General features: G+C 36.0%; 1 protein-coding gene and 1 long non-coding RNA gene across 2 annotated transcripts; one reads left to right on the top strand and one right to left on the bottom strand.

Moving 5' to 3' along the window:
- The first annotated feature begins 40,334 nt into the window (after positions 1-40,334).
- LOC136234043 (cytochrome P450 77A1-like) lies at positions 40,335-42,021 on the top strand. The gene has a single exon (XM_066023797.1). It carries the CDS (start codon positions 40,359-40,361, stop codon positions 41,877-41,879), a length of 1,521 nt encoding a protein of 506 aa, XP_065879869.1. The 5' UTR covers positions 40,335-40,358; the 3' UTR covers positions 41,880-42,021.
- A 6,449-nt stretch (positions 42,022-48,470) lies between these two features.
- On the bottom strand, positions 48,471-49,270 carry LOC136234094 (uncharacterized). Its single transcript, XR_010691040.1, has 3 exons — positions 49,058-49,270; positions 48,804-48,919; positions 48,471-48,696 (listed from the first exon to the last, which is right to left on the bottom strand). It is a non-coding gene; the product is annotated as an uncharacterized lncRNA (long non-coding RNA).
- Positions 49,271-72,089: the final 22,819 nt, after the last annotated feature.

Below are 72,089 nucleotides of genomic sequence, written 5' to 3'. Positions count from 1 at the left end.
CACAAAAGACGGTATATTTTTTATTTTTTTATTTTTTCACATCCCAACATATGTTTAGGATTTGTTACTGATAAAATGACGCACATGTGAAGTGTAAATGACAAGATTCATGACCGAAAAGACAATGATAAATTATTTCTCAAATTGACCCAATTTATCAACGTTAGAGATAAAATTGATCTTGGCTTTCAACATTAGGGATAAAATTACATCATTTTAGACGTTTGAGTAAAATTGCTCCTGATCCTGTATTGGTTATTCACTGTCAAATTACAATCTACCACATTTCGAAATAGGTTGATTCGGGAAGAACTATATTATGATATATTGAATCTTTGCTTAAAACATGTCAAAATGTTTAATTCTTTTAACCATGAACAAAGACAAATTTGTGAAGCAGTTATTGTGGTCATTAGAATGTCAAGTTTATTCTTCTATTACTAATTAACTTTCATACATGTTGAATTAAATTTTATATAATTTTATTTATAATATTAATACGAGCATGAAAAATAATATTAGTAATAAAATTATATTATTATTTAGTGTATTTTTAATTAAAAATAGATAATCAATTTTAGGATAATTTAGTATTTTAATTTTAATATTTATTTTATATAATATTTATTTTATGCGGTGTTTTTTATACATGCACTATTAAATTTCTAATGTATTGATCAATAATTGATTAAATGAAGCATAAGTTAAATAGTCATTAATTGTTTTTAACTTAATCAATAAAATTCATTTTTTTTTTGTAAATTAATTACTAATTAATTTTAGTACATACTATTTTAGTAAAAAAAAATGTATAATTTATCGGATTTTTTGATTCGAGGTTCGTCAGATATCTTTAGGTGGATCATCTTCCAATTAAAGTTTTCTTCGTACATCAAGACTCGAACTCAAGATTTCTTATTTAAATGACTTTAGGTCTTTTACCACTCAAACCAACATTAATTGGTTTAGTAAAAAATAGTTAAATATTACACTATTTGTTTTTTGAATATATTAATTTATCGAATATTATTAAACACTAAAACTAATTTATAGTAGATAGGTAAATTTACTATTTTATTTATAATAATTTATTCAAATATTTGTTTAATATATATATATATATATATATATATATATATATATATATATATATATATATATAAATGATCCATGAATTATAAACACCACATAGAATAAAATATTATATGAAAAATAGATTAATTATTATATAAATTAAAATTATTATATTATTATAAATTTGATTATATATTTTTAATTAAATTGGAAGAGGATCCATCTAAAGGTGTGTCTAACAAGTCTCGAACCGAGAAATCAGACAAACTATAAAAAAACAAAACAATATATTATTATAACTAATATTACTTTTCATGATTGCATTAATGTAATAAAAAAAATTATATAAAACTTAATTAAGGAGCATTTATATGAATTAATTAATAGTAGAATATTATAATATTGAAATGGGAGTTTTAGGTATGTGATTAAGGAGTTGATGTTTGGCTTTGAAAATTAGTTTTTTCCAATAGCAAATAACAATAGTAAATAGTAGATAAACTAAACAGGATCTTAGTTTTATTATGCTTTGAATCTCTGTTCTAGGATTCTAATAAGCTTCGATCTAACGTTAATGACCAAATTCATTTAGTTATTTAGGATCCAAGTGAATACATACTGTACATATGTTATTCTTATATTTTGATAGCTTTTAATAAATGGGGGCCCAACTTATTTGGAGGATTTCTGCATCACCTTGTAAAAGGCCCATGATGAACGGTAGAGTTTTGAATGTAATTGTGTCAAACTTAACAAGGCCCATTAGTTTATACTTTGATTATGAAAAAAAAAAAACATTTTGAGGTTCTAATATTTTTTTTGTTGATCAAAATTTTTTTTTTTTGTGTGGAGGATTAATTTTTTTAGGGTAAATTTCAAATAAATCCCCTGTGGTTTACTTTTTGTCAAAACGAGGATTGAGGTTTCACACTTTTAATAATGCTATTAAAACTATCTTTAACGACTTGAAAATGAAAATTTTCAAGAATTAAAGTTGTTAAATGTCATATTTTCTATGGAACTACATTTTCGATTTGAGAAAATCATCTTTTTTTGGAACTTTCTCTCTCTAAACATTAACTTTCTCTTTCTTTACCAAACATTATCTAAATAATCTCGAAATAAAAAAGTTGAAGAATTAAAGTTGCTTAGAATATTAGTAGTTCTTAAAATATGTCATTTTTGAAGTCGTCAAGGGTGATTTTAATAGTATCAATCGAAAAAGTCTTTATTTTGCTAAAAAGTAAACCACGGTCCTGATAAAATTAGTGAAACCATAGAGGTTTTATTTGAAATTTACCCATTTTTTTATTTTACAAACATCAACAAATTCGGAATAATAAATGAAATAAAAGGATTAGGATTAGAACAAGTACTTCTAACTAAAGTATTCACGAATCGAGAACAAAAAGACATCCAAATACCAGGCGACGGAATAAAAAACTCTTACAATCTTGGATTAGTTCTCTAAATTCAGAGCTATCAGTACAGTAATTGTGAACATGATCAGATTGGAATTCCACATTCTGCAAGCGAAGATAGACGATCCACTTCAGACCGTTCAGAAGAGTAAGCGCCTCAAGCACCTTAACGGTTTGATCAAATATTTAATTTTTTAATTTTGATATCTTGAATTATTTATCAATTATTTTTTTTCGGGGATAAGGTACCAAAATAGGTCTAAGGTTTTTGGGGAAGTACTAATTTAGGCTCAGCGTTCAAAATAACACCAATATAGGCTTAACGTTTACAACATAATATCAATTTAGGCTTAACGTTTATAATATAGCATCAATTTAGGCCTCACGTACAAAATAGCACCAATATAGGCTTAACGTTTACAAAATATATCCAATTTAAGCTAAAAGTCACAATTAAATTAACCATATTTTATTCTTTTCCTATTAACTTTTTATGTTATCTTTTTATTATATAATTTAAACTAAACGTCATAATTAAATTAACCATATTATATTCTTTTCCTATTTAACTTTATATGTTATCTTTTCATCAACCATTCCATGACTCCTAAATTACATGGCTCATGTAATTTATGTAAACTAAAAGTAATTGAATATCCATAATATTTCGAACACTGACATCTATCAATATTATTTTAACTAGTGTTCGAAATATTGTGGATATTCAATTACTTTTAGTTTGCATATATATTATATGAGCAATGAAATTTAGTAGTCATGAAATCATTGATGAAAAACAAACATAAAATCTTAATGGGCAAGAATACTAATTAATTGTATTATAATAAATAGGAATATAAAACTAAATAAAAAGATAACATATAAAATTAATAGGGAAATAATATAATATGATTAATTTAATTATAATGTTTAGCTTAAATTGGATATATTTTGTAAACGTTAAGCTTAAATTCATATGATTTTATAAACGTCAAGCCTATATTGGTGATATTTTGTACGTGAGGCCTAAATTGATGCTATATTGTAAACGTTAAGCCTAAATTGATATTATGTTGTAAACGTTAAGCCTATATTGATGCTATTTTGAAGGTTGAGCCTAAATTGATACTTCCCCAAAAACCTTAGGCCTATTTTGGTATCTTATCCTTTTTTTTTTATAGTTTATCCAATTTCTCGATTCGAGATCTTCTTCCAAATGAAGCGTTATGCGTATGCTAAGACTCGAAGTCGAGATCTAGCTACCATTCCTTAAAGCATTTAACCACTCAAATCAACCATAATTGATCTACTTATAAAGTTATTAATAAATAGAAAATTCAGCTTTAAATATAAAACTCGGTTACAGAAAATATGTATTCTTCGACAATTTTACTCCATATTCATCCATAAAAGAAAAATCTCTAAGTTACTTTATATTATTTAAATTATTTTATTTTTACTTTAATACAATTTTTTTTTTCTTTCTAATTTTTTTTCTTCCTGTATATATTTAATAGACCACATAAATCTTATACAAATTTAACACTAGCATTATTGTACGAGAGATGATTTACTTTTACGTATAAAATAGTAGAAACGTAATTTATCATATGGTGCAATTTTAAACATTATTAATAAAAAATAAATAATGAAACCCATGTAATTTCATGTTCAGACTATCTCTAACCTTCAACATTATGTTCACAGGCTTGAAATTCGAATATTCTATTAACGGGAAAAAAAATTCAATAATTAGATTTAAAATTGCATCATCTAGTAAACTTTAGATTTAAGATCGCACTCGTGAAGGCTAATTCCATTCTACCCAATAACCATATAGCTAAGTTCGTACGTGTCCAATCTAATTTTGTGATAACTAATTAAACATAGTTTTACTCGTAAGGGCCTCAAGTCATTAAAAGGATATAAATTGCACTAGTGGCCACTCAATTTTGCTTTTCTTAACATTATGACTGTGCAACTTCAAAACTCGACATAAAAGTTACTCAACTTTATATGTTACTAACATGATGGTCCATTTTGAAAGTAAACAATTTCAAAATAATCATTAACGACTGCAAAATAGAAAACCTTATAAATAAAAGTTCTTTAAAATCATATTTATCCTTGAACCACATTTTTTTATTTTCAAACACTATTTTGGAGATTTTTGTGTTTAAACATTCATTTTTCTTGCTTGTAACCAAACAATGCCTAAATAACCTTAAAACCAAAAGTTCAAAAATTAAAGTTGTTTAGAATATCATTGGATTACAGTAGTTAAAGTTGAGTGAATCTTATGTTAGTAAATAACAAAATTAAGTGATATTTATGTCAAATTTTGAAGTTATGTGACCATAATATTAATGTTTCACTCTTTTTATGAAATGTGAATGTGCTAAAAAATTATAATATTATCAAACTATCAAATTAAATTGCACCTACTAAGTTTTAAAATCAAATAATTATAAAAAATATATACCATAAAATTCTTGAGTTCATGAATTAAGGGGAGAACAAAATATATAAAATAAGGGGAGAACAAAATATAAATTATACTAACTAAGGAAATAATGAGAATATAAATATGAACTTGAACTCGAATTGAAATGCGGAATATTACAACTATGAGCATGAACTAAAAATATAAATTGGTTGAATCTAAACTTTTTTTTTTTTTTTTTTTTTTTGCATGAGTTGCTTGATTGGTCTATCTTTCATTGTGATGTCCTCTATAGATGATGGTAACTTTTATGTTTCTTTCGACTAAGGCACGTTCTCCATCATTAGTAAGTGTCTTACATCTTGAGTAATTGTTCCACGTTCATGATCTTTATAAGAAGCTAAATAGCTTTCCATAATCTATTGAATCGGGAAGAAAAAAGGGTACATCACGAAAGGTATATCAAGGGAAGTGCATCAAGAAGTAAAAGGGTGCACCCAGAAAGGTATACCAGGGAAGTGCATCATAGAGTCAAAGGATGCACCATGAAAAGTAAATCAATGAAAGTACATCAAGAAGGAAAAACGGCGCATCAGAAAAGTTAAATCGGGAGAGATGAATCAGTAAGTAAAAGGGTGCACTAGAAAAAGTAAAACAAAGAAGTTTTTCCAAGGAAAGGTTTCCTAAAGAGTCTTTCCTAAAAAAAAGTTTCCTAAAAGTCTTCCCTCGAAAAATGTTTCCTCTATAAAAGTTCCTAAAACATTCTTCCTTCAAAGTTTCCCCCTAGATCTTCCCATAGGTTTTCCTAAAGGTTTCCTCTATGAAATATAGTGTATCCACAAGAGTGTATTGAGAGATAGGGTCGGCTTGCCTTTAAGACAGCCAAGGCCACCGCCTAGGGCCCCCAAAACATGAGGGCCTCTTATATATTAGTTTGATAGGTTATGGATAGAAGTTGGAGAAAAAAATATATCATATTATATCATAGATTAACAAAAATATTAATATATTAAATAAGAAATGGAAGTATGAATAAGTAAAAATCAAATAAAACTAATTAATGGTCACCCCATCTTTCTATCCAAATCCAATATATTCTATCCAGATCTATATCTATAAATATATATATACCGTTTATAATAAACTGCAATATTTATAAATAAAAAAAATTAACCTTAAACAATAAAAAAAAATAGTTATATATACCCTGTAACTTATAAATTACAAACTTTTTCTATTAAATTTCTTTACAATTTCTCATCTATATACAAAAATAAAATTTAAATAGCTATATATACTCTGTAACTTATAAATTACAAAATTTTCCTATTAAATTTCTTTACAATTTCTCATCTATATACAATTAAAATTTTAATTCACAAGTAGCCTTGATTAATTTTCATACCCTAATGATCTTCATCCAAATGAAACGCCTATACACAAGTGCAAAATTACTTGTCATCTTGTTAATTTATTTTATACTTCCTTTTAATTTGGTATATTAGTTAAAAATTATTTGTGTTCTATCATGTCTCAAGAAAGATTAAATGAATAACTTTATTATCTATTGAAAATGGGACACATTGAATATAAAAATTTAATTAGTAATTTTGCATATCAAAAGACCAGAGTAGTTTTTAGATAAATATTAAATTTTTATTTTATATGAATATATATATATATATATATATATATATATATATATATATATATATATATATATATATTTCATTTTTTTTTCAATTCTAAGGTATTTCTACGTCAAAAGAGAGTATAACGGGTTTATATTTCGTATCTCGCCTAGAGCCTCGAATAGTTCCGAGCCGGCCCTGTTGAGAGATGCATCGATAAATGTATCAAACGAGGAAAAGAGTGCATCAGAAGAACGGGAAAAGAGTACATCAAAGGTGCATCACCAAAAAAAAAATATTTATGGTGCAAACAATTAGTAAGGGTAAGCTTGAGTGATGTAACTATAATTTACTAGTTATTTAAATTAGATATCTATGAGGTGAAGTTTTAGTGTACGCAATAAATTTTAATTGAGAAAGAAATTGCCTAAACAATTAAGAATTTATAGCGTACGAACGCAAAAATGGTGATGCAAACATTTTTTTAGGGTAAATAATTTATTAGTCCCCCAGTTTTTATCTAACACACTGTTTAGTCCTCCTATTTTGAAAAACACATTTTAAGGTCTCTATTTTTTGCCAATATTATCCTTTAGTCCTTTTGTCTAGTTTTTTTAGACTTGTAACCGTTATATTTTAGCATAAAAAGACATTTATAAAATAATAGAGTAACATGGTCAACTTGTATTGTACTGTGGTTGTCCTAAAAGCTAAGATATGTTCGGTTAAAAATAGATAAAAGGACCACATGGTTAATATTGGTAAAAGATAGGGACCTTAAAATGTGTTTTTCAAAATAGGGGGACTAAACAGTGTGTTAGGTCCTTCCATGAGAGGGAGAATATCATTTATGAAGGGATCTTTAGATCTGAATATTAATTTCACTTTTGATCCTTATATTTTTATATTTTTACTTTTTTCTCCTAAAAAATAATATTGACCAAATTTTACTTTAAATTTTTTATTTTGGTCCTTGTCCTTATCCTTATTTAGTTTTACATTTTTAATTCTAGCCTAATTTCAGTTTTGATCCTTTATATTTATTTATTTTTAATTTTTTGTCCTATAAAATAATTTTGACCAAATTTTACTTTAAATTTTTTATTTTGGTCCTTGTCCTTGTCCTTATCCTTATTTAGTTTTACATTTTTAATTCTAGCCTAATTTCAGTTTTGATCCTTTATATTTATTTATTTTTAATTTTTTGTCCTATAAAATAATTTTGACCAATTTTTTATTATATTATTTAGTTTTAATATTTATTTTTAATCATTTTAAAATAGTTATTTTTTTAAATATAATTTTTATACAATTTTTTTATTAATTTTATTTCAGTTTCACCATCTTTTGATTTTAATTCTTATATTTACATGTGATTAATTTACTAATGCAGAACATGTATGTATAAAAATTGTTTTTAAAAACAATCTACTACCGTAATTTATTATATAATTTGAACCAAACAATTACCAAGAGAATTAGAAGTATATTATTTCCTTCCTAAAACCGAAATAAACAGACAAAAGGGAATTCATGATCATTCCACTTCATTCTTCTTATTTTACTTTCTGAATTCTTTTCGGTTACCTTTACGAGAACCAGACGTATCATAATAACTAAACAGAACCTTAAACCGTCCCCATTAATTAAATTTTGATAATGAAGTTATTGGAGGCGAAGTTATTGAAAAAATTCATTCAACATCCACAACTCAAATCAACATAAACTGAAAATGATTTGTTGATAGATTGTTGACTTGTGGGCCAAAATTCTCAATTCATTAATATGTGTGCACTCAAATGGAAAAATTGGACAATAATTTATGAAACATTGGACAAAATTAATTTTTTTTTTTTTTTGTTACAAATCAATTCTAAATTTCTATTATTGTTAAGGGGTGATTTTAGATAATTGGTTGAAAATAGGGGTAAATTCCACTCATGGCCACTGAACTTTATCTATTTTAACATTGTGGTCACTGAACTTCAATTTTTAACGGTATGGTCATTGAACATTACATTTTTTAACACCGGTGACCACTCAACTTTAACTAACTCATCAAAATGAAAATATTCAAGAATTAAAGTTGTTCAGAACGACATTTACGATAAAACCATATTTTTATTTTCCAAAATCACATTTTTTTGGAGCTTTCTCTCTCTAAAAATTCATGCTCTCTCCTAACCAAGCAACACCTAAATGACCTCAAAACGAAAAGTTTCAAGAATTAAAATTCCTTAGAATATCATTAACTCTTCAAAAAATTTATTTTGAGGCCGTCAACAGTCGTTTCGAGACGTTGAATGGCCACAAGTGTTAAAAAAGTTTAAAGTTCAGTGGTCATACCCATTGTTCAAAACGAAGGCCGCCTGGACCGCCTAGGTGTTCGAAATCGAGAATCTGTCTCGATTTTCATCGATTAGTCCATCTAGGCGTTTTTCTGATCCCAATGCGATATTTAGCCGATTGGACTTCACCTAGACCGTCTCGATGCCGCCTAGACCGCCTAGACGCCGCCTAAGCGACGATGAACAAAATTATTTTTTTATTATAAATTTATTTTTTGCTTTAATATAATTTACTTTTGAGTTGTTTCAACTATATTTTTATTGAAATGTTGAAGTTTGCATATTTTTTTTAAGATATATGTTACAAATATACATGTGTTTTTGTATATTAAATAATTTTATATTATTATTTTTAGATAGTATAATACATATTTTAATTAAATTTATATAACAATTTGTTTATTAGTAAACAAAAAAAATACAAAACTACAAATCCGATTAATTCCCGATTAATCTTCGAGGGCCATGTCCGTCCGACTAGCACCTACCGTTTTTTACAACCTTGGTCATACCGTTAAGAATTGAAGTTCAGCAGCCATAATGTTAAAATAGGTAAAGTTCAATGGGTATGGGTGTAATTTATTCTTAAAATAGCCAATTTGATGTTTTTAAGTTGTTGGTGTAAATTGGTTTAGATAATTAATAACCAGCTGTTGTTGTTGTTTGAAGTTTAGAACAATATATCTACCACTTTTAGTTGCAAATAATTAATACATAACCACAAATTTAGAATAATATATCTACCACTTTTAGTTGCAAATAATTAATACATAATCACATGTCCAACTAGGTGAGGTAAATTACATTCATACTCATTCAACTTTTATTATTATTATTATTATGCTATATGATGTCATATAATATCAATAATCTTCTAGAACCTCATTCATTAACATGAAATGAGAATAATAGCTCGTCAGAGAATGGTCAACATCCGGCGAATCCGCGATATTTAAGTTAACAAAGATTGAAAGAGGGGTTAAAACCAATAAAAAAAACATGACTGGTTATATAGTCTTACGTACCTCATGTTGAATGTACATCTTTGTATGTTTATAGTGGTTACTAGGGGGCAACTGTTGTAATTCTAAGAATGTGCTGTAATGACTCATTGGATACGTGTCAACCTTCAGGTTGTTCTGCAACCTTCAAACTACAATGAAGTCAGGTGGTGCATTGTGTCACATTGCAAGTGTGCTACCAAATGTCCTTATTTCTTTGGACCTAAGGCCTTTAGGCCGATGTGGTGTCAGGCGACGCACCCTCCTTATATCTCATGTCCTTTGCGCAACCATATATCTTGATCCAATGATTCTCCTTTTGTAGTTGTACGGCTGCTAAGATGGACAGTGGATATTTATCCATGTGACCGAATGGTACCATTCGCATATTTAGAGAATATTCCTCTCTTCAAATCGAGCGGTTCTTCCGAATCTTCCGGATTCGAACGGTGATATTAATCCACGTGTAAAGAATGTTTCCATAGAATATTCATTAGATATCACTATAAAAAATATTCTTTTATTAATATTTAGACCTACTCATAAGCTGAGCTGGATCGAGTTCTGGCTAGACCTAATCGGAGTTTATACTAAATTATCTTGTCCAAACCCAACCTAGTTCGCTCGTATTATATTTACATCAGACTCGAGACTGGCTGAGCAAAATATCAAGCTCAGTCCAACCCGTCCAACTAATATATATTTATATTAAAAAATTTATTAAAACTAAAATTAAAATTAAACTATAAATATAAATAGTAAAAATACAAGAAGTTAAAATTTTACTTAATAATTGTTCAATAAAACTCAATAAAAATAAATTTAAAATTAAATAAAAGTAATTAATACATATATAAAATGTTAATTAAGCTCAATTCATTCTATGAGCGTTAATTAAGCTCAATTCATTCTATGAGCAGATTCGAGCTGAGTCAATTCTTAAATATATATATCTAAGCCCAACCCATGAGAGGCGGACTTGGATGGGTCAACACGCTTTATGAACATATCTACTAATATTAGTAAAGTGATCATATTGATCAATATTGAAAGAGGTCATTATGTAGTAAAGTATAAAATTCACAGGTTATAATATTCGGTTTTGAAGTTTAGGGGTGATAATGAAAATAAGTGCAAACTCTAGGGATCATAGATGTAATTTACCCAATATTAGCTTTTAAACTCATATTTTGAAAAGTGTATATCCATTACTGCTCAAAAAAAAAAGCAAAAAAAGTATATCCATTAAATTATGTATGACAAGAAGACATAAATTACTATAGGATAACGATTGAAGAAATAATTCTAGGATATTACCCTAAATGAATAGCTTGTATACATGTATTAAATTTAAATTAATTAGTAATCCAAAATTAGCACTTGAGATTAGTATCCATTTTAAGTGAAATTGATAATGCATTAAGTGTTTACTAGTAATACCATTGTTTAGGGACATTATTGAGCAACAATATAATTCATTTCAATTGATTGGTCCATATGGGTCCCACCAATAAAAAATAGTCACTTTACTTATTATTTTATTTTATTTCTTAATAAAAATACCTAAACCATTCCATTAGATAAAAAAAAAAAAAAAATTAACAACAACACAGCAAACAATATAACCTCACAAATAAAATATAAATCATATAACAATGAAGGTTGATTTGAGTGGTTAAGGGTCTCAAGTTGCTTAACATAGATCTCGAATTCGAATCCTAGCGTATGCAGAAAGCTTTAATTGGAAGAGGATCCACCTAAATAATATCTGACGAGCCTCGAACCGAGAAATCAGACAAACTATATAAAAAACAACTGTAATTCAATATTCATCATTTATACCCTTACGATCATGTGGTTCGCTAGAGGAAAAAAACAGAGGATGTATCACGTTGATCCAGGAATAATGCGAGTTAGCTTTTTGTTGATTAAACTTTTGAATTTAGACAATCCAACTAAATTTAGCTTCTGTATCCTTGACGTAAAAGTGTGTTATCTATTTTATCAACGTTTGAATTATATTTTGTATATATTGATACGAGAGAACCTGTGGGGTAGTACTCTGTTGCCAAAAGAAATCTTTCTGATGTCTGAGTTATGACAAAATGATTATCAACATGAGGCCATTGACCAGTGACCCTACTCTAATCCCTAAGTTAGTAGAGTTCTAGACACGGTATCAAACAGTTATGAGTAATTGCAGTAGATGTGTGTATGTACCTTGATCATGGTGTTGTATCGTATTTATATGATGCCCAATAGTAAATTTGTCAATTCAATGTTCTCCCTAGATTCATCGGAAGACAGCTCTATGATGGACATATTTTAGGTAGTTTGTATTATACATTATGTGGGATTCTTTAATCCTTGGTGGGATCGGCGAGTTCTAATCCGAGCCGGATTTTGGATGTCTTGACATTGGTCCACATGTCTAAGGAGGGATGATATTCCTATTTAGTTGAATCTATCAGCTCCCGTTGATCTGCACGTTCTTGGCAGTCTAAGATGAGAACACGTGTATATTGATATTATTTGTATGATATCAAATCCCCCCCCCCCCTTTGACCCCTGCAGCTTTTTTAGAGATTCGATTCTCGGAGGCCTCATGGGACCCTGTCTTTTAAGGAATGGTTTGACATTCTGTAGATATATGTCCCTCTGAATTTTCCACTTGGAACGGTGAAGGGGGCGTTGCATCACACGTAACCCATTACCTTATAAAATGTGTGGAATCTTGGATCAAGTCCGTTGCCTTGAGTAGCTGTTAGGGGTGCACATGGTCGGTTAACCAGTCCATTAACAAAAACCATTAACCAGTCCATTTAATTCGGTTAACCATATTTCGGTTAATATAAACTTCGGTCGGTTAACCTATATTTCGGTCGGTTAACCATTAGTGACTTTTCGTAGCAAATATCACTTTACATCTTTAATTATTCACTTTAAAATAAATATATAATTATTTAAATATTAAATAAAAATATGTAACTTCAAATCTAATTAACAAAATTGCCAAAACAAATAAGTTTTAAGTTATTTTGATATTTTTAACTTAAAAATTAAATATAAATATGTATATTTATAGATTGATAATTAAATTTCTACATATATTTATACTAGTTTTATGTGTATTAATACATAATCGGTTTATTTTTCGGTTTCGGTTAACCATCGGTTTTTAAAATAAAAACCATAAACTAGTCCATCGGTTACGGTTAACCTATTTTTCGGTTTGGTTTCGGTTTCGGAAATCGGTTTTTCGGTTAGTTTTGTGCAGCCCTAGTAGCTGTGCATTCTTCCATAATATGCATCATTATGGTCACTGTTCTATTCCAAGGGACACTCAACACGTGTATTTGAGCGCTTTACTCTATAAAAAGTTTCACAATTTCCAAGGAGTATCGACGCTAATAATCTCTTTATTAATGGCAACCCCTCACATGCTTCTTCAAAAAATGCATATATAACCGGACTCTTAGAGGTGAATTTTTCTTTCCAGATTTTTTAATTTCTTATTATACTCAGAACTTCCACTTTCTCCTCAACAAACCGTAAGTGTTCTTTCTCTCCCGGTTTTCTCTTTTACTGTATGGAAGTGTTGAAGCAAAAGATTTCTCTCAAGCCCTCAATCTCAGAAGAAATTGTTCTAATCTCCTCAAGCGAGACTGAGAACATGTCTCCATGAATACAGAGTAAATGGAAAACCAATAAGGGTAAAAGCGTGGAGGTTGGGGAAAAACAGAACTCCAAGGTCTGGGATCAAGGCTCAAGCTAAGCTTGACGGCTTCTCAATTGGTAGATCTATCAATCAAATCTTCCTTTATTGATGTCCTAAGGATGCATCTTCCCGATCATGGGCAACACGTTAATGACAGTCTCTAGAAAGGGAATGAATATCTTGTTGGATTTTATGTTCGATTGTTGATGTATGGTATGAAATTCCCTCTTTCGGATCCTATTGTAGATGTGTTGGAAGAGTTTCATGTGTTTGTGCCAATTGTCACTAAATGTCTAGTTGGAGTTATTAGCATTGAACAAGTTTTGTTCCGATCTTAACCTTGTCTTGAATGGCACCGTTGTTCGCCAATTATAAAGGCCTATTAGAAGGAAATGAGAAGATTTATGCTACTAGAGTCTAAAGATCCAATCTTTGGCTCTAAAGGCCTCTCATCTTGGCCGAAAAATCAGATAACATCAAGGGCTTTAAAGATAAATGGTTTTGGTTGGAACCAAGGATGAGTTCCCCTGACAGTCCATATCCTAGAGGATTTCCTTTCAAGACAAACTGGAATTCCACTCCAGGAAACAAAGAAACCTGGGTGGCGCCACGAGCTTTAACCGAATAAGAGTATAGGTCGGCGAAGGTAGCTTTTCCCATCTTATAGATTTGTACAGATATGTTGGAGATGATTCTTACTAGTAGCATATGTGTTGTATTGGACGAGGAAGGAGACTTTCCATCTAGAGGGTGAAGAAAGCTATAAAGAGATCCTTGAAGGTGATTTCTCTATTTTGACTTTCCTTTCTTTTCCAATTTTTGGATTCAGGAATGGCTTCTAAATTTGGTGTCCATTCTCGAATGATAAAGAGGTAAAGATAGGTCGCACGAGCTGCTAGATCTAACCCCCTGCTGCCAAAGCTTCAGATGTTACCGGTACCTCAAAAGCTAAGGTACCCAATGTTGTACCTTCTTCCTCCAGGGACCGAACCATGAGGAGGCTCCTTCCTTGCCCCTTAAGAATACCCTAGAGCTCATTGAGGAGCTCCCTCTCAGGCGTAAGGGGTTTACTGTGAGCCATTTCTTGTCCTCCCTCTCTATGGTACTCCTAATATATGTTCCCCCCTTTGAGAATGGGTGCGATCCGTATTTCGTTTGGTGGATAGGACGTAGAATCTTGCTTTTTTCCCAATATAATGGCTTCTTCTGCTGCAGTTAATTTTTCATGCTGCTCAGCTATCATTGTGGCATGCTCGTTGGTAGCATGTTGAACAATGCTCATAGTATAAAGGATATGCTTGGTGATGTGGTCCGTAAATTCTTTGTTTCAAGGTTTGATGACTAGTGGTGAATTCTCGATCGGTAATCTTCCCTGCGGGGGGGCGCTGTTGGGATCGACGGGGGGAAGCTCTGATGACAAAGTTAGTATAATGTAGTAGAATAAACTGTAAGCACGAAGTAGGGTTAAGGAGAGCGTGAATGTGTACCTCAATAGCTTGGGATGCAAGCTATTTATAGTCATATAGTTGTAACTCTCGGTAACTAGAAAGTCTCCATTAATGTCTCATTAATGGTGGTTACTGATCTCATTCAAGTATGACCGTTAGCTCATTAATGGGTCATTAGTTGCCTTTATCGGGAATTGGCTCAGCCATTCAGGGGGAGGATCGAGGTAAGATGGAGGGTCTCCCGTATATTTGACTACGGATAGCGTACGGAGGAATCTATGTGATCCGCCATTCAGGTGACTTGCTTGATACGCCATAGCTTTCTCGATCGTCTTAATACGCGGCCGTTTGGTCAATTACCCTTTTAGTCCTGTAAATAATATCTGGATGTTATCAAGGTTCAAAGGACATCAAACATTCACTAATACATTGATCGATGTTCAAAGTTATATAGAGAAAATTTATTGGGTTGTTGTTGGCGTTGTAGAAGGTGCCAGGTTGCTGCGAGGGCATTAGATTAGTTATGTTTCCTTAATGATCCATTGTCGCTTGGTTAGTTTGATTCATGTTCACCACACCAATTTGATATGAGAGAATTTGTGGGAAGTACTATGTTGCCTAAAGGGATTTTTCTAATGTTTGAGATAAGACAAAAGGATTATCAACACGAGTCCGTTGACCGATGATCTCACTCTGATGTCTAAATTAGCAGAGTTTTAGGCAAAACATCAAGCAATTGGGAATAATTATAATAAATGTGTGTATCTACCTTGATTATGGTGTTATGTCATTTATAGGATGCTCAAGGGTAAATCTGTCAATTCAATGTTCTCCCTAAATTCCTTGGAAGACAACTAGATGATGGACGTATTTTAGGTAGTTTACATTATACCTTATTTGGGATTCCTTAATCCTCGGTGGGATTAGCGGTTTCTAATCCAAGTCGTATTCAGATGTCTTTCCATTAGTCCATGTGTCTGAGGAAGGCTAATATTCTTGTTTAGTTCAATCTGACGGCTCCAATTGATCTGTATGTCTCTAGTAGTCTAAGACCGAGATAAATGTATACTGATATTATTTATATGATATCGGGTATCAAAGTTTTCTATTTTCTACAATCGTATCATACATACATGTAAACTGTTAGTTTCAAACATGTTAAAAATTACATTTCCGAATACAGCTTTTTTTATATAAAATGCCACATTTCATTCCATTAAATCAGAAAGTACAAAAACAGCACGATAAAAATTCTCACCTATATAGGTTATGGCCAGTATAAGATCCACAAAGAGCAAGAAAAAAACTACAAAGAGCAATAAGAACCATAAAAGGTACAAATACAACAAAAATAGAAATCATATACTCCTCATAAGTCAAATACCGTTGAAAAACAGCTGTAATCCAATCTTCATCATTTAACCTCTTCCAGACATTCGGGTCTGAGTCCTTTCTTTTTTTGCAACCACGCAGATGTATAGATCTGCGGACAAGATGAACCTTTTCCGCTCTTGCTAAGATCGAAAAAAGAATAAACGATAAAACTATAGCTAACAGATGTAAATCTGACGGAAAAGAGATTCGAGAAATTATATAGACTTCAAACTAACAAGAAAAGATAAATCAGAAGCTAAAAAAACACAGACTAAAACATAAATGGGAGGAGGAAGAAGGAAGACAAGCTTCCTCCTTCCTCCTCTAAGGGGACCTGAATAGAAAGAAAGAGCTGAGATGGTGACAGTGACGGAATTGACGGAAAGCTTGAGAAGAGAGAGAAAAGGAGAAGAAGAGAGTATAGAGAGAAGGAGTAGCCTCTCTCTCTCTTTCCGAATACAGCCTAAATGTGCAATACACTTGTTGGCCCAAAAAATAAAATAATTATTTTTATGTATATAAAAAGCTTGGGTTATGTTTTTAGGGTATAGTTTATATTTTCTAGAAAATAATGCACGTGTAAACTGACCTGCAACCCATGAGAGAGTCCGACAATACGCGGGGCGTGTCCTCCATACGCAGCGCGTAAACAAGGCGTCCGGAGGAATCAAACGTCAGAAACTCAAATACGCAGCGCGTCCTTCCCGTTACACGGGGCGTACTTTCTTACACGGGACCTACTTGCCAATACGTCATGCGTAAGACGCATCCGCTGAGTGTTCCAAGATCTGAAGCTCCAATACGCAGGGCGTATCCACCTATACGCAGGGCGTACTCTTTCCTACGCGGGACGTAACACCAGAGGCGCCACGCGCAGATACCATCAACGAAACGCACAAGCTTCAGGACCTCCAATACGCAGGGCGTAACCAACGATACGCGGGGCGTATCGCCTCTTCCGGCAACAGTTGGAAGCAGTCAATGGAAGTTGAGGTAGTGGGGTGATGTGGCATGAAGGTAGTTGTGTTAGTTGGTTAATAATTACCAAAATACCACTGAATAATTACCAAAATGCCACTCCAAAATACTATAAATAGACCCCCTCCCTTTCATAAAAAACACACACTCAATACACATACAAACCCCTCTCTAAAGGTTACTCTCAATGCTCTCTTTTTAGTTTTTAGTTCTTAGCTTCTAGTTCTTCAAGTTCTTCAAAGTTCTTCCTTTCGTTCTTCGTTTTTCTTAGTTTTAATCCCTCATTTAGCTTCCTTTAGCTTCAATTCAAGTTTCCAAAGCCTTTTTTCAGGTTTCTCAAATCAAATTAGTGTTTTTAAGTCGTTACTCTGCTCAAGTTTTCAATTAGAGTTTCATTTCTAAAGTAATTTTCCAGATTCGTCCATCCTTTTTCAAAGCTCAATTCTGTCCATCTAAAGTTATTTTTTGCCTTCGATCCCTTCGACAAAGTTGTTCCTAACATCCTGAATTTCGATTTAGCCTTTTGATTCATTCAATTCCGTGTCCAGAAACTCCGTTTACAAGCTGATCTTTATACCCCAAATTCTTGTAGCTATTCTGCCCAGATTTTTCCAGATTCAACTAGTCATTTTCAATCTTCAATTTCGTCTGTTTACCATTCGTTTTGGCCTTCGATCCCTCATACAAAGTTATTCCTGACGTCCCGAAGTTCAATTTACACTATTTATTTGCCCAATTCCGTGTTCTTAAGCACTCCAACCAAGCTCCCCAAAGTCAAGATTAAATCTACCCCATTTGCCTACCAACGTTTAGTCATTGCACAAGGCACATACCGTACGGGCCCGACCGGTTGCAGTTCTCCAAGGACCTCACGCCGACACCAAAATTCAACATCAATCCGAGATAGCTATTGTGGCTCCGAGTTTGTTGTTGAATTCCAATTTGTTTTATTGCATTTCAATTCTTCGTATTGATTTGTTCGTTCTAATTCAATTGATTGCCTATATGTTTAATATAGAGATTTCTCAATTGTAATTCATTTCCAATTTTATGTATTCAAACCCTTATTCAATCAATAAAATACCAATTTTCCCAAAATCTCGTGTCAATTTCGCACTTTAATTTCCTTTATTTTTCCATCTTCAATTTATATGCTTAGCTTAAATAAAAACAATTTATCTCACAAAGTTTCTATAACGGCGCGAGAGACCCAAGAGGGACTTTTTCAATCCTTGCATCCCTCGCCAATCGCTTCGATTTAGGATTCATGTTTTCGGCGCACAATTTCACAAACGTAACCGTTTTTCATAATTGAGGAATAATTCCTCTGGCACGCCCGCACCCTAACCACACGTGACAAGGTTGAAATTAGCATATTTCGAAAATATCGCTAACAATTTTTGGCACGCCCAGTGGGACCTTTTTTCTTAGGCTTTGCCAAAAATTTCAATACCCATCACACACAATTTTTCCACACTCATTATCCCACTTCCACTTTAGTAAAATTTATTAGCTAACGCTAACAATTTTTGGCACGCCCAGTGGGACCTTTTATTTTGTTTTGGCTTAGCCAAAAATTTGTAAGACTTGTTTTTTCATACCACGTATATATTCTTCACGCTCATTTTTTAACCCACTTGTTTTTCATGCCTTGCTTTTGTTCCGTTAATAAGCATTTATTTATTTCCTCGTTCTTTCTTTTTTCAGCACTAGATTACTAACATAATTTCATAATTTTCACCCATAAGTACTCACGAAGAATGCCTCCTAGGAAGAACACGGGGAAAGATCCCATCCCATCGGACTCCGAGGAAAGTCAAAATCAGAACCGGGATCAGAGCAACGAACCCGGCATGCCTGAAGGTTGTGCGGCTGAGACCATGAACAATAGCGGAGGTGCAAACCAACAAGGCCCACCCATATTCGACATGGCACCATTTTTAGCAAAACTAGAGAAGCAGATCGACCAATTTCTACATGGATTTTCGCAATCCATGAGAGAAAGTTATGAGGATGTGTGCAAGGCAATGCAAGCCAACAACGAGGCGGTGAACAATTCCAACAAGGGATCGGCTCTCGAGGAAAGGATCGTTGATTTAACCGGAGAGATCAGCAAAATCCCAGAAAAGTGCGCCGAGCTGTTCACACAAAGGTCGACATCTCAAGGACCGGTAGACGGTGGGAAGAAAGCACCGACATCAGGAGCTGGGGAAAGGTATACCCCGCCACCAGCTCGAGAAGAGAATCTCAGGTTCAATGAGCGCAGTGACAGGATCAGCCCAGAACCTATTCAAATCCCGCCACCTCAACAACAGTTTAGATCTCATACAGGACCTAGTAACCATGCCGAACATTACGAGGAAAGCTATGCTCGTAATATGGGGGGCAATGTAAGACAAGCCAATTTTCACCCACAACGGACGATGCATACACGCATGGAGCCCACCAACAACTTGGGAGAGGCCCAACGCATAAGAAACATCGTCCAAGAGATCTATGGGCCAGCCGTGAGGGAAGTATACCGACCCGAGTTCCAGAAACCATATCCACGGCACTATGATCAGCTATACCCTTTACCCCACAATTTTAGAGTACCCGATTTTGCTTTATTTTCAAGAGAAGAAGGGCAATCCACTATGGAGCACGTGGCACGCTTCACCTTTCAGTGCAGCGGTTTGAGCATGGACACAAACTTCGACATGTTACGCTTGCGGCTATTCCCAGGTTCACTAACGGGACCAGCTTTCTCTTGGTACACCACCTTACCATCCGGATCCATTCATGGATGGGAACAAATGGAAAGGCTGTTCCACAACCAGTTCTATCGAACGGAGCCCGAGATCTGTGTTGCGGAGCTATCCCGAATGACGCAATGACATGGAGAACCGGTTGAAAGTTTTATCAACCGATTCAAAAAGATACGACATCGGTGTCGAATCAACATCCCCGAGGTCGAGTTCGTGAAGATTGCCAAACGTGGGTTGGAATTCGAAAATCGGAAGAAATTTCAGGGGATAGATTTTCGCGACTATTACGAGTTGGTGGCCAAGGTTTCAGAGTACGAGGAGTTGATGAGGGAAGATCATCGACGCAAGAAGAACTCTGTAGGAAGCTACCAAGGGGATGTACAAACGCATGAGGTAGCCATTGCCGACTTAATGAACACCGGGTCTCGAACATGTCCCGTGTTGGTAAAGAATCCCAAAGCACCCGAGGTAGTTAAAAGGATCCCAACCACTCAATATACGTTTGACGTCTCGAAGACGGAAGAGATCTTCGACTACCTGCTAAAGGAGCAGTTCATCACATTGCCTCCTAGACATGTGATCCCATCCAAAGAAGAAATACACGGACGAAACTACTGTAAGTATCACGACAACTGGAGCCACAACACTCAAGCATGTTTTGGTTTTAGAAATGCCGTGCAGGATAGGATTAACCGTGGGATACTCTAATTCCCGGAAAAGAAGGAAAGCATGCTGATCGACGAGGACCCATTCCTAGTAGCCAATATGATCAATGCCACTTCACTAGTGTGGGGGGGAAAAGGAAAGCAACAGGGTGACGTGAGAACCCGACAGATATGGGTACCAAAAGCGACGCCACCAAAGTTGGAGGAAAGCTCAAGGCAATCACAGAATACAAAGATAAGAGACGTGCAACAACAACGGCCACATTTCGTGACACCCTCGAGCACGTCACCCCTCAATCAATGGCAATTGAATAGCCACAAGAAATTCCCAAGGCCTCTCTTCAGGAATGCAAAGAGAAGATTAAGGAAAAGAGAGGCAGAAAAGAGAAATAGTCAAAAGGAGTCATCCAGCGTCAACTCCAACGATGCGAAAAGAGGAGGAAAAAACCAAGAGAAGAACCTCCAAATCCGGGTTGGAGATTTCATCATACGGGTAGATTGTGCAGCTACCTCTTTAATCTTACCTTCGGATTTTAGGAGCGAAGACACCAAGAAGGAATGCCCCAAATCCGAGCATAAGGAGCAAGAAGACACAGTCCCGAAGACACCGGGTGAAGAGGGCATGAAGAGGGTTTACTTTGACAAGCCCACTCCAAGGATGACTCGCTAGATCAAACCTCTATATGTCAAGGCTCATGTAGATGGCAAACCAATCTCCAGAGTGATCATCGACAATGGATCAGCCGTTAACATCATGCCTATGAAGATGGTCCTAGCCTTAGGGATATCAGAGGAAGATATAATCTCATCAGAGGTGTCAGTTTCAGCCTTCACGGGAGAAATTGCAAAGACATACGACGTCCTAACATTGGAACTCACCATTGGCTCTCACACCACCATGGCCGCCTTCTTCATGGTAAATTCAACCGCGAGTTATCAGGCACTGTTAGGGAGAGATTGGATTCATTCCAACTCATGCATCCCCTCGTCATTACACCAATTCCTTCTATTTTGGAAAGGAGACGAGGTGGAAGTTGTTCGGGCAAACGAGAAGCCATTCGAAGCTTACTCCGATGTGGTCGAAGCCAGACTCTACGAGGAATCTGTTGGCCCAATCCGAGTTGGGTCCAATCACAAAGAGCAATCATGCGGCAAAGAGATCAAGAATATCCTAAGGCCAACGGCAATCGTGACCCGTCGAAGGACATTCCGTGACGAACCAATAATAGAAGAAATTCCATGACTAGCACAACATCGAGAAAAGAAGCGGTAGCTTCAGCCGCTATATCAAAACTGAATGCGCAACAACTGGCGGAGAAACTGTATCGAGAAAACGACATGAGGGTCTCAGAAATCGAAACACCCAAAAGAATAACAGAACTAGATCCTCAAAGAGAAGAAATCCAATTACAAGATCTGAAAAGGGCAAACCCGAAGTTAGAAGATGAAGGTTCCATGGCGGTCGACCCTCTAGACGAAGTAAACCTAGGGACAAAAGAGGAACCTCGGGTTACATTCGTCAGTAGCTTACTGCGCCCGACGTTGAAAGAAGCTATTATCACTTTGCTTCAGGAGTTCAAAGACTGTTTCGCTTGGAATTATGATGAAATGCCCGGGTTGAGCAAGGACATAGTGGAACATAGATTGCCAATCAAACCGGAGTTCAAACCATTCAAGCAACCAACAAGGAGAATGAGCAAAGAGGTTGAAAGCAAGGTGAAGGAAGAGATAGAAAAGCTTTTCAAAGCTAAGTTCATTAGACCAGCAAAGTACGCTGTATGGCTATCTAACGTCGTGCCTGTAGTGAAAAAGAACGGTAAGCTACGCGTATGCGTAGATTTCCGCGATCTAAATTTAGCCACGCCAAAAGACATCTATGTGATGCCCATAGCCGACATGTTAGTAGATGTTGTGTCTAAAAATGAATTAATATCTCTGTGTGATTGCTATGCGGGATATAACCAAATCCCCATTCCCGAAGAAGACATTGCAAAAACGGCATTTCGATGCCCAGGGTCAATCGGCACGTTCGAATGGGTCGTCATGCCGTTCGGTTTAAAGAATTCCGGCGCCACATACCAAAGAGCAATGAATGCCATCTTTCACGATTTACTCGGCACCTCTATGGAGGTATACGTGGACGACATCGTTATCAAGTCCAAGCGAGAAATGGAACATGTCGGCCATTTGAGGAAGAGCTTCGAGCGGATGCGTAAGTACAACCTAAAGCTCAAACCTCTAAAGTGCGCCTTCGGGGTCAAAGCAGGGAACTTTCTCGGATTCTTAGTCCACCAAAGAGGAATCGAGATTGACGACAATAAGGCAAAAGCAATCAAAGAAGCACAACCTCCGAAGAACAAGAAGGAGTTGCAGCGGTTCTTGGGCCAAGTAAACTACTTGAGACGATTCATATCAAACTTGGCTGGAAAATCCAGAGCCTTCTCAGATCTGTTAAGACTCAAAGACGAAGAAAGCTTCAAGTGGGAAGACAAGCATCAAGCGGCGTTCGAAGAGATCAAAACTTACTTGAGCAACCCACCTGTGTTGATGCCACCAAGGGAGGGTACTCCACTCAAGCTCTATATATCAGCAACCGACAAGTCAATTGGGTGCTTGCTTGCCCAAGACAATGCAAACCGTCATGAACAAGCCGTCTACTATCTAAGTCGAACATTGCTATCGGCAGAGACGAGGTACAGCCCAGTTGAGAAGACGTGCTTAGCCCTCTACTTCGCTTGCACAAAGTTGAGGCATTACTTGCTCAAAGCGAGAGTTTATGTGATTGCTAGCACCGACTTGATCAAATACATGCTCAACCAGCCTATCCTCTCAGGAAGAATAGGAAAATGGTCACTAGCACTGGCCGAGTTCACGTTAGTGTATCTCCCGCAATCCTCGATAAAAGGGAAAGCAATTGCAGATTTTATGGCCGACCACCCAACCAACTTTCAATATCCCGAAGAAGCAGAACTGCCAATTTATCTGACGCACAAAGAACCGTGGCAGTTGAAGTTCGATGGCTCAAGCACAGAAAGTTCCAACGGGGCAGGAGTGATCATCACAGCCCCATCCGGGACTAAGACAATATTAGCGGTAAACTTGGATTTTGAATGTACGAACAACCAGGCTGAATATGAAGCTCTAATCATCGGCTTAGAAATCTTGATAGACCTAGGAGCGAAAGAGGTCAAGATTTTCGGTGATTCACAATTGGTTATCCGGCACCTAACAGGAGAATATAAATGCTCAAGTTTATCTTTGCTACCTTATTTTGCGTTTGCAATTCAACTTTTGGAAATGTTTGATGAGTTCAGTTTGGAGCATATCCCAAGAAATGACAACTGGGAAGCTGATGAGTTAGCCCAAATCGCTTCTGGAATGAAGATCTCCAAAGAAACAGCATACAAAGTTGTTATCATCAGAAGACAGGGCCATCCTTCCGTGGCGGATAGAGGCGTCCAGTTTGAATCATTCGACATCGATATTAACTTAGCTCAAGATTGGAGGAAACCGTTCATCGATTACCTCAATGATCCTTCCAAAAAAGTAAAATATTCATTGAGCATTCAATCTCGAAATTACATGTTGATGGCAGGTGATTTGTACCGTAAGAGCTACGACGGAATGCTACTCAAATGTCTCGGCTTCCCAAAAGCAATGGAAGTCATGAAGCAAGTCCATGAAGGCATATGGGAGCTCACCAATCCGGAAGGAGAATGCGGTGGCTTATCAATCGCCATGGATACTTCTGGCCAACGATCCTATGCGATTGCATCACATATGCAAAGGGTTGCAAGAAGTGTCAACTGTATGGCCAAATCCAACGAGTCCCTTCAGAAGAATTACACTCAGTGGTGAAGCCGTGGCCTTTTAGAGGATGGGCTATTGATCTAATAGGGAAAATATTCCCAGCTTCATCAAAAGGTCATTGTTTCATCATAGTTACCACAGATTACTTTTCCAAATGGGTGGAAGCAGCACCAATGAAACAAGTCGGCCAAACACAAGTGATCTGATTCATCAAAGAGAACTTGATTCATAGATTCGGAATCCCAGAATCCATTACCACGGATCAAGGGACCATGTTCACAGGCGAAGATATGAACGAGTTCGTAGAAGAGTACGTGATTAAGTTGATTCATTCCACCCCATTTTATGCACAAGCGAATGGTCAAGCTGAGGCGTCCAATAAGATCCTGATCCAAATCTTGGAGAAGATGCTAGAAGACAATCCTAGGGAGTGGCATAAAGTTCTCTCAGAAACGCTCTGGGCTATGCGAACGTCTAAGACACGAGCGACCGGAGTGAGTCCATTTTTCCTAACGTTTGGTCATGATGCAGTAATACCATTGGAAGTCATTGTGCCTTCATTACGAGTAATGCGTCAGAATGACTTGGAGCCGGACAATTATGTACAAGCCATGACCATGGAGCTAGAAGATCTGGACTACGAAAGGTAGAAAGCGCTCGATTGCATGATGATCCAAAAGAAGAAAGTGGAAGACATGTACAACAAGAAAGTAAAAAAGAAAAGCTTCAGAGAAGGCGAGCTAGTGTGGAAGCTAATTCTTCCAATCGGGACGAAAGACCGTGAGCTTGGGAAGTGGTCGCCCAACTGGGAAGGACCATTTCAAATCCACAAGGTGCTTCCGGGGAACGCGTATTGGTTGAAGAGCTTGGGCGGAGAACCACACAGGAGATACATTAACGGCAAATACTTGAAGAAATATTTCCAGAGTATGTGGGACGTAATTAACACAGGAACCGATGGGAGCTTCACGCACAACACGTGATATGTAATGTGCGAAGTGCCAACCAACAAGGCGTAGAGGAAGCACATCCCGAAGGACAGCTCAAAAAGCCAAATACGCGGGGCATCTTTATTTCACGCAGGGCGTGACTCAGGCACACACGAAAGTCACACCCCAGAGGCTCATTTACGCGCGGCATAATGCCAAAGACGCCACGCGTAAATTTCTTCTTTAGATGCTCCAAGTTCAGGAACACCAATACGCAGGGCGCGTTTGACAATACGCGGGGCGTGTACCGGATGTGCATAGAAGAGGTACTCCAGGAGCGAGAATACGCGGGGCGTAAAATCAAAGACGCCACGCGTATTCATCATCGAGAAAGCGCTTCAGGATCAGGAGCACAAATACGCGGGGCGTATCCAGGTACACGCAGGGCGTATTCGCTCTTTTTCTGGGCATTTACAATTTTTCAAAGCATTTGTATAATGTCTTCGCAAGTACTATAAATGTTCATCAATAAAAGAATAAGTGTGCCATGGCCACAAATAAAAAAAAAATAATAATATAGATGACCTAGCAAACGTTCAAGCGGCAATCAACTCACAAAATAATGTCCATTTGTGCTACACAAATAAATAAATGAAAGAATGAGCGTACAAACTCAAAACAAAGAGGGAAAGTACGGGCAACCCGTGAACATACCTCACGGAAACAAACAAAAATCAGGCTTTGGGTATTTTGCCCAAGATTCACAAAGTTTGGAGGCAGCCTCTTTGTGTTGCTCGCTCTGTCGGTGCCATGCCAGCATCTCATCATAATGATTGGCCAATCGATCTTTCTCACGGGCCAGCTCTTCCTCCATTCGCGGGAAACAAGCTCTAAACCCGGAACTGGCTCTAACCATTTCCGCTTTAGACGCTCGAGCTTCAGCCACCTCCTTCTCCAACACCAAAAGACGCTCCTCTACAGCCGCGATTTTGGCTAACCGTTGCCTATCCGCTTCTTCAGCGTCAACCAAAGCATTAAATTTCTTGCTATAGGACTCGAGCTCCGCCATGTTTGATCTAACCCGAGCTGCAAGACCCGCTGCCACGTTTTTCTCAGTAACATAGGACTGATAGCAAAACAACACATGGTTCTTGGCGGATTTCAACGGCTCAGTCTTGAAAGGATGAGCACACGCACCCATCATTAGATCAAAATCAGTCATTGCCCTTGCAATACGGGTGGGAGTCCAGGAATCAAGAGGTGAAGCAACGAGCTTGCTAAGATTGGCACGAGCGTCACTCAACGAGTCATCACTAGGCAAGGATGAGTCAGCTGCAGCAGTAGACGGTCCTTTCAAAAATGAAAAATCCAAACCGGCAAAAGGATTATCAGCTTTAAGACCGACAGGGACCAACAAAGGACGCACAAGAGCTGATTCCTGCCATATTTCAGCAATTCAATCAATCAATCTAAACAATTTATCTCAAGCAGGACTCATAAGTAACAGATTAGCAAGATCATACAAACCTGAGACAATGGCGCAAGGACCAGTCGGTTCAGAGAAGACGCGGAAGGAAGATGGGTTCGTGCCGGAAGTTGCAATGGAGTCATAGCCACCTCAGTTGAGTCCTCGTCCAGAGACAAAGTGCCGAGCGAAGACGTCAGGTTCCAACGTGCCCCCAGTTGATCCAGCGTCTCATCCTCAAAACCGAAGTATAGGCCCTCGTCGGAGTCGTCTTCTTCTTCCATTTGTCTCGCGAAAGGCCCTGCAGCAATAGCCACCCACTCTCCTTCATCCATCATGATTGCCTTTCCTTTCCCCTTGTCATTGGCGTCAAGCTCATTCGGAGCTAGGGAATTTAGATTGTTGTCTTTCCCTGAGCTACCGCTTGAGTCTACAAAAAAGAGATAAAAAAATATAAAAAAAAAAAAAATATATATATATAGATATATAAAACAATAAATAAAAGAGCTTACCAACAGGAGGGATACAATGCTGAAAAACAGTCTCCCACCAAGCGTCAAACGAAGGTTGATCCGATCCAAGCAGAAGTGGCCCCTGATCATATCCCGCATCCAGAACCGCAGCCGCTATGTCTTCATCACTAGCCCCACACCGCAGTGAAGGGGTAGGAAATGGGAGTTGCCCCGGGATAGATTGGAAAAAGCCTAACTGACGTGCCCAAAGACAGGGTGCATATAAGGTCAAACCAGGGTTTGATGAGCGAGAGATTCTAGTTCGGTTCACTCCATGATGTAACCGACGTGTCGCACATACCGTCATCCACCATTCAGTACCTTCATGGGGGGCAGCGGACAAGTAAGAGAGAGCCCAAGATGGTAAACACGAGTTATCTTTTTCCCAAAAAAGAAACAGCTTGTTATGAGTAGATGGCACCAAAGTACGAAGAAATCTCACAACTACACTAACAGCCAAACTCGAAGAACTGTAGCGAAGGTCCACGCCAAGATGTCCCGAAGTCTCCATTGACGAGGCGGTGGCCAGATGAGGGAAATAAATAAAAAGCCACAGCTGCAGCAGCCACAAACCGCCTTTAGGTTTTATGAATGGTCTATCCTCAACAGTAAGAGCTAGACGGTGGAATGTTGAGGCCAACAACATGGTGCCAAGAGCTAAACGACGGCCCGAAGCCAGAGCCTTAGCAATGATCAATATTTCTGCAGTAGGTCTGAGGCCTAACGGCTCAAAAATATAATTGCTAAGCATCATCCACAGAAAATGCACATGATCCTCATTATCCAATTCCCTCTTGTCCAATTTCCTTCTGATCATTTGGACATAAGTCCCGGCCTCTTTGGATAAGATAGCCTTCACTTCAGGAAACGCATTCGTCTCAACACAACTCGGGACCTCCTCTCCGATAATAGGCAACCCCGTCAAAGCCACTACATCACGTAAGGTGATAGACATGGGACCCAGCGGAAGGATCAACGAATTACACACCGGCGACCAATAATTCAGCACCCCCTCCAGTACATTCACACAAGGAGTAATTTCATGACGGGTCAGACGAATAAAATCCCTAATGCCAACTTGGTTCCAAACACTCGCGTATCTCGGCTCTAGGCGATTTACAAGGTCATTCCATCCAACGTAACAGCGAGGAAATATCAGTCCTTTCTTACTTGCAGGGAATTGATAAGTTTTTCTATGGAGGGCCAATTCGGTAGAACTGTTCATGGGATACGGGGGTAAAGGGGAATTACTCGCAGCAACAGGGCTAATAGTAAAGACACTATCCTGAAATTGAAGTATAAACACAATCAATCAAAGCCTATGGATGCTACCTTCAAATACATGATCATGAAATTACAAAAATTACCTCCTGCAAGCCAAGGGTTATGCCTAGGCGAGAATCAGTGCGAATGGTGTCAGAATATGAGTCCGCAGCTGTGACAGACAGATGCAAATTTCAGCAATACAATTCCATCTCCACGTAATAACTCTAAAATTCTTATGTTTTATTCCAATTCAATTTATTTTCTCATAAAATGTGATTCTACACACACAAAAGCAAAAGAAAAATCAAAAAGAAAGAAATAAAGAAGAAAAATAGATTGCATACCCATGCTTGAGAGACTGAGAGCTTGATTCTGAGTGTTCTTGAGCTTGGGGAAAAGAAAATGGCAGAAACAAAGATAACAAAAAAAAAAAAAAGAAGAGTTGTAGATTGATTAAGATAGAGAGTTCCAAGGAATTCAAATTCTAAAATCCTGCAGGATTCTTCTCTCTATTATCTTAAAAAAAAAAGAAAAAAGAAAAAAGTATTTAATAAAACTTCTTTTGTACATAAATTTTATTATTACTAATTCATTTATGCACAAAAGAGGGGGGCAATTGTTGGCCCAAAAAATAAAATAATTATTTTTATGTATATAAAAAGCTTGGGTTATGTTTTTAGGGTATAGTTTATATTTTCTAGAAAATAATGCACGTGTAAACTGACCTGCAACCCATGAGAGAGTCCGACAATACGCGGGGCGTGTCCTCCATACGCAGCGCGTAAACAAGGCGTCCGGAGAAATCAAACGTCAGAAACTCAAATACGCAGCGCGTCCTTCCCGTTACACGGGGCGTACTTTCTTACACGGGACCTACTTGCCAATACGTCATGCGTAAGACGCATCCGCTGAGTGTTCCAAGATCAGAAGCTCCAATACGCAGGGCGTATCCACCTATACGCAGGGCGTACTCTTTCCTACGCAGGACGTAACACCAGAGGCGCCACGCGCAGATACCATCAATGAAACGCACAAGCTTCAGGACCTCCAATACGCAGGGCGTAACCAACGATACGCGGGGCGTATCGCCTCTTCCAGCAACAGTTGGAAGCAGTCAATGGAAGTTGAGGTAGTGGGGTGATGTGGCATGAAGGTAGTTGTGTTAGTTGGTTAATAATTACCAAAATACCACTGAATAATTACCAAAATGCCACTCCAAAATACTATAAATAGACCCCCTCCCCTTCATCTAAAAACACACTCAACACACATACAAACCCCTCTCTAAAGGTTACTCTCAATGCTCTCTTTTTAGTTTTTAGTTCTTAGCTTCTAGTTCTTCAAAGTTCTTCCTTTCGTTCTTCGTTTTTCTTAGTTTTAATCCTTCATTTAGCTTCCTTTAGCTTCAATTCAAGTTTCCAAAGCCTTTTTTCAGGTTTCTCAAATCAAATTAGTGTTTTTAAGTCGTTACTCTGCTCAAGTTTTCAATTAGAGTTTCCTTTCTAAAGTAATTTTCCAGATTCGTCCATCCTTTTTCAAAGCTCAATTCTGTCCATCTAAAGTTATTTTTTGCCTTCGATCCCTTCGACAAAGTTATTCCTAACATCCTGAATTTCGATTTAGCCTTTTGATTCATTCAATTCCGTGTCCAGAAACTCCGTTTACAAGCTGGTCTTTATACCCCAAATTCTTGTAGCTATTCTGCCCAGATTTTTCCAGATTCAACTAGTCATTTTCAATCTTCAATTTCGTCTGTTTACCATTCGTTTTGGCCTTCGATCCCTCATACAAAGTTATTCCTGACGTCCCGAAGTTCAATTTACACTATTTATTTGCCCAATTCCGTGTTCTTAAGCATTCCAACCAAGCTCCCCAAAGTCAAGATTAAATCTACCCCATTTGCCTACCAACGTTTAGTCATTGCACAAGGCACATACCGTACGGGCCCGACCGGTTGCAGTTCTCCAAGGACCTCACGCCGACACCAAAATTCAACATCAATCCGAGATAGCTATTGTGGCTCCGAGTTTGTTGTTGAATTCCAATTTGTTTTATTGCATTTCAATTCTTCGTATTGATTTGTTCGTTCTAATTCAATTGATTGCCTATATGTTTAATATAGAGATTTCTCAATTGTAATTCATTTCCAATTTTATGTATTCAAACCCTTATTCAATCAATAAAATACCAATTTTCCTAAAATCTCGTGTCAATTTCGCACTTTAATTTCCTTTATTTTTCCGTCTTCAATTTATATGCTTAGCTTAAATAAAAACAATTTATCTCGCAAAGTTTCTATAACGGCGCGAGAGACCCAAGAGAGACTTTTTCAATCCTTGCGTCCCTCGCCAATCGCTTTGATTTAGGATTCATGTTTTCGGCGCACAATTTCACAAACGTAACCGTTTTTCATAATTGAGGAATAATTCCTCTGGCACGGCCGCACCCTAACCACACGTGACAAGGTTGAAATTAGCATATTTCGAAAATATCGCTAACAACACTTGTAACGTATTTCAATATATTCATATACATAAAATTCACTTGTTTCTTTTGAGAGTTTTGAGTGTTATTTTACTCTAATTAAAATATTTTAAATATAACATCATTTTACTAAAATGTCCTATAATTTTTTTTTAAATGTGAAACCCATGTTAAAATTATAATTCACCAAGTGATGTCACTAAATAAGGGTCTGTTTGTTTTACTTACTGTTTGTTGTTGCTGTTTGGTGTTGGAAAAAATTGTTTTTCCAAAAAATATGGATTCCTTGCTTTTGTAAAATGTTGTTTTTCAAGTATAAAATGCAAACAGGAGGTCACTAGTGAAAAGACAAACAGAAGTATATGAAAAGGAGCTACCAAACACCCCTAAGTAATTTAGAAATTCTTTGCTCATTATTTGATGATTCAATTATGTTAACTTGCAAAACAATGGCGTTGACGTCTGTATTTTGATGCTTAAATTAGGATTAGTGGACAAAAGAAGAAAGAAAAAAGAAAGATATAATTTTTAGTTTATCGAAATCATTTCATGCTTTACCACCTAAATTTAGGAGGGATTAATAATGTTATTTTAAATAAATTAATAATGTTATTTTAAATAAATTCAGATAATTAACGAGATATTTTATAAATTGATGAGGTCAATTGGTCTTTTTTTACAAAGTTCAAGGAGAGTGTTAGTTTGAGTGGTAAGGAGTTGAATCTTTGTTTGTTAAGTTTGAGTGTCAATTCCCAACTTCATCAAAATTTAACCCTTATTGGTAAGTAATATGTAAATTCCACTTTAAATTTTAATCGAGGTTTGTGTAGGTCTACCTTTACCTAAACTTTTTTCCACAATGGGAGTTTTGATATATTAAGCCTATTTCAAATTGGGGTAATTCCAAAATTGACTTGTATGTTTTTACGGATTTGTATACGGGTATATGTGGGTTTTTAATTTATTACTGACAATTTGACTATTGATAACTTCAAATTAGAAAATTCTAAGAATTGATGATATTCTGTCAACTTTAATTTTTCAATTTTTTAGTTCTAAGGTAGTTCAGATGTTGTTTGTTTAGAAGATAACTGTTTAGACGTATAAAGTTTCAAAACTGATGATTTTGAAAAATAAACCTAAAAGGCATTGATTTTGGCCCTATTTGGTAAAGAGTTTTTTAGGGTAAAATTAGAGGTTTGAGTCAATTTACAAATTTTTACTAGTCAAACATCTAATAGTGGAGTTTGGTGAAGGGAAAAATTATTAGAAGCACTCGGTTCTCCACGTCAAATGAGAGACCTCCCATATATATTTTGTCATGTGTACAACATGGACCCACACATATTATAAGAGGTCCTACTATTTTAATTATTAAGTAGAGTCATAATACACATGTTCAAATGTGAATTGAGGGTTCTCCAAGTGACATGAAAGACCCAATACTTAATATAAGAACTATGGGAAAGAGGTTTGAAAGAGCTTATTGGGTACAAAAAAAACTAATTTTGAAAAAGCTGTTTTATGAGCTTTTTCAATTAGCTTATTACTCCATCTTTTTGGAATGATAATTTACCCCTAATTAATACCCTTTAACCACAAATAAAGACTTGGTCATGTTCTTATTTATCATTTTCACAAACAACTATTAGCAATAAGCTAAGTTTTACCAAACAAATTTACACAATCAGGTAGTCAAATCAACTAACAAAAAAGGTAACCAGCTAACAGCTAATGTAATTTGTTTGTCAAATAGTTGTTAGTTGTTATCTTTAGTTGATTACATTAGCTGTTAGCTGATTACCTTTTTGGTTAACTGACTTGACTAGCTGATTGTGTAAACTTGTTTGGTAAAACTTAACTGATTGATTTAGCTGTTTGTGTAAAAATGACAAATAAAGATATAGCAAAACTTTAATTTGGGGTTAAAGACTAGTAATTAGGGTGAAAATATTCATCAAAAGAGATAGAGTAATAAGTTAATTGAAAAGGATCGTAAAATCCGTTTTTTTTCAAAATTAGCTTTTTAAATCTAATAAGCTTTTTCAAATCTCTTTTCACCAAACACCACTATTAGAGGTTTCACTAATTAATTTTAAAACATCTAAAGTGACTCAAACCTCTAAGGGTGTTTGTTTCAACTTTTCGGATGAGCATTTAGCGTTTCACTCCAAACCGCAGAAAATATAGCGTTTGGTTATGTGCATATAACCACAACGTTTAACATTTTCTCTAGAAACTGCAGCGTTTTGAAGTTTTTTAAAAAGAGCTTTTCATGAGCAACTGTTTATAGTTATTTATTATTAACAAAATAATTCTTCTTATTTCCATACAATATTAGATTATTTTTATCAATTTGTGTAATGCATTTTTTATTTCTAATTTATTTGTTGATACGTATGCTAACAGCAACAGTTTAATATATTTTTACCGAACACTAATAATTGAACAGCTGATAACAAACAGCAACAGCAAGCAATAAACTTCAACCGCAAATAATTAACAACCACTGCAACAACTATTAGCGAATAACTGATCTAAACAGACTCTAAAAAGCTCTTTACCCAACCCAACTAATGTAATAAGTTAAAAACTATTTACCAAACATGGCAAGATTTATAAAACGGTGAAAAACTTCTTATTTTTGTAACAAAACAAACAAAAAGCACTTATTTTTAAAATTATTGATTTGAAAATAACTTTTTTTAGGAACAATTAAATTTTACATCTAACTTCCATATAAAAACATAAATGAATTAATGAATTGCAGCCACCTTGCCGGCCTATAGACCCACATGGGTCAAGGCAAGACTATTAATGCTTTGGGTTGACAATACTTCAAACTAACCATAATTCATTATTGCTAGTGGTTATCGGTTGCATTTACAACAATAAATGTATTTCTATAATTCACTTATGGAGATATTTTCATGTCTATCAATATTTAATTTTTTTTAAAAAAATCTCAAAATGGAAGTTTCTATTAGGAATTCTAAGAGTACATTGGCGGGTAAATTACACCCATGATAAGGGCCGGTCCTGACATTTTAGGGGTCCTAAACAAAATAAGAGATAATGGACTTTTAATAAAAAAAAAATTGTACTTAAAGTCTAAAAATAGAAATTTGAACCAATTTTAAACCTAAAATATCATATTATTTGGTCAATTTTTAGACCTAATGAGTATTATAACTAAATTTATAATAAAAGAAATAGTATATATTCAATAAAATTAAAAAAATTTAGGCCCCTTTTATCATTGGGCTCTGGGCGGCCGTATCCCGGGCCTATACCCATGGTCGGCCCTGCCCATGATCACTAAACTTTACCAATTTTAACATTCTGGCCGTTGAATTTCAATTCTTAACGGTATGATCATTTTATACTTTTTTTAACACCGATGGTCACTCAATGCCTCAAAACGACCGTTGATAGCCTCAAAATAAAAAATTTGAAGAGTTAAAGATATTCTTAGGAACTTGGATTCTCAAAAATTTTCGTTTTGATGTCATTTAGGTGTTGTTTGATTAGGAGAGAGAGTGAGTACCCTAAAAAAGAACCTTTCCTCTCCCCAGCCATTTCGGATTAAGAAGATGCGAAAACACCTCTCTCTTTATAAGAACGGTGCATTTTCAGAGAGAGCGCTCCAAAAAGATGGTTAATAAATTAATGAATAACCTAATACAACTATACAAAGTTTTGATACAACTATACAAAGTTTTGATATTAATGAATTTGTTGATTATATCTAGACATATTAAATATGTCAAATTATTAAATTAAAAATCTATATGACTTTATATATATATATATACAGGATAATTTATTTTTTTTACAGACATCTTATCAAGTGAATTTAGGCCTCATTTGTTTGTTTAAAATATTATACAACAAAATATTTTTCTGATTTTACGATGTTTATTTGTTAAAAAAATAAGTCAATGAAATTTTTTAGAGTAATCAACAGGAAAATTTATAAAGAAAATGAGAAAAATATTTTATGATTTTGAAAAAAAAAACATTTTCATAAAAACCTACTTCATTCTTGCTTACCCTTTTGAAAAAGATTAAACCCATATTTGGTCCTTCTAGGATCCAAAATTTTATCATTTGCTCCATGTGGTATCATTTGGTAACATTATGATAACATCCAGATATTATTTACGGGACCAAAAGGGTAATTAACCAAACGACCGCGTATAAAGAGGATCGTGAAAGCTATGGCGTATCAAGTAAGCCACCTGGATGGCGGATCAGATAGATTCCTCAATACGCCATCAATAGTCAAACACTTGGGAGACCCGCCATCTCACCTCGATACGCCCCCTGAACGGCAGAGCCGATTCTCAATAAAGGCAACTAATAACCCATTAATGAGCTAACGGTCATACTTGAATAAGATCAGTAACTGCCATTAATGAGGCATTAATGGAGACTTTCTAGTTACCAAGAGTTACAACTACATGAGTATAAATAGCTTGCATCCTAAGCTATTGAGGTACACACACTCTCTTCTAAAATCCTACTTCGTGCTTACAGTTTATTCTCCCATACTCTACTGACTTTAGCATCGGAGCTTCCCCCCGCCGATCCCAACGACGCCCCACAGGGAAGAACGCCGATTAAGAATTCATCACCAGTCATCACACTAGTCCCTTAAAGATTTTTCATAAGTGTCATTTAACCTATTAGCCGATTTGTTAAATTTTGACATATAACACAATTTTTGACACGTGAAATATATGTGGTAATTAATTTTAAAAAAAAATTCATATAGATTTAATGCGTAGATAAATAATGAATTAATTTTTTTCTTACCTATCCACATATTAAGTCTATATAGCCAAAAGAAATTGTTATATTTACATGTCACGTGTGCCAAAATAAATTTAACTAATAAATTAGTTTTCTTTCCAAAATGGATTATATGTTACTGGGAATATTTATATTCCAAATGGGATGTTATCAGATAATAACATAAAGGGCAAATGACAAAATTTTGGATACCACAAAGATAAAATAGAAGTTTAATCCTTTTGAAATTAGTATACTTACCATTTTTTTCGTTTTTCGATATTGTACCAAATAATAAAAAATATTTTATTTTTTTAACACAAAATATTTTCTAAAACGTAATATTTTTTTTTTTGTCAAATGAAAGGGACCTTAGTCTTTATTTATATGATATTTTATTTTTTCCAAAATTTCAAACAAAATTAATTAGTACAATATAGTACTAAAACTAATAAATAATAATAAATAAATGTAATTTTGCATGTTATAATGGTTTTTTTTTAAACATTTGTAATGTTACTAAAAAGAAAGGAAAAACTAGATGTTGATGTATCAATTTAGTACATGTCATTAAGTTAATCTTTGTCACAACAATTGAGTACAAAGCATGTTTTTTTTTATTTCAGCTTATTTTGGTACATTGATTTCTAGAAGCACGATAATAACTGAATGACGAATTTCGCAGATTCTTGTTTTTTGGATCATCACGAATGTAGTGTATTTTTTGTGACGAATTTCGCAAATTCTTATTTTTTGGATAATAACACTTTTGAGTTCGTTTGTTTAAATGTTATTTATTATTACTGTTTGCTGTTGGAAAAGCTGTGATTTTCTTCTATTGGAAAAAACTATTTTTCATGTATAAAAGACGAGCAAAAGTGCTTTAAGAGCATCTCTTTTTTTTTTTTGTAGGAAAAGGAAAGAAAAAGACAAATAAAAATAAAAAACCTAACCCAGGATTAGCCCAGGGAAGCTAACACCCACCACATCATCCAAAAGGAGAGAAGACAGGAATTCAGGAGGAGAAGACAAAGTTGAGACTCCCAACATCCTCTCATGGCCTTTAGCCGCAAGACGGTCTGCCACCCGGTTCTGTTCTCTGAAAATATGGCTGAAAAAGATGGAGTCAAAGGACGAACAAACCCTTCTAATACATTTGATTAAATTTTGGCTATTTAAACAAATAGCACTATTATCAGAGATTATTTTGATAGCTTCGAGGTTGTCAGATTCCACAAGCAACTTCTTCAAGCCCAGATTCATAGCAAGTCTGAGGCCAGAAAAGATCCCTCAAAGCTCTGCAGAAAAGGAGGAACCCATACCCAGATTCTGGGCGAACCCAGACACCCAAGCACCACCAGCATCTCTCAGAACCCCTCCAGCAGCAATTTTACCGTCCTTTAGACAAGAGCCATCAGTATTTAACTTCACCACCCATTCACTTGGCCTGCACCATCCAAAGAGATGAACAACCTTCTTCTGGATAGCCCTAGCTAAAGAATTCTCTTTGAAGCTATCTACAATAGTACAAATCTTTTTAGAGAAGAAATCAATCAAATTAGGAATAATAACAGTTTCTCCTCCAAAAATCTCTTCATTCCTCCATTTCCAAATCTGGTGACAGATAATAGCAAAGATGATATCACCATGTTCCAGATCGGCCAACAACTTCCCACTAACACCATCTACAAACCAGTCAAGATCAGAATTGGACAAGAAATCAGACAGCAACTGGTTAGGGAGAACTTTCCTCCACACCTCTTTACTCCTAACACAATCTCTAAGAGCATGGCAAATGGTTTCTTCATGCCATCTGCATCCACTACACGCACCAGACTCCACCAAATGGCGTCTTTTTCTATCAGTATTAGTAAGCAGCCTATTCTTGACACCAAGCCACAGGAAACTCCTAACGCGGTACGAAACTTTCAAAGCCCAAATAATCTTCCAAACATCAGGGTGCAAAGTCTCCAAATTTTGATTGAAGGCCTCAAAGGCAGATTTACAAGTATAAGCAAAAGTGCTTTAAGAGCATCTCTGATAGCCTCTTAGTGTGTCTCTTAAGTTAAATTTAAGGATAGAGGGTTAAAAATCAACTCCAATAATCTTTTAATGGCTTCTCAAATCACCGAGAACCTCGTCACCCTTTATATTAATAAAGAGTTTCTCTCCACTCTTAGTGTCTCATTATTTCATTTTTTTTATTAACAATTTATTATCGAATAGCTTATTTTTTCTCACTATTGGTAAATATAACAATAATTAATAATTTTAATGATAAAATAATAAATAATGAATGAATATGAGTAGTACCTAATTCGTAAACTGTTCGAGTTCGGTTCGATTAAAGCTCAGTCAAAGTTCGAATCGATTGGGCTCGGCTTGACCATTAATGAACCCGAATCAGAGCTTCCTTGGGTTCGGCTCGAAAGCTCGTTAACGGACTGAAGAGTTTTTTTTAATAATATTATATATATATAATTATAGATTTTTATTTTTTAATTAAATACATTTTTATTTTATAATTTCTTTATTAGTTTTTTTAATTAGTAACTTTGAACCACGCATAAATGTTTGGCCCAAAACTTAATTTGAAACTATATAGTTACAAACTACATGTTAAATTCGAATTTGTTAGATTCTGTATTTGTTTAATCTTATTATTTTGTTAAATTTGTTGTAGATTGTATGTTCTATTTTTTTTTTGGAGTTTAAATTTGATATTCTTTCCTTGCTGATTTTAAATAATAAAATGTTAATCATGTATAATTAAGTATATTCACAATTGTTTCAAAAAAAAATTCAAAACGAGGCGCTCGACGTGCTTCGAGCTCGAGCGGAGCTCCAAAATTCCAGGCTCGACGAGCTTCGAACTCGAGTCGAGCTAAGCCTGTCTCTGTTCGGTTTCGAGCCAGTTTGCGTTTTACCGGGATTTTAGCTTGCAAGTGAATGAATTTCCTTTCGTAAGTGAGAATTCAAATTTCACTTTTGACATTTTACCTGGATTTTAGCCGTAAAAGAAATGAAACTCGATAAAGAGATTTTCAATCTTTAAAGTTACGTTTTACCATCTTCGATTCGGCTCGATTGTACCCCTCTCTAGACTTATTTTATTACTTTGATGTGTGGAGGAGGATATATTGAAATAAATAAAAGAAAAGGAATATTTTTGTTATTTTTCTTACTTTAATAAGTTTGCCATGTTATCACGTCACAACTTTTCCAATGGATTATGAATTTCTTCTTCTTGGGGTTTTATTTACAATATATAAGTATAATTAAATTTGACTTTTAACATTTTTAATAAGCAGAGATTTGGTAATATATGAAATTCTACAAATTTAATTCTCATATTTTTGAGCAATGTCAATTTTAGTTATATATTAACGAAAATTTGAAAAATATGGTTTGACTATTATTTAACTGTTACATTAGACATTCTAAACAAGTTTATCGATAAATTCGAGCAGTTTCGTATATTTTTTATTATTTGTAATTTTTATTAGTAATACAATAACTATTTTAGACATTTTGATAAGAATTTTTTTGATTAATTTATATGTTGATTTAGTTGTTAATATTTTATTATATTATATTAAATATTCTAGACATAAATAATTAATGTTTGAAAGTTGATTTTAACTAATTTAACCAATTTATTTTCTTCATATTTTTAGTAACCTTAAGTTAAAATTGTTAAATTTAAAGGCTTAGTAAATCATTTATTCCCTGAAACTTATCCAAAAAAAACTAACTGGTCCTTGAATTTTCAAAGTGTATCAATAGCCCGATCAACTTATATAAAATGTAATCAATTAATCACTTGCTTGCAAAAAAAAAAGTAAATTGTATGCAAAAAATGTATTGCGTGCACCTTTACGTAATTAATAGAATGAATTAAAACATATTAAAAGTTTTTAATTGCTCAATCGTAAAATTTATCTTCTCTCGTATTAGAACCATATACCCTCGATTTTGGTTGTTTTACTTTTCTAAAGTGCGTACAACACACCTTCCGCATGTAACTGTGATTAATTGATTACATTTCACGCAAGTTGAAGGAGTTATCTGAACATTTTATGCAAGTTGAAAGGGCTATCGAAATACTTTGAATGTTCAGGGGTCAATCCAGCTTTTTGGACAAATTAGTGCTGAATCTACACCTGAACGAAAATATTAAAAGCATCCTCCAACTTCTTACATTTGTATATAAACACAACAAATCATTTCAATTGTAGATTTCCTCAACAATGGAGTTAGCAGATTTCCTCCTCCTTACTTTTTCCATCATCCTTCTCGCCCTCTGGTGGCGCTTCTACTTCCCCAGCTCTGCCAAATCCAAGAATCTCCCGCCAGGTCCCCCGGGTTGGCCGCTGGTCGGAAACCTATTCCAAGTCATTCTCCAGCGCCGTCATTTCATTTTTCTCATACGCGATTTACGCGCCAAGTATGGTCCGATCTTCACAATGCGAATGGGGCAACGAACTCTGGTTATCATCACCAGTCCCGATCTCATCCACGAAGCTTTAGTTCAAAGAGGCTCCGTCTTCGCTAGCCGGCCGCCAGACTCCCCGATCCGCCTGGTTTTCAGTGTCGGAAAATGCGCGGTGAATTCCGCAGAATACGGTCCTCTATGGCGAACTCTCCGCCGGAACTTCGTTACGGAGTTAATTAGTCCGGTGAGGATTAAACAGTGTAGCTGGATTCGAGATTGGGCGATGGAGAATCACATGAAACGCCTCCAAAATGAGGCTATTGAAAACGGTTGTGTGGATGTAATGGATTTGTGCCGATTCACAGTTTGTAAAATTCTGGTTTGTATTTGTTTCGGCGCTAAGATTTCCGAAGATTGGATTAAAGAAATCGACGCCGTGACAAAAGATGTTATGATGATAACAACGCCGCAGCTTCCCGATTTCTTGCCGATTTTTACACCGTTTTTTCGCCGGCAAGTGAAGAGAGCGAAAGAGCTTCGGAAGACTCAGATCGAGTGTTTGGTTCCTCTGATAAGGAACAGAAGAGCTTTTGTGGAGAAAGGAGAAAATCCTGACTCGCTCATGGTGAGTCCGGTCGGCGCAGCTTATGTCGACTCGCTTTTCTCGTTGGATGCGCCGGGGCGCGGCCGATTAGGAGAGGAGGAGCTTGTCACGGTTTGCTCGGAGCTGTTTGTCGCCGGAATCGATACGAGTACGAGTGTTCTCCAATGGGTTTTTCTCGAATTAGTTCTGAATCAAGACATTCAAGAGAAGTTGTACGGAGAAATCGTTGAAACCGTGGGGAAGAAGGGGCTAATCAACGAAGATGACGTGGACAAAATGCCGTACCTGAATGCGGTGGTGAAGGAGAGTCTCCGGTTACATTCTCCGGCGCATTTTACTTTATCACACGCCGCCACGGAGGAGACTGAGCTTGGGGGATACAAGATTCCGACGAATGTGAATGTGGAGTTTTATATTGAGTGGATGACTGAAGATCCGGATTTATGGAAAGACCCGGAGGTTTTCCGACCGGAGAGGTTTTTGGACGGCGACGGAGTTGATGTGGACATGACCGGAACTAAGGGGAAGGTGAAGATGTTGCCGTTCGGGGCGGGTCGGAGGACGTGTCCGGGTTTGGCTCTTGGTTTGTTGCATGTAAACTTGATGCTTGCTAGGATGGTTCAAGCTTTCAAATGGGTACCCGACCCGAGATTTCCACCCGACCCACGTGAGATTTTTTCATTTACTGTTGTGATGAAAAACCCTCTCAAAGCAGCTATATTACCTAGGTAAAAAAGATAAAAAGTAAAATGTGTGAACAGAATGCGGTTAATTTTTGTGTATGTGTGTTTATTTTTTTTTTGGATATTTATTACAAGTTGATGATCTAAATACTATTTGCAATAAAAAGAAAAGGCAAAAATCATATTCAGCATCTGAATTGTCTTTTATGCACTATTTGATCTTTATTTTCTATCACAGGACTATTAAAATCAACTTTGAACATAAAATTTAATTAACAGAGTGTTATTTGTTTGAAATTTTGTTTTTAACAATTCGAAACAGATTTTGATTTCTGTAATTAACGTGACTATAGGAAAAATGTAATTTGTAAAAACTTAATTCGAATTGTAAAAAATATAATTTTATATGTTTTTTTAGCCTGAAAAACAAATTGATGAGTGATTCATTGTTAAATTCTTGCAAAATAATAGTATCAGATATTTGATATCTATGGTCCGATGTTTAAGTTAATCATATTTGGTGAGAAAGAGAGTCTGTGTATCAAATTATATATTGCATTCTTTTTTTTGGTAAGATATATTGCATTCTTTTATACAGTGGTGTTATTAACTGCCGGAGTTTATAAAATTTAGTGGACCGTTGTTTATTGACCGTTTAATATATGTAAAACACGCTATAATATATTATCTTATACATGTCGTATATCTAATTAGTCAATTGAGCTGATTGTTATGTAAGAGAAATGAATGTACACAACAGAAATGGAAAGTCTTGTATATATATATATAAGTTCATATTGCAAATATCAAAATATGTATGGAAAGTTTTTCATTTAATATGGAGAACTGGATGCTTCTAATAATTTCCTTTTATATATCTACATTATGTATTGCGTTTTTTTATATAGTGATATTTTTATCATTACCTGATGGAGTTTTTTTAGTGGAGCGTTGTTTGGAATTGACCGTTTAATATATGCAAAGCACACTAAAATACATTATCGCATATTTGTCGTATATTTAATTATTCGGTTGAGTTGATTGCCACATAATATAAATGAAAGTACACAAGAGAAAGAGAAAGAGAAAGAGAAAGAGAAAGAGTGTTATGTTTTTTTTTTTTTATCATTACCTGATTGAGTTCACAATATCTAATAGATAGCTATTTGGAATTGGCCGTTTAATATATGTAAAGCATGCTAGAATATATACGTGCCGCAAGTGGCGGAACGAAGAGGGGCTAGCCGGGCTGGAGCTCCGAGTAAACCCCAAAAAATGGTGAAAAATGAATATTTTTGATCCCCCGTTTTAGAGCTGGTTGGGAACCTAATTGCTTCAGTCCCTCCCATTGTTCGACAAAGTGAAGAATCAAGTCTGCGTGTTTTATTTTTTATTTATTTTTTGTTTTTTTAATGAAATAAAACGACGTCGTTTCAAGTGAAACGATGTTTCATTTAGTGAAATAGAAATAGAGATTAAAATTAGGAATTTAGTGTGTTGATGTATTTGGAAGCTATGAACTGCTCTCTTTCTCTTCCACCGTCGTTTTCTTCAGGTCATTGTAATACATTTTGCGCGCTCGAAAAAGTTGGTCCAATTTGCTGCTTGGGTTGGTTTGCAAGCTTGAAAATCTCTCTTTCGTCCTTCGGGCAAGTAAGAGGGTCAAAGTTACTTTAGTTGATTTGTAGCCTTAGGTTTGTGTATACAATACATGATTTGTGTTTCAATAGGTTTTCCTTTCAATTTGACTTGATTAATTGATTAATTGCTAATTTGGTCTGAATTTAGTACTCTATTCTTTTCGTTTAATCGAATTATAAAAAGTATCAAAAAAAAATCTGTTTAGAATTTAAAGAATTACTAGGTTGTTGAATTAGGTATGAATCGAGAGAGAACTAAGAAGGTTGTCTTTTGATATATTCTTAGACAAATTGTCAAAAGGATTAGTGCTCCGTTGTTTTCATTTTTGTTCAATCGAAAATTTAAAATTGTAGATGATAGAACTATTGGAATAAGTTTCAGCAATCATTCTTAATTCTTAAGGCCATTTAAGATAAAAGAATACTATGAAAATTGGGTTAAAACAGAGAATCAAACAATCTATTTAGTCTTCTTATAAAATATAATTATCGAACAAAAACATATAAGTTTTTTTCAAGATGCTACTCCTTTTCGTGAACATATATTTTTGTTCGTTTCAAACTATGTGTTTTAGTTTTTTTTTTTTTTTTTCCTCATTGTCTCATTGGCTATGGGTTTTTAGATTTGGTTTTGACTATATAAATTTTATGTTGTTAAATATTTAAGTCCCGGGTCAACCGGGATCCTGGTTCCACCACTACCTACCGTATATCCAATTAGTCAGGGTGAACTGATTGCCACGTAAGAGAAATGGAAGTACACAAGAAAAAGAGAAAGTCCTAGAACCCGTTTGGTTTACTTTTTGCTTATTATTAGCAATTAATTCTATTAATCGATTCGGGCCTCGTTAAATACTTATTTATACAACTTGTCACTCCTTTATAAATCCATTCGAACCTCGTTAAATACTTATTTATACAACGTGTCACTCCTTTATGAATATTTTCTTCCCATTACGTATATGTGCAAAAAGACCAATGAATAATAACATTATGTATATATGAAATGAAGATAACAATATTTATGATTACGTCCGTTAATAATGAAATAAAAATTGGCTCAACTTTCAAAGAGTTAAGGTAAAATTCCTATTAACGGCAAATGTTAGTAATTTTGCATATTGGTCCATAAACATATAAATTGTGCTTATTTAATACTCACCTACTCAACTAAATTCCATACATAAATTTTTTTACGACATGTATTAAATTTGTATACGATCTATCTATTATTCATTTTAAACTTCTATTTTCATCGACCAAATTATAGGGAAAAAGACCTCTTATACTTATTCAGTATATACTAGACATAATATAATTAATTTAATACCTGAGATTGACAAGTTAATAATGAGATAGGCATAATATATATATATATATATATATATATATATATATATATATATATATATATATATATATATAAACCATTACTTACAATCACAGATTTTTCTTTTGGGTAAATTACATCCATGGCCACTGAACTTTACATATTTTAACATTATGGTCACTGAATTTCAATTCTTAACAGTATGTATGACCAATGAATGGGTAAATTACATCCATGGCCACTGAACTTTATCAATGTTCATATTATGGCCACTCAACTTCATTTCTTCCTGGTATGGCCACTGAACTTTACACTTTTTAACACCGGTGGCCACTTAATGCCTCAAAATGATCATTGACGGCTAAAAATAAAAAATCCAAAACGTTAATGATATTTTAAGGAATTTTAATTCTTGAAAATTTTTGTTTTGAGGTCATTTAGGTGTTGTTTGGTTAGGAGAGACAAAATGAATTTTTAGAAAAGAGAAAGCTCCAAAAAATATGATTTTCGAAAATAAAAAATGTAGTTTCATAATAAATGTTGTTCTGAACAACTTTAATTCTTGAATATTTTCATTTTAAGGTCGTTACCGATCGTTAACGGTCATTTTGAGAAGTTAGTTAAAATTGAGTGGTCATCGGTATTAAAAAGTGTAAAGTTCAGTGGGCATACCGAGAAGAAATGAAGTTGAGTGGCTATAATGTGAAAATGGGTAAAGTTTAGTGGCCATGGGTGTAATTTACCCACTAATGAATTTTATATTTTTTAACGCCGGTAGCCACTCAACTTTAACGAACTCCTTAAAATCATCGTTAATGACCTCAATAGTAAGAATTAAAGTTGTTCAGAACGACATTTACCATGAAATTATATTTTTTATTTTCCAAAATCACATTTTTTATGAGTTTTCTCTCTCTAAAAACTCACTATCTCTTCTAGCCAAACAACATCTAAATGATCTCAAACGAAAATTTTCAAGAATTAAAGTTTCTCGGAATATCATTAACTTTTCACTTTTCGAATTTTTTATTTTGAGACCGTCAACGGCGGTTTTGAGACTTTGAGTGGCCACTAATATTAGAAAGTGTAAAATTTTATAGTGATACCATTAAAAATTAAACTTCAGTGGCCATAATATTAAAATGGATAAAGTTTAATGGTCATGGATATAATTTACATTTTTTTATACGGTTTATTTTTTGGAGTATTAATTGCACCGATATGGGGTAGTTGATAGCCTTAAAAATCTCAACTGTAAAATTTATTTTCGCCCAAATATATATTTTAATTAAAATTTGGATAAGATGAAAATATATATATTTATTTTTAATGTTATAAATGATATAAGTATAATATTTATTTGGGTCTCTAAACTAAAAATTCAAATCAATTGGGATTTTAAACTCTCAAATCATCAATCAGTCGTTGAAGTAAAAATTATCAATTGAGTTCGAATCCTAAGCAAAAATCATCAATTGAGTCCTCAATGAAAATCATTCGGTTGAACAGTTTCAGAGTCTTTTTCTCAAATCTATTTTAAACCAAATATCATTACAATACATGTCAAACAGTCACAGTTTCTGATTTTAGAATAAAATAAAGACTCAATTGATGATTTTTTTCTTAGTTTACAAACTTAATTGATGATTTTGATAATTTAATGTCCGAACTGATTTTGAAGTTTTAATTTAGAAATCAAAATGAGTGTTATGCCAATAATATAATTATATTTTTTTATGAACAGATATAATTATATTTTTATTATTTACAAATTCAACCAATTTTATTTTTAACTATAATTATATTCTATGCAGTTATGAATCTAGTTATTCGTCGTGTTATCATTAATATATCCACATGAGAAAACAATTAAAAGAAAGTTCAAATTTCTTTTTGTGTGTATACATGTTTTTAATGTAGGGTAAAACATGATTTTTTAGGGTTAATTACGAATAACTACGGTGTGGTTTGACCGATTTATAGACCGATACATGTGGCATTTTTTTTTGTAAATGCAATTATGTGGTTTATAAAATTTTGTAAACCAATTCAGTGGTTTGCAAAATTTTGAATTTGAGTTCACTTTGTCAAAATTTGGTCAATAACGACCTCGAAATGAACATTTTCAAAAGTTAAATAATATTTTAAGCAACTTTAATTCTTCAACTTTTTATGTTTGAGGTCATTTTGGTGTTGTTTTTTTTATGAGAGAGAAAGATAATGTTTAGAGAGAGAAAACTCAAAAAATGATGATTTTGAAAAAAAAATGGTTCCAAAGTAAATATGATACTAAACAACTTTAATTTTTGAAAATTTTCATTTTGAGGTCGTTATCGGTCAAATTTGACAAAGTAAAAAAACATGTAAAATTTTGCAACCATAAGATTGTGTTTGCAAAAAAAAATCACAAGTACCGATCTGTAAATCGACAAAACCACAGATTAGTTATTTATAATTAACCCATTTTATTATTATTATTTTTTTGTATGTGTGCGTAGATGTATCTTTAAGTTGTTGCTAATGAGTGATAATATAATATTCGTATAAAGTATGTATATATATATATATATATATATATATATATATATATATATATATATATATATATATATATATACACACACGCGTGCTCGATTAATAATGATTGAAAATTTACATAACTTTTAAATGTTAGTTTATACCATTTATGATGAAGTAAATTTGCTCTTTTGCTCCTATTGTTGACACATATTTTTATATGTTATCCCATAAAATTTTTATTTAATTAAAATTTGAAAAAGACAATGAAGGGGTTGCGGTCATAATTATGCTACAAGGGAAAGATTGTTTTTATTATAGTATAGTAGCATAATACAACAGAGAGAGATCAAGTGTCTCGATATGTAAAAACAAGTTATTTATATGAGAACATTAATTAATGACAGTATTGTAAATATTGTAAACATCTCGATCTCGTTTTTCTGTTTCTTTTTTTTCTTCCTCTTCTATTCTTTTTGTTTCAATTATTTGTTTCTTCTCCCTGATGGTTTTATTTTGGTTTAGACGAAAGTGACAGATAAAATTTGGACCCTTCATGGCGTTGCTCATATTCTAGATTCTATCTGTTTCAATGTTATGCATAAAACTTTTTAGAACACAACATTATTTAGAACACTACAAAAAAAGGGTCTATTACGACGCTAAAATTTATGGCTTAACGACACTTTTCAGTGTCTCTAAATGTTTACCCACGCTTTTTAAAGTGTCGTCACAAGTGTCGTTAAATCACGTGTCGTTAAATTTAACGACGCATTACCCTTGTGTGGGTAAATTATAGCCAACGACATTTTGCATACAAATGTCGTCATGCTTCCGACGCTAATATTTTAAACGTCGCGATTTTTTGCAATTTATTTATATTTATTTTCAAAATTTCTAGTACGTTTAAATAAAGCGTTGCAAAATTCAAGACACATAGTTTTTCTTACGTCATTCTTTCACTACAAAAAAATTCATAATGTCTTAAACATATCGACATTTTAATTTAAAAGCATCTCCAAACTCGGACATTAGATTATACAAATACCTACATTTAACTAGATAAAAGTCTATTAGTATATTTTAAGGACATATTTTTTAACATCTCTAAAACTAAGACATTTCTATATGAATTATTTATATTAATAATATTAATTCAATTTCAAATGGAACACCGAAAGAAAAAATATACATGAACAACCACCTGAATGTCAATAAAAGAATACAACATTTTATGAAAAAAAATGTACACAGAAAATCATTACAAAGATCCCGGATAAAAAAAAAATACATATTTGAATAGATATCAATCTACAAATAACCAAATCTGAAGCTTGAGCAGTTAAGATTTAATGCGCATTTCGGCCTCTCTTCCTCCACTGCAAAAATCAAAAAAGGAGAGAAAAATTAGCATAGAAAATCAATACAAATACAAGATAAATGAATTATGAACTCAGTATAGGACTAAAATGAGATAAGCACATACCCCTTCTTCCTACAAGACTTCCCCAACCACACATGGTCAGTTTCAGGTGGAGATTTCTTTCGAGCTTCCATAGCAGCCTCAGATTTCGCCTGACTGAGGCTTCAATTTTCATCATACTTCAAAGAATAAAAAACTCAAAGATCATTCATTAACTTGGACATATTGTGCCTATTAAAAAAATGGAAACTGATATACAAAGTATAACTCATATAACTAAATGTTGCACATCGAAAAAGATAATTCGTTCAACTTACCTAATCTTGATCTGCCGTACAAAAGCATCTTGTTTCATGGGTCTCGCTAATTTAGTTCTTAAAATTGGAAGCGAAATTGAAAGAGGAATTCCGAGAGAGATAAAGAGATACAAACCTTGAAGAGAATAGTTGAATTAAATTTCGCTGACCATGGAATGAGGCGGCTATACATGGAAGATGAAGGAGTAAAAGAGAGGAAGGGATGAAAGATTAGGTTAGTAATTGGGGGTGATTAGGTTTACTTTTCCCAAATTATGTTTTAATCGTGGACCACGTTTTAACGCACAACCAATAATGGATTATAGAATATGTTAATTTAATTTCTCTTTTTTTCTTACTGTTGATGTAATTTTTTTATTTACATAAATAACGAAAAGAGGGTTTTTTGTTCAAAAAAAGAAAAGAAAAGAGGGTTTTCATAAATATATAGAAAAACAACATTAACTATAAAATATATCATTAAACAAATGAAGAATAATTTTTCTATGTAAAAAAGAGAAATAAAATAGGGTTTTTTTTATATATATATTTATGCTAACATATAACGAGATTTATTAATAATTTTTTTAAAATAGTAGTAATTCATTTTCTTGACATAATTTACTAAATTGGAATTAATTTATGTAAAGTTATATAAAAACTTATTGATTTCATGAAAAATCGAGTTTTACGTAAATTTTCTATTTTTAGACACAATTTACATAAAGTTAGATTTAATTTACGACACACATAGAATAAGCGTGGTCGAATTTTTGAATATGGGGACAAAACTACAAAACGTCTTCTACTAAAAAAATATTAGGACACCTTTTATTGTCATAAAACTCAAACTGTCTATAAATTAAAAAAAATACCGACATTGTTTTCTAAATATGTAGTTAAATTTTTAAAAGTGCCAATAAAAAATTCAAAGTGTCATTGAGTGGTTATAAAATGTCATATAAAAATAAAAAAAGCGTAGCTGAATTTTTAGGTACGAGGATAAAAAAATAAAAAATATTTAAATAAAAACTATCGAGACACTTTCTCATGACACAGATTCTATACCGTCTTTAAATTTAAAAAAATACCGACGCGTTTTTTAAAAACGTGGCTAATTTTTTTTAAATGTCATCACATAATAAAAAGCGTCATTAAGTAATAATAAAATACGACATAAATACAAAAGTGTGGCTAAATTTGAAAATATCAAGACGCATACTGAATAGCGTCGCTAAAAAAGTGTCGTAATAGATCCTTTTTTTTTGTAGTGGAACATCTAATTTTTTTTAGAACATAGGCTATAAAATATAGAACATATACTCTAACGTAGTTCTGTTATGGATATGTTCTAAAACGATATGCTCTACAACTAATGTCCTATGTTCTAAAATTAATGTCTTATGTTTAAAATTAATGTATTGTGTTCTTAAAGTATATTTCTAAAAAGTCACTAGAGTTCATGCATAAAACTTTTTAGAATACAGACTATAGAATTTAGAACATATATAACATTATTTAGAATATTTTACTTAACTTTTTAGAACACAAGTTTAAAATATAGAACATATACTCCAACATATGGTCTAAAACTAATGTCTTATATTCTGAAGCTAATTGTTTATAATATTTTACTTAACTTTTTAGAACACAAGCTTAAAATATAGAATATATGCTCGAGCATATGTTCTAAAACTAATCTCTTATGTTCTACAATAATACCATTAATAAGTGTTATCACATAAGAATCATTCTCACATAAGGAATGTATTCTTACCCAAGCCATCCCTTGATACAATAGTAGCCAAATTTTAGGAAGAAGGTTTAAATTTACTTTTATTATTTTTAATTCACCCAAAAGGTACGAAATAGTGTAATTTTATCTGTAATGTTGTAAAACGAGATCAATTTTACTCATACATAAAAGAAAACAACGTGTTTAAATTTTAGTCATACAATAAAGAGTTAATTTTATTTTTTACGTGATAAATGGTATAATTATATTCTTATTGTTCGCAAGTTGGACCAGTTTTACCTCTAACTACAATTATACTTTATACATTCATGAATCTTGTTATTTCCACTCTACTTATTTCTCATATTATCACTAATTAGTAACATGCCAAAAATATGTGTATCCACGTAAAAAAACAATTAAAAAAGTAAAAAAAAAAATGTGTGTACACATGTTTTTAATATGGGGTAGAATATGGGATATTATGTTTTTTAATTTTTTTTCCACGTGTATATACGTATCTTTGAGTTGATACTGATGAGTGATAATATAATGTACAGATGAAGTAGATAACAAGATTCATGATTGCATAGAATGCTTCATTAATAATGATTGAAAATTTACACTATTTTGAAAGATTAGCTTATACCATTTATACCGTTAGAAGTAAATAACTCTTAACTGCCCATATTTTACATATTTTTATACATTATCCTATTAAAAATTTATTTAATTAAAAGTTGAAAGAGACAATGAAAGGGTTGCGGTCATGATTATGCCACACTTCAGAAGAGTTCAAACCATTAACCTCTGGAATCTAGAACTGCTATAAACCTTAGAACTAAAAGAGCAGCCAGAGAAACAATAGATAACAGATTCAACCTCCACTCCACAAGACTTACAGATTGGGTTAATATTAACATACATGTTCACCAACATTTCTATTACAGGGATGACGTTCCGCCAAGCTCACCAAAAAAGATTACGAAATTTAGAGGAGATATTTAAATTATACAACTTTTCCAAAAAGATTTATCATCATCGTCATACTCCAGGCAAAAGGCTTTATAAGCGCTCTTAACAGAATAATCCCGTGATGCTCCAATAGTCCTCAATAACATGTATAAAAATAGGGATGATGAGAATTCTGGTCTGATCTTCAAGTAGAAAAATATCTCGGATTAAATCCTCATCTCATGTTCTAGCCTCAATAAAGAAAAGAGAACAACCTTTAACTTCAACAATAGAAAGAGGAAGAGGAGTGATATGAACTTTATAAGTTCATATTTTGTGTGATTATTATAAATTTAAATGTAATGATTTATTATAAGTATTAGTATCTTATCTCTTTTTATGTGTGCTTTTAGTGTTTTAGTTTTTTAGAAAGTTATTGCCCCAAATCATGGTGTTATGCATGAAGAAATGAAGATTTTAAGCTTCTTGGAGTATTTGCTGAAATTCTGTGTCGCGGCCGTTACCTCTATCATGATCGCTACCTATTGCTGAGTCATTTTTGAAGTCCTCTGTCGCAACCATTGCACAGAAAGCGGTTTCAAATCACCCAGTTTTGCTGAAAAGTTGTGTTACTTCACGAAAAGGCCACCATGTTTCATCCAAGAGTCATGTACTTCTAGATGGGTTCTTAAAGAGTTACAACCTTAGGGAAGAGTGCATCAAATCTATAAAAAGTATGAACTAAATCAAGTTAAGAGTTAGACATTTTTACATAAAAAGGAAGATCAAGTTCAACATTCTTTCAAGTGGAGTTTGAAGATAGAGATCAAAGAGGAAGAAGACAAATATGTAAAGGATTGAGAGGTCATCATTCTATTTTCTATATATTCATTTCTTCTTGAATTATTATATACATTGTTATATTTATGATTATGAATGATTTGTATTAAACCATTTCAAATGTTTTAATTTGCTTAATAGAATTTCATTTGCAAAGTTTATTTATATGATTGTTTTCAATTAATTTATTAATTGACATTCTTAAGTAAAAGATTAAATTAAGGAATTTATTCCTAACTAAGATTGTAACGAATTGATCATTTGATATTTGCTAAGGAGACCAGAATTATTGGATATTTGCCATATGTTAATCATTACGCTTGAAATTTTATATGTTAGTTTAATTAATTCCATGAGTGAGAACTAGGTTTTAATTGCTCATATAAAATTGCCAAGTAATGTAGTTTATGTCTAGAGAGTAAATTGAAATTTTATATAACTTAACATGCAATATTAGTCTAATATGTATGTTTAAACAAATTAATAACTGTTAAGCATACGACTCTATTTTTAATACTTCACTCATCTATATTAAAATTGGTCTTTTAATTAAATGATATTATTTCAATCTATACTATATATAATAGCGGAAGCTGAGAGAATTGATAAAGAGTATTTTAGAAGACTTTTCGCTTAGTTAGCATCATATGAGAGAATCTATGAGTTTAAATTATTTATATTAATAATAATTAGGAAATTGAAATATCATATAACTACTATATTAATATCATAAACACTATTTCAGTTTATTGTTAAAATAAATTCATTAATTACACAATCTATACAAATTCTATCAAATAGTTTCATCAATTCAAAACCTTGAATTATAAATAGCATCTCATGTTTCATATGCAAACTGAAATATTCCATATTTAGCTTTGTTCTATAAAAAAATAAAAATAAAAAGTGATTTGTCACGTAATTTCCTATTTCACAATTGACTCATATTCCATGTATATCTCAATTTCCTAAAGAATTGACTTATATTCCATATTTAGCTTTGTTCTGTAAAAAAATAAATAAAAGGTCATTTGTCACGTAATTTCCTATTTCACAATTGACTCATATTCCATGTATATCTCAATTTCCTAAAGAATTGACTCATATTCCATATTTAGCTTTGTTCTGTAAAAAAAATAAAGTGGATTACTAAACCCAGCCCCAATTTCACACTTCCAGCCCCGGAAAAAGACGTAACCGCCCTTTAACCAAAAACTGAAAATTCCAATCCCTCCCAAACTCTCTCAAAGTCTCCCAAATACATTTTCATCTGAATCAAAGACAATACGTTTGATGGAAGGCAATCCGTTATCACCGGGAGGAGACGGGAGTGATGCTGTGTCTGAAGCCGAGGTATTTTTCCGATTGAACTTCATTTCATTTCTGTAATTTGAATTAAAAAAAATCTGGTTCGACACTCGGGCGTGTGAGAATCACGCCTCACCATGTGGTGGGGCGTATGAGTATCACGCCCCACCACATGGTGAGGCGTGATTCTCACACGCCCCACCATGCGGTGGGGCGTGATACTCATACGCCCCACCACATGGTGAGGCGTGATTCTCACACGCCCCACCGCATGGTCGGGCGTGATACTCATACGCTCCACCACATGGTGAGGCATGATTCTCACACGCCCGAGCATATTTGTGACTGTTTTTCGGGTTTAGACACTGAAACGTTGTAGAAATATCACGTTTTGGAATGTAATGTTCGTTATTTATCATTTACAGGAGGTTTCATGGGAAGAATTTGATGGAAACGGCATAGATTACAGTTCACAGTTTTTCCCAAACAAACGTTTCAAACATATCATGAAGCTGTTAACTGGGCAAAACAGACGGCAATTGGGATCGGGTCCGAGTTAACCACAGCGTCGCACAAGACGGGGCGCAAGTCAAAGTGGATATTGGTTAAATGTGCTCGTGGTGTTAAGAATTATAAAAGGAAAAAGGATATGGATATGGATGTTATACTACGGAAGAATACAAAAACAAAGTATTGTGGTTGCAAATTCCAGATAAAGGTTATGGAAATCACTGAATTGGGCGGTTGGGTGGTGAATAGGATTCCTAGAGATAGAGGACATCACTGTCATCAGTTGGCTGTATATCGTCAGGGCTACAGACAGATGAGCGGACTAAGCCCGACTTCCAAAAAACTTGTTCGTGAAATGAGTTCAGCTCAAGCTAAGCCTTGTGCTATTTTTGCTGCAATCAAAGAAAAACATCTGGAGGATTGCCCGACACAAAGACATATCTATAATTACAGGGAGAAAATCAGGACTGAGAGCTTTGAGGGTCGGGATATAATCGATCAGTTTTATCGGCTTGCTATAGATAAGGAGTACATACATTGGACACAAGCGGTGCCGGGCAGCAATGTTGTGACTCACTTATTTATGGCACATCCAACATCGATCACATTGTTCCGATCTTATTACTTGTTTGTTGGTATGGATTCAACATATAAAAAACAAGTATAAGATGCCATTCTTTGAAATCATTGGAATGACGCCTTCAAACAAAAACTTCTTGATCGCCTATGCAATCATGAAGGATGAAACTGAGGGTAGTTATATGTGGGTGTTACAAAAATTGAAGCTTTTGCTCCAACCTGATGTGCATCCGAGCCATTGCTACAGACCGGGAGTTAGGACTGATGCGACCGGTTCGTGAGGTATTTCCTCATAGTCATCATTTATTGTGCACATGGCATATTAATAAAGATGTGGAGGATAGAGTGGGCAAGTTGTGTGGAATGAAGAGGTTTGGTGAAATTTTTAAGAATTCCAAATGGAAACGTATAATTGAAGCCCCGACAGTAGCCGAATATGAGGCGGCAGTGGTAGCCATGAAGAATACTACTGCCAACTGGCCTCATGTGATAGAGTACGTGGAGACCACATGGCTAGTGCATAAAGAGAAGTTTTGTCGAGCATGGATGAACAAGGTGTTGCACTTAGGAAACACCACAACCTGTCGAGTGGAGAGTTCACATGCACAGTTGAAACAGTGGTTGAATTCATCTACTGGTGCACTCGATACAGTGTGGGCGAAGGTGCACAAGGACATTGAGGCTCAGATCGAGGCGATCAAGTAAGACATTTATTCTGTTATTTGCTTTAATCTTTTAAAATTTAATACATTAGTTTTGTAATCCTTCACTGTATATAATCAGATACTCACTCGATGACTCGAGAAGAAGATCTGCGGTGAATCACTATGGAGCACCTTTCATGTATCTCGACTTACACGTTTCACATTATTGCTTGGCTGTACTAAATGCTGAGCTCAAGCGTATGCACGGATTGAGTATGGATGTGGTAAGTGAATGTGGATGCGTGTTGCCCATGACTCATGGCATTCCGTGTGCATGTGAGCTTAAAACATATATTGACACAGATGAATCGGTCCGTGTTGACCGCATCCATCCTTTTTGGAGATCTCTTGCATTTGAAAGGTTGAGTGACATACCAGTTACTGCTCCAATATATGCTGACGGGTCTGAGGATCTCTTGTGGAAAAGGTTGAAAAATTAGATCCTTCAATAGTGCGTAGCATATCGATGTACATTCATGATCAGATAAACCCGGAACAGAGTGGCTTCAAAGAACCTGAGGTCAAAGACACTGTTAGGGGTAGACCAAAGGGAAATTCATCGACGAAATGAAATCCGAGTGCATGGGAGTACAGTCAACAAGGTCGAGCATGGTCATTAGGTTCGAGGAGTAGTCGTAGTCGAGGCCGTTCCTCATCCTCATCTGTGCATAACAGCCAGATGCAAGGTATATTTTATTTCATTAATATATATGTTGAAGTTAAAGTAAATATATTTTTATTGATGAATTTCATATATTAATATTTTCAGTCGGATTTGATGCGGATATCGCCGGTTACCACCATTTACATCGGGTTCAAGGTCTCATCATACCATTTATTACTGGATTCCATGATGTTGTAGCAGATGGTAACTGTGGATTTCGTGTTTTAGCCGATGCATCACCTATAACCAAGAGGAGTGGAAGCTGATGAGAGTGCTCATAGAGATTGAGATGCGGGCAAACCATGATCTGTATGCGCCAGTGTACGGGAACGGATTTGATGCTGCCCTCACACGTATTAAATGGAGAGGAGAGGGTTGTGGTGAGTCCCACTGGATGGTGAGTCTGGATGACTTATATGCTGCTGCATCTGTATTGAACGCAGTAATATTCCTCTTTACTACACAACAGTTAGGATGTTGCACTATACTGCCGATGCGTTCGGACGATGGAAGACCACCAGAGCGAGAGATTGTGATTTGTCATTTGGGGAGTTATCATCACTACATACGTCTTTATTTACATCCTACGTTTCCAGTGCCTCCCATTGCCACCCAATGGCGTTTATTTTGTCATCCGAGTGTTCGTCACTTGGAGAATCTATACGCTGAAAGGAGAGAGGCTTGGACTAGATTATATTAGTTTTATATGTTGTAATTAATAATATTTATTAATTAACTTATATTATTTTTACTGATTTTAGGACTAAATTGTATGGTATTTTTAGGTTTTAAGTACAATTTTGTAGTTACGGGTTTAACGGCCTATTTACGGGTTTAACGGCCTATTTACGGGGTTAAAAAGCTATTTTTTTTGCCAATCCGACACGCGGGCGTGTGGCTATCACGCCTCACAGCGTGGTCGGACGTGATAGACACACGCCTCACCGCGTGGTCGGACGTGATAGCCAACTGCCCGACCTTACGGTAAGGCGTGGGGCCATCACGCCCGACCACACGGTGAGGCGTGATATCTATACGCCCGACCACGCGGTAAGGCGTGATGGCCACACGCCCGCGTGTCGGATTGGCAAAAAAAATAGAAATTTCCCTCCCCAAAACCCATGAAAGGGCATTTTCGTCCTTTCACGGGGCTAGAGGTGGGAATTTGGGGCTGGGTTTAACAACACCCAAAATAAAAGGTGATTTGTTACGTAATTTCCTATTTCACAATTGAGATATATTGTATACATGGAATATCAGTCATGTTGGATACAGATACATAACCAAGGTGATTATGCCATAAAATGGACAAAGCTAAATATGCTAATACATTTTTAAAATAGGAAATTACTTGACAAATCACCTTTTATTTTTTTATTTTACATTAATATAGTTTGCTTTTTTTTCTATCAATAGAACACGTTTGTCTAATACTATTATCAAATATTCAATTTCTATTTTTGTTTTGTCAAACGGTTAGAATTAAATAAACATTATATTTTTTTATATGCAAAATTAAGTATATCAGATAATTATATGTTTCAATTTTCTCGGTTTTGTTTTTCCTTTTCATTTTTTATGCTTTTCTAGTTTTAGATTAAAACTTTACCCCGTCAAATATTGATTTTCTGTAAACAAGAGGAAATAATTGAGTGATAGTGAGTAATAACTGTTTTCCTCGTGGGATTGATAGCTTTATTACTACAAGGGAACCGTGCACTTGTAAAAAATTCCTTAACAAGGAGTAATAGGGTTACATGTAGGCCCACTTAATAACCATGGATCTGAACCAATACACACTGAATTTCCATCACCAATTCCCTGCAACCTATTGATAGGAGAGTATGAGCTTCAACAATACTACTCCACACAAAATTGGGGTTATGACCTTTCGCAGCTTTTAGCCTTGAAGATCTTTGAAACAAGAGAGTTAGGCTTTGTAAAAAATCTCCACCCTTATTTTCCTAACATGGTTAGATTTAATTCTCTCAATTTCTTGAAACCCAAACGTCCACAATCCTTAGGACCACAAAGACTGTACCATTGCAACCAGTGTATCCTTCTATCACCTGACTTCCACCAAGAAGCATTAAACATACACTCCATTTCTTGACATAGACCAATTGGTAGAAGGAAAACGTTCACTGCAAAATTGGGAATGCCATGAATCATAGTTTTCAGTAAGATCTCCTTACCCACCCAAGATATAAGCTTAGAATGCTAAGATTGAATACACTTCCACGCTCTGTCTTTAATGAACTCTCTATGACTTCTCCCAACCAACAAAGAAAGACCCAAATAATGACTAATTCGTAGTCTCTAAAACCCTTAACATAGAACAAACATAATTTCACTTATTAGCCCTAACATTTTTGCTAAAACAAACAACATACTTCCTATAATTTACCATTTTTCCTGAGGCTAACTCGCATTCCTGAAACACTTCTTGCACCGTCACACAATGCTTAATTGTAGCTCTGAAAAAAGGTAACAATCATCTGCAAAGAAAAGATGATTAACAATAGGAGCTCCACGAGCTACTTGACAACCATGCCAGAGGTTCTGACACTCCTTATGATGAATAAGAGCATTCAACCCTTCAGCACAGAGGATAAAAAGGTAAGGTGATAAAGGATAACCTTGTTGTTGAAATATAATTTCCACATAGATTTTGATTATGACAAAAATATTAAATTAAATTTATATCTCCATAATTAATAACACATTAAAAAAATGATTTATTTATACTGATGTGTTTGTTGAAGTGTTCGATTAATATAAGCAATAGTTCAAAGATATTAAATTGGGCCTTAAGGCTTAATCCAAACCCATTGTCAAGAAGGCTTGTGAATCAAAGCATTAAGCCCAGATCATAGAAGGATCCATAAGTCTTCCAGCTATCTCAAAGACAAAGGCATTCTGGAAGACAAGAATCAAGCCACGTTGGATAAGATCACCAGACGATGTACAGAGACAGAGTTGACCTGCACATAACTGTCATTGCCCTCACCTAATAAGGAAAGTTTCAGAACCACAGACAGTTTGTCTCCTGGTCAACCTGAAAACTCTGCCTGATTTGGTTAGACCAAGAAGACTGACTCCGACCAACTCTGCACAACAGCGCAATAGACAAACCAACGGACAAAAGATAGAAGATAATTGGCTATTGGCACTGGCCTCTAGAAAGTGAAAACGACAGTTGAACTTTTTCCCTCTCAACAATTATTTTGAATTTCGAAGTGATCCCTGCCTCAAGTGTCAACTATAAAAGGCCTCTCATTTGCAACCTTGGAACCACACTAGAGAGAATGATCTTTAACGCAAAAATCTCTGAGTGATTAACTTTTGAAGTTCCAAAAGCAAAACAAAAAGCAAGAACTACTTTACACACATGTTCATGTTGAAACACCTTTCCACATAATTTTGATTTGACAAAATTGTTTAAGTGTAATTAAAAATATTCTAAACACACTAAGTTTAAATGCTTTGATTTATTCTACCAATGTGTTTGTTCAATGTTGAGTTAAATTGTTTATAAGACACAAAGATTAAAAGGCCCAAAGCCCAATACGGAAGTCAAAAGCCAAAGTCAAACAGTTTAAGGCAACTCGGCCCGCGTATGTCAAAACGTTGTCGTTATGTACAAAACGCAACTCAGCGGAAGAAGGATCTAGTAGACCTTCGAGGAACAATCGGGACGAAGCTGCTGAGTTGATTCGACAAAGAGTACAAGACAGCAGCTGAGGAAGAACAACTTCCAGACAAAGTGTTTCCACTTTGGGTAAAGTTCAGAAGACACAGAATGCTGTCTAGTTGACCTTACCATAAATGGAGAGACATTCTGCCGAGCTGACCAAAAGCTGACCGAGGACAAAAGATACTCAAATCTGATTGGCCGAGAGCTCTGAGCAAGACAGGATGACAACGACAGGAAGCTGTTTCCCTCCAACGGTTATTTCGAAATTCGAAATGACCGATGCCTCAGACGTCTCTATAAATAGAGCCCTTCAGTTGCTTCATTCCACACAGAACTTGATCAAGCCATTACGCTGACCAAATTTCTACGCAAAGTTCTGCAAGAAAAAGCAAAGCAATCTTACACTAAATTTCATATCTTTTGTGTAAAACTCTAGAGTGATTATTCAATCATCTAAGGTGTCTTAGCAATCGTTGTTTAGGATAAACACTTATCATTTCTAGAATTAGAAAGGAGAGGCTGAGTACTCGGTTATAGTACTCAGCGAGAGATTAGGATTGAGTAGAGGTATAGAGGAAGGTACTCTTGTTATACTCAGTTTCTAAGATTGTAAAAGGTTTGATGCTCTACCATTAAAGAGCTCAGTAGAGAATTCGAAATCTCGGAACGTGTTCCGGGGACACGACGTAAGCTTGGAGGCCGAACTTGGATAAATCTGCTGAGTAACATATTTCTAACCTTGAACTCCTTTATATATTTATTGCTTGCTTAAACAAAAACTGACCAAGTAAAGAGGTCAAGATGAGTTGTGCGGATTGAATATCTAAGCTCAGGAATAGACTCTAAGTGCTATCTCCTGACTCAAGTAAAAAAACTGACCTAGTCACCAGTTAACTAAGCCAGTATCTTGCTATTCACTCAGCGCCGCTGTTAAAACCTTTTTCTCACGAAAAAGAAGTCTGCCCTAACTTAAATTTTTTAAATAGTTCCTAACCCCCCCTTGGAACTATACTTGTAACGTTATAAGGGACCAACAAGTGGTATCAGAGCTTAAAAGCTCACTATAAAAGGTTTAACCACCTTGAGCTGATCCCCACTATGGGCGAAAACAGCACTCGGTTTCTCCCAGGAAACCAAACAACTCAGATCTTACCTGAGGGGCTGTCCATTAATCGGCCTCCCCTATTCTTCGGGTCTAACTATACCTTCTGGAAGAATAGGATGAAAAATTTCATTCAGGCTACAAATATGAGTGCCTGGCTATCCATAGTCCAAGGTCCATTTGTACCTGTCGAAGTTGTGGCTGGCCAAACAGTTGTTAAAGTTGAGGCCAAATGGACAGAGGATGATCTCAAGAAGCTACAAAATCATGCTTCGGCTATAAACATGCTTCACTGTGCGCTCGATGCTGCAGAATATAATAAAATCTCAGGTTGTGAGTCGACGCAAGAGATCTGGAAGAAGCTGGAGGTGACCTACGAAGGAACCAACAAGGTGAAAGAATCCAAGGTGAACCAGCAGATGAGACTGTACGAGCTGTTCGAAATGAACAATGATGAGGGAATATCTGACAAGAATGCAAGGTTTACAAACATCATAAATGAGCTCAAGAGACTTGGAAAGATCTTCACCGAGGAAGAACAAGTCAAAAAGATTCTCAGAAGTCTTCCTAAAGACTGGCAAGCAAAGAAGACCGCTGTTGAGGAAGCTCAGGACTTAACCACCTACAAATATGATGAGCTCATCGGCTCGCTGCTGACCCATGAGATATCAATGAAAAACTTTGAGGTGAAGGAAAAGTCTGAAGACAAGAAGCAGAAGTCTCTTGTCATGAAAGCTGACTCCACTGATGGGAACTCAACAGATGCTAAAGAGATGGCTATGTTCACAAGGAAGATGAAAAGGCTGTTCAGAAAGAATGAAAAATATTCTAAGAAGCCTTACAGAAAGTTTGATAAGTATAAAGCTGAGTCCAGCAACAGCAAATACAAGAAGGACAACTCAAAGCCCATTACATGCTTTGAATGTCATCAAACTGGGCATATCAAGTCAAGTGGCAACATGGAGCGACAGTGATGAGTCTTCATCAACAGAAGCTGAGGCCACCGAGTCAGCAAAGATATGCTTCATGGCTGACGAACTTGCTGAGCCGTGCGTCTCTAAGCATGCTGACCCCTCCATTGCATCTGATGATGAGGAGCAATCAAATGAGGTAATATCACTTTCCCAGCTCAGAAATGAAATGGGTAATGCCCTGAGTGACCTCTATACACTTGTCAAAAAGTGTAATAAGAAAATTAGAGCACTCAGCAGGCGTTGTGACGAGGTTGAAGAGGTCAAGCTAAGTGACCTCAGATTCCTTCTTCAGGACAACTCAACTTTGCATGATAACATGGAGATCATACATAAGTCTGTCTCTGAAGTCCAATCAGATTCAAAGAAACTGAGAAAGGACGTCACAAATATCCAGAACCAACTAAAGGTTCAAAACAAAAGAAATATTCCTCTGAATGCTCAGTACCGAAGTACTGGTCAGCAGAGATGGAATCCCCAGCGGAATGTCCAGTGTGACTTCTGTGGGAAGAAAGGACACACCACAAAGGTGTGTTGCCACGCTCAGCACTGGAGTGCTGACCAATCAGTGAGAAATCCTAAACGGAAGGTCAGTTGTGACTTCTGTGGAAAGAATGGCCATACCATCCAAGTATGCTGCCATAAAATAAAATATGATGCTTTACCTGTTGAACCTAATAAGCAAGGACCCAAAAAGAATTGGGTACCTAAAAGTAACTAGTTACAATGCAGGTAAGCCTGAGGTGTGCTGAGAAGTCAAAGATGTGGTATATTGACAGCTTATGCTCGAGGCACATGACTGGTGATGAAACTCAGTTCATCACGTTTGAGCGTAAACGAGGAGGAAGCGTAAGTTTTGGAGACAACAAAAAGGGTAAGATAGTAGGGTCAGGAACCATCGGAGGTAATCCTACTATTGAGTCAGTCTCCCTAGTCAGCGGACTCAAATATAACTTACTCAACGTAGCTCAGCTATGTGACAATGGGAGAAAAGTTATATTTGATGCTACTGGATGTAAAATATATGAGGGAAAAACAAATGAGTTAATTTTAACTGCCCCTCGGATTGATAATGTCTTTATGCTAGACTTAGAGAAAAAGTTTTCAAAAACTGTATGCTTAGTTTCAAAGGAAGAAAATTCCTGGCTATGGCACAGGAGACTTGGTCATGTAAGCATGGACCTCCTGGCCAAATTAGCAAGAAAGCAATTGGTTGAGGGACTGCCTGAACTTAGATTTGAAAAAGATCAATTATGTCATGCTTGCCAAGCTGGAAAACAAACCAAACAATCTTTTCATAGCAAAAACATTGTCTCAACTAAGCGTCCGTTAGAATTACTACACTTGGATCTCTTCGGTCCAGTCCAGCCGCTGAGTCTGGGTGGAAGAAGATTTTCCTTGGTCATTGTAGATGACTTCTCTCGGTACACTTGGGTCATCTTGCTGAGTAGCTTCCATGGCTTAGCATCATTGTACAGACGATTTGTGAGGGACTTTAGCACTTTAGCTGCTCCCCTCACTGAGGTGATTAAAAAGACAGTAGGATTTTCATGGGGAATAGAAGAAGAGAATGCTTTTAACATTTTGAAGGATAAATTATGTTCTGCTCTTGTACTTGCATTACCTAATTTTGAGAAAGAATTTGAGATTGAATGTGATGCCTCCAGCATAGGTATTGGTGCTGTTTTGATGCAGGATAAAAGACCAATTGCTTTCTTTAGTGAGAAGTTGAGTGGGGCTTCACTTAATTACCCCACCTATGATAAAGAGTTATACGCTCTAGTGAGGGCATTGGAAACATGGCAGCATTACCTTTGGCCTAAGGAGTTTGTTATTCACTCTGATCATGAATCCCTAAAACACCTCAAGGGACAAGGTAAGTTGAATAGACGACATGCCCGGTGGATGGAGTTCATTGAGACTTTTCCATATACTATTCAATACAAGCAAGGTAAAGTAAATGTGGTGGCTGATGCACTATCGCGCAGGTATATTCTTTTAAGTTCCTTGCATACTAAGCTCTTGGGATTTACACATCTTAAAGAATTGTATAATGGTGATGTTGATTTTGGTGATATGTACATTGCATGCGGTAAGTCTGCGGTGGATAAATTTTATTTACTTGATGGCTTTTTATTCCGTGAAAATAGAATATGTGTGCCACAATGTTCATATCGAGAATTGCTTGTCAGGGAAGCCCACGATGGTGGACTGATGGGACATTTTGGGGTTCGTAAGACTTTAGATATTTTGCATGAACATTTCTTTTGGCCAAAGATGCGTAGGGATGTCAACAGACTTTGTTCTAGGTGCATCGCTTGTAAAAAGGCTAAGTCTAAGGTTTTGTCCCAAGGTCTCTATACCCCGTTACCCGTGCCTACGGAACCCTGGGTAGATATTTCTATGGACTTTATTGTTAGGTTACCTAGGACAAAGAAAGGTCGTGATTCCATTTTTGTTGTGGTTGATAGGTTTAGCAAAATGGCACATTTCATTGCATGCAATAAAACCGATGATGCCACCAATGTTGCTGACCTTTTCTTTCGAGAGGTTGTAAATTTGCACGGAATACCAAAAACTATAGTATTCGACTGAGATGCTAAATTTTTAAGTCATTTTTGGCGTGTTTTGTGGAGTCGATTGGGTACTAAGCTTTTGTATTCTATTGCTTATCATCCTCAAACGGATGGACAAACCGAGGTCGTTAATCGAACTCTTGGTCAAATTTTGCATACTGTGGTTGGGAAAAATCTTAAGAATTGGGAAGAGTGTTTACCTATGGTAGAATTTGCATATAATCGCAGTATTCACTGATCTACTTTGTTTTCACCATTTGAAGTTGTTTATGGTCTTAACCCTCTTACTCCTATGGATTTACTACCTTTACCTGTGGATGCCAGGTCTAGTACAGATGGCGTTAAGAAAGCAGAATTAGTGCAATCCATTCATAAGAAGGTTCGCAAGCACATTGAAGAAAAAAATAGACGGGTTGCTTCTAAAGTAAACCAACATCGTAAACGGGTTGTGTTTGCACCTGGTGATTTGGTGTGGGTGCATTTTCGAAAAGAGAGATTTCCAGGACTTCATAAAAATAAGCTTCAACCCCGAGGCGATGGTCCTTTTCGAGTTTTGGAGCGCGTTAATGACAACGCTTATAAAATTGATTTACCTGGTGAGTATAATGTATCAGCTACTTTTAATGTTACTGATTTATCTTTTTATGATGCAGATTCTGATTCGAGGTCGAATCCTTCTGAGGAGGGAGGGAATGATATAACCCGGGTTGAAAATCCGAATTCTCATATGGAGCGAATACGTCTACCAGATGGACCTGTTACTCGAGCACGTGCTAAGCAGTTTGAAGAGGAGCTCCAAACATATGTGGTGCAAATGTTAGATATGTTGGACCAAATTGACACGGATGGAATTCAAGAAGCTATAACTTTTTCATACCTCTCGGGTTATTCGGAAAGCGGACACATCAAAGAAACCGAACATGGACTAAACAAAACAAGCGGTGAAATTGAGTCAAAAATCACCATGTGAATTTTAACCATTTGGATTTATTAGGAAAATAAAAATCAATTCAATATGAATTGATTTAATTATTTCAATGGTAGATCTTTCTCTCTCTTTTAGATCTATCTTCTCTTTTTCAGATCTGGCTTCTCTCTCTCAGATCTGTTGTCATGGTGAAGAATTTTTATGAAGATGGAGAATTTTGAGATCTATCTTCTCTCTCTCAGATCTATTTCTCTCTTTTAGATCTTTTTTCTCTCTTTTAGATCTATCCTCTCTCTCTCAGATCTATTTCTCTCTTTTATATCTTTTTCTCTCTTTTAGATCTTTTTCTCTCTTTTAGATCTATCTCCTCTCTCTCTCTCTCTCTCTCTCTCGGCTAGGGTTCATGGTAAAGCGTGTTAGGGATAGATCTAGGGAGAGGGGGGCTGTGGCCGGCGAGGGGGGGTCGGATCTGGAGGGGATTTGCGGCAAGGAAGGGGGCGGTGGCCTGGTGGTTTGGGGCGAGAAGGGTGAGGCAAGTTTTGTTGGCGGCGAGCGTGCACCTAGTGTAGATCGGGGCGGGGCGCTTGGCGGGGTGGAGGCAGGGGAATCCAGGGGCGTCGGTAGGGATCTCGTGGGCATGGATGGTGCATCGGCAGGGTTCTCGCGGGCGCCGCCCGTGCGGCTGGGGACGGATCTTTGCGATCCACAGGCGGCAGATTCGACAAGGTTGTCGCGGCTGGGTGCGGATCAATGGGAGATACGGGCGGCTGGGTTTTCTGATGCCGGGGGTAAGGCTTCCCCAATCTCGAGGGGAGAAGTGGGGCCGGGGGTGCCTGGCGCAGGGCTATGCGCCGATAGTGCCGGGCACTGCCCAGGCGCTGCCGGCTCCTCGGTCGAGCAGTGGGCTGGGGCTGTCGGCGCAGTGCCTTGCGCGGGATCCTCTCCTCCGGGCTGTGAGGGGCAGGCAGGGGCTACGACGGGGAGGCAGGCTGCCTCGGGTCTGGATGTTTCTAATAATTCGGGAAGGGTGGGTGTTGTAGGAGTAGCTCATGGGAAGACAGTCTCCCCCAGACCTAGGGTTCAGATGAGCGAGATCGGTAAAAACTCTTGGAAGGACACGGTCATGGGGGTGGCTGAGGAAGAGCCGGTTTTAGAGGAAGTTTTAATGGTGGGAGATTCTGATGATATGTTCTCGGATTCTGATGAGGAAGATAATGGCCAGGAGGATCCTCTCTGTCCGGTCATTAGACTTTCCGCTGCAGAGAAGCGTGAGCTTAGAGAGAAGTGGAAGGTGTCTTTGATTGTTACTGTCCTGGGTAAGCGAATTAGTTTTAACTATTTTGCCCAAAGAATACAAGCGCAGTGGGCAAGGAAAGGTAAAGTCAGTATTACTGACCTGGAAAATGACTACTATGTCATTAAATTTACTAGGGTTGAGGATTATAATTCGGTTATCAAGGGAGGCCCATATATCATTTCCAATCATGTTTTGGCCTTAAGGCCTTGGGTTCCTAATTTTAATCCTCACGACTGTTCGGTTAACAGGATCTTGACTTGGGTAAGATTCCCGGGCCTTCCCATTGAGTACTACAGTGAAAACTTTCTGAGTAAAATAGGAGGTTTGGTTGGTAAGGTCCACCATGTGGACAAGACTACAATTGGGGCCATTAGGGGTAAGTTTGCTAGGGTATGTATAGATGTTGATCTGGCTAAACCTTTACTTTCTAAGTTCTGTGTTCAGGATAAAGTGTTCTTTATTGAGTATGAAGGTTTACATAACATCTGTTATGATTGTGGCATGTATGGTCATTCTCAGGAGGGTTGCCCTAAAAGGGAGAGGGTTGTTATAGAGAGGGTTGAGAGTAGTGTGCGGATTACTGGAGGGAACCAGGGGTATGAAGGGAACTTTGGTCCCTGGATGGTGGCAAAGAGGCCCGCTAGACGTAGGAATCAACCTGCAGTGGTTTACAATCGTCCTCCTGATATCAACACAAATTCTAAGTCCCTTTCTCCTAAAGCTACTGTTATTCCAAATGTCAAGGAGAAGCCTGTCCTCAAAGCTAGAAAGGAGGCTGGGGTTTCTTCAGTAGCCTTGCCTGGGTCCAGATTTGGGGCCCTGATGATTGAGGAAGTTCAAGAGTCAGACCAAGATGAGAATCATATGGATGAGAGTATTCCAGGATTAGAGTCTGTAGATCCAGTCGAGAAGGTGGTTGAATCTGTGAACCCGCTTTTTGTCTCTAAGGATGAAGCCCAGGGGGGGACCCTGACCCTTGCAGCTAGAAGGATGAAGAATTCAAATGAGGTTAGTATTCCTGTTCCTGGTATTGATCCTGGGATTGGGAAATCTATGGGAGTTAACAAAACTAATATGAAAAAGCTTAAAGGAAAACAAAAAAGTGGCCTTAACACTTTGGCGTTTCCAGATAAGAGGGGGCCCGGGGGTACCTCGGTAAGGCTCTCAGGAGCCCCTAGTAAATACCTAGCTTAGGGTAGGGGTGTGGTCAGTTGTCCTCCTTTCTATGGATTTGTTATTTTGGAATGTTAGGGGTGCGGCTAGCAAGGCTACCCGTATCCATATTAATGATCTTATTAAGCAGTTTAATCCATCTTGTTTTGCTCTTTTGGAAACTAAGATTAGTGGTGAGAAAGCAGATGAGGTGGTTAAGAAGTTTAAGAACTGGCACTGTGTTAGATCGGAGGCAACTGGCCGGGCTGGAGGGATTTGGCTTTTTTGGAGGCCAGATCGGATTCATTTTGATATTCTTAGCATGGATAAGCAGTTCATTCATTGTAAAGTGAGTATTTCCGGCAATACTCCCTTTTTTATTACCCTTGTGTATGCTGACCCTATCTTGTCTAATCGAAAACGGCTCTAGGAGGTTCTCTATTCTATGAGTGTCAGCATTTCGGAGCCCTGGTTTGTGGCGGGTGACTTCAATGATATCGCCTTTATGAGTGATCAGAGAGGGGGATCCAATCATTATGTTAATCGCTGTCTGCATCACAAGAATAGTATGGATTTATGTGGGCTTTCCGATCTGGGGGCTTCTGGTCATAAATTCACTTGGAAGCGTAATAATACTTTTGTTCGATTGGACAAAGTCTACGCTAATGTTTTAGCTCTAACTTCCTTCCCCGAGTGCTCTGTGTTGAACCTCCCATTCCGTCATTCGGATCATTGTCCTATTTTGTTTAGACTTTTGAGAGGTAAGCATCCTAGGGGTAAGAGACCGTTCCGGTATCAGTTGGCTTGGGAGTCCCATCCTAAGTTTAAAGAGTTCGTTCATGAGAGTTGGAGACCTCATTCGTATGTACTGCAAGCTGCTGAAGGGTTCAGGAATAAGGTGCAGGGGTGGAATAGGAATGTGTTTGGGCATATTATCAGAAGGAAGAACAAGTTATTAAAGAGGATGGAGGGCATTCAACGCAGGTTGGAGGGGAGGTTTGATCATAGCCTTGAGGGCCTCCTCAGAACCCTTCAGAAGGAGCTGGAGGCTGTGCTTAGGCAGGAGGAGTTCCTTTGGTTCCAGAAGTCTCGGAAGTCCTGGATTAGAGATGGCGATCGTAATACCAAATACTTCCATCTCTCTACCCTGATTAGAAGGCAGAGAAATAGAATTGAGGCCATTAAGGATTCTAATGGTGATTGGGTTTATGAAGATGAGGTTATTCGAAACTTAGCCCTGGATTTTTACAGAGAGCTGTTCAAAGAGGAACCTGTTCTTTTGGAGAGGGCTCACTCTATTGCTACATTTCCTTTAATCAGTGAGGATTGTAGTCAGGAGGCCTTTCAACCTATTTCCCGAAAAGAGATTGACCAAGCTATCTTCAGCATTGGGGCTTCTAAAGCTCCTGGGATTGATGGTCTTCCGGCGGGCTTTTACCATAAGCATTGGGATGTAGTGAAGGAAGGCATCTATAATTTTGTCTTGGGGGTGTTCAGTGGTTCGAAGGATATTGAGCTGGTTAATAGAACCCTCCTGGTTCTGATTCCTAAGATTGATAAGCCTTCTTCCTTTTTGCATATGAGACCTATCAGTCTTTGTAATGTTCTTTACAAAACTGTTACAAAGATTGTGGCTAATAGAATCCGTGGCATTCTTCCTGCGATCATTTGTCAGAATCAGGGTAGCTTTGTGCCTGGTAGACAAATGATGGATAATGTGGTGATCGCCCAAGAGATGGTCCACACGATGAAGATTAGGAAGGGGAGGAAAGGCATTGTGGCTCTGAAGCTGGATTTAGAGAAGGCCTATGATCGAATTAATTGGGATTTCTTGATGGAGAGCCTTGAGAGAGCTAGAATCCCGGACAGCTGGAGAAGTTTAATTAAGGTATGTATTTCTTCTCCTGTGTTTCAAGTTATGGTCAATGGGGATATGTCGGAGGAATTTTCCCCGGGCAGAGGAATCCGTCAGGGGGTCCTATGAGCCCTTTCCTTTTTGTTATTGCTATGGAGAGGCTCTCTCACCTGATTCAGGATGCGATTGATAATGGGAGTTTCCACCCTGTGGCGATCAACAGCTTCTGTCCCCAAGTGACTCACTTATTCTTTGCAGATGATGTCCTTATCTTTCTTGAGGGTAATGAGGAGCAGTTGAGAGTCATTATGGATATTCTGGATTGTTTTTGTTCGGCCTCTGGGCAGAAGCTTAATATCCAGAAATCTAGGATGATGTGCTCTAAGAATATGAATCAGAGAGTCTGTAAGAGATTAAGTGATCTCTCAGGTATTCCTCTTACTGATTCTCTTGGGAAGTATCTGGGCGTTCCCCTCCATAGTGAGCGTGTGTCTAAAGGCTCCTTCAAAGAGACTTTGGATAAAGCTAATTCGAAGTGTGCCACTTGGAAAGCCAAGACTCTGTCTCTCGCTGGCCGCCTCACGTTAATTCAATCTGTTAATTGTGCTGCTCCCAATCACATCATGCAGGCTTGTAAGCTTCCGGATCCTGTGCTTAATGATCTTGACAAGATTAACCGTAGGTTCCTGTGGGGGGAAGCTGCGGAGGGCAGGAAGATCCATCTTGTGCCTTGGAGTGAGGTTTGCCAGCCTAAAGATTCTGGGGGTCTGGGTATTAGGAAAGCAAAGGACAATAATAAAGTTTTATTAATGAAACTCCTTTGGCGTATGTGGCAAAACCCCTCCTCTCTTTGGGTTCGCCTCCTTTGTGGTAAGTATCGGAAAGACAAAATCTTCGGGGGCCCGAAAGAGAGAGTTGCTAATTGTTCCTTCCTCTGGAAAGGACTTAGTGCTGTGTTTGATGAGTTCTGCTCGGGAGTTGGCCTGGAGGTGGGGAATGGTAAGTCCATTAGTTTCTGGTTTGATAACTGGATTGGGGATAAACCGTTAATTGAGGTGTGTTCTTCCCCCCCGCCTAGTGATATACGCAACTGGAGGATTGCCGATGTGGTTGACTCGGAAGGGGACTGGATCTGGTCAAAGTTTGATACTTTCTTTAGCCTTGAGACTCTCCTTAGAATGCGGGGAGTGAAGGTGAGTAATCAAGAGGAAGACTTGGATAGGCACTGTTGGGCGCTGACTAACAATGGAGTTTATTCTTGCAAATCGGCCTTTGAAGCTTTCTCTCTCTTTAGATCTGATCCTCCCTCGGATGTGTGGAAGTCGATTTGGACCCTTAAAGTTCCTTTCCGTATTAGGAGTTTCCTGTGGCTGGGCGTTAAGGACAGGCTTCTTACTAATTCGGATAGGCACAGAAGGCACTTGGCTGATTCTGGAGCTTGCAGTAGATGCAGAGGCCATGTTGAGACTTTGTGCCATGCTCTTAGAGATTGCTCTAATAGTAAAGAGGTTTGGAGGAAAATTCTCCCACACCATATTTTCTCTTCCTTCATGGCACATTCTGAGGTCGACTGGTTCTCTGATGGTGTTAGAGGAAAGTTGCTTCCATACATGGAGCATGGTGACATTTTCTTTGCTATTATCTGTCACCAAGTTTGGAAATGGAGAAACGAGGAGATTTTTGGAGATAAAACTGTTTTTATGACAAACTTAGCTGATTTCTTCTCGAAAAAACTTTTCTCTATTATCGATAGTTTCAAAGGAGAGTCCCTTGCCAGAGCCTCTCAGTGTTGTGATGTCCATCTCGTGGGATGGAGCAGGTCAAGAGAGGGGGTTGTGAAGCTGAATACTGATGGTTCCTGCCTCAGTAACGGTAAGATTGCGGCTGGAGGTGTGCTTAGAGATGTAGGGGGCGTCTGGCTTTCTGGGTTCTCCCAGAATTTAGGGTTGGGTTCTTCCTTTTCTGCGGAGCTCTGGGCTATTCTTACTGGAATCAATCTTGCTAAAAGGCTGGGTGTTAAGAGGCTCTCTGTGGAGTCTGATAATTTGGAAGCAATCAAAATGATTTCTGAGAATCATTCTATGGGTCTTAACAGTCGCAACCTCATCAAAGCTATTATAAGGCTTTGCTCCTCCTTTGAGTTCGTAGAGTTCAGACACATTTTTAGAGAGCAGAATCGTG

Source organism: Euphorbia lathyris, chromosome 6 (assembly GCF_963576675.1).
Source record: "Euphorbia lathyris chromosome 6, ddEupLath1.1, whole genome shotgun sequence".
Classification (NCBI taxonomy): Eukaryota; Viridiplantae; Streptophyta; class Magnoliopsida; order Malpighiales; family Euphorbiaceae; genus Euphorbia; species Euphorbia lathyris.
This window is presented reverse-complemented; position numbering and strand designations above follow the sequence as displayed.

What these genes read in the sequence shown, in the direction of transcription:
- LOC136234043 (XM_066023797.1), top strand. Translation starts at nt 40,359, where the DNA reads ATGGAGTTAGCAGATTTCCTCCTCCTTACTTTTTCCATCATCCTTCTC.